General features: G+C 42.9%; 2 protein-coding genes across 2 annotated transcripts; both read left to right on the forward strand.

Moving 5' to 3' along the window:
- The first annotated feature begins 1,768 nt into the window (after positions 1-1,768).
- Positions 1,769-40,112, forward strand: LMAN1L (lectin, mannose binding 1 like). The gene is made up of 13 exons (XM_074232715.1): positions 1,769-2,035; positions 11,412-11,566; positions 11,910-12,017; positions 12,115-12,176; positions 13,433-13,532; positions 14,950-15,073; positions 25,414-25,469; positions 26,016-26,142; positions 26,759-26,937; positions 29,371-29,438; positions 35,067-35,199; positions 36,250-36,374; positions 39,234-40,112. The coding sequence occupies exons 1-13, from the start codon at positions 1,867-1,869 to the stop codon at positions 39,367-39,369; spliced, it is 1,542 nt and encodes a 513-aa protein (XP_074088816.1). The 5' UTR covers positions 1,769-1,866; the 3' UTR covers positions 39,370-40,112.
- Positions 40,113-43,747: 3,635 nt separating this feature from the next.
- CPLX3 (complexin 3) lies at positions 43,748-52,076 on the forward strand. Its single transcript, XM_074236369.1, has 3 exons — positions 43,748-43,911; positions 49,814-49,901; positions 51,852-52,076. Exons 1-3 carry the CDS (start codon positions 43,748-43,750, stop codon positions 52,074-52,076), a joined length of 477 nt encoding a protein of 158 aa, XP_074092470.1.
- Positions 52,077-52,831: the final 755 nt, after the last annotated feature.

Below are 52,831 nucleotides of genomic sequence, written 5' to 3' on the forward strand. Positions count from 1 at the left end.
CTATATATTTTATTTTGCTTTTAGAAACATGAATCCAAAGAGATTTGTAGGCTTCTGGGACCTGACATTCTCCAAGGACAGTAACTTTAAATAGGTCATTGTGAGAGTGGCGACTGGTCACCACTCGTTCAATACTCACCATCCGGTCCTGGCCATAACAACTTGGTATTTGCATGGTACTTGGGGGGGGGGCTCCCCCACATTAACTGAGCCTTTGGTCTTTGAAGTTTGGACACTAAAGGGAGCCTCCCATTGCCACACACAAGGCCAATAGCTTTACAAATATCTCATTTGATCTTACAATGGCCCTGGGAGTAGGTGCTATGATTATTCCCAGTCACACCGCTAGTCAAGGGTCTGAGGTTGGATTTGACTGAGGTCTTACAGAGTCCAGACTCAACACTCTCCACTGTACCAGCCACATGCTTCATCATTGCCATCATTACTAGAGGTAATGCGGGACATCTCAGTGGCAGCAGTGGACAGTGTTGGCCCTGCAATCAGAAAGATCTGGGTTCACATAGACCCTCAAACACTGGCTGTGTGACCCTGGCCAAGTTACTTCTCCCTGTTTGCCTCAGTTTCCTTATCTATAAAATGAGCTGGAGAAGAAACCGGCAAGCCACACCTGTATCTTAGCCAAGAAAACGTCAAATGAAATGATGGAGCCAGACAACTAAAGAGGCTCCTGAAGAGCAACAAAATAACTTTTGCATAGATGATTTCATTTGAGCCTCACATGAGTCCAATGAGGTTATTAGCGTCCCCATTTTTCAGAGAAGAGACTGAAGCTAAGGAAAGACATCTGACTTTCCCAGGGACCCAGGGCCGTTGGTATTTTGGCCAGGATTTGAATTCAAGCCTTCCCTCCAATGATGCAGATTTAAATCCATCCTTTCCAACTTGTTCATGTCCTCCATTCACTCCAGGAGACAAGTGGAACAAATGAGCTGTTGACTAACTACCCCTTGCCCTCCTGTTATCTGTCCCTTGCCCTCTGGGTAATTCTGCCAAGGCAGCATCATGGTTATGCCAGTAAGAAAATACTGAGATTAAAGGAATAGACTTTCATTCTGGGAGGTGAACTTGGCAACTTCCCAAAGGCAACCTAATCTCTCTTCAGTTTTGAACCCAATTCACTCATCCACCAAGTCATGCAAGAAGGTGTCAACCTTTTTTGTGGATTAGGAAAACCAAGGTTCAGGAGCTAAATGGCTTCCTTTTATCTGGTTCCATTTACAGTTAGGACTGGAGCCAGAAAGATCTGAGTTCTGATCTGGCCTCAGACACTTTAGTAGCTGTGTGACCCCGTCTGCCACAGTTTCCTCAACTGTAAAACCTATTTTGCAAGGGTCTGTCAAGAGTAGGTTCTACAAAAATGCTGCCGTTATTGTTAGGTCTCCTGGTTCAAGGTGACACTGCCTCATTTAGTAGCTAGCTTTCTATGTGTTGTCCTCCCAAGGATGCCATGAGATGGCCTAGGAGGAGCTCAGGAAAGCCTTGATCAATAGAATAGGGTGACAGGGAGGTGGGAATGTGTGGGCAGCCTGGTCAGTCTTCATCTACAGAGAGGAGGGAGAGGAGGCACTTGATCCCACCCAACCTGGGCAAACAGCTTGTGTAAGGAGGGAGGGGCCCCGCTCTTGGGTAGTGCCAAACAGGTTGTGGCTTTCAGGGTTCATCCTCTTCAGTCCCTGGGGCTGCCCTTCCCCAGCCTTCTCTTGGTCCTCCAGCTCTTCTTCCTCCCCAGGCTGGCCACACTCCAGGAGCCCCTCCCTCCCTTTCTTCCACGTGGATACTGGATCCACTCTTCCAGCCTGTGGGAGAGAATTCAGGGCAGGAAAAGGTCTCATCAATTGGGGGCCCATGGAGTCTGGCCCTTCGCTCCTCGGCCTCGTCTTCCTTCTGCTGCCCTCCTATAGCCAGGCCAAGGCTGCACTTCCTTGGCACCGAAGGTTTGAGTACAAGTTCAGTTTCAAAGGGCCGAGACTGGCGATCGTCGGGCAAGAGATACCTTTCTGGAACCACCATGGAGGTTAGGAGATGGTGTGGAAGGGGTGAGGGTGGGTCCAGGCCTTAACCTCAAAGAGAGTGGGAAAAGATGGTGAGAGGGCCCCTCCCCTCCCTGTCTCTGATGGCTTCTAATTTTATGTCTTAAGGAAAGTGAGGGATGGGGGAAGCTTGGTCTGCCCAGGAAGAGGGTGGGGATTGAATTGGCTGATTCCAGGCAGAGGCTACCGAAGACTACTTTTCACCTGGCAATGCCAACCTGTGTCCATGGGACCAGAAACTAACTTTATCCGTCTGGATTTTGGTGTTCAAGACCCTGACCATTTAGACTAATATAAGAACCAGGAGATATGACCCAAAAATGATGACATGGGAAGAGGCTAAAGGTCTTGGGCTCTTGGTTGTCTCTCTGACTCACAATGGACTTTGGGCTCAGCTGAAGGTCAAACAAATCACAGTCTCATTCTTCAGCCTCAGTTTCCCTTCCTCTCCCTTCTCAATTTGGCATTTCCCTGTGTCACCCATCGTCTTGAAGGCTCTTAAGGGACCAGAGAGTAGTTGTAGCAAGTTGAAGCTCTTTGTTTTTTAGATAAGGAACCCGATGCCCAGCATGTTTTAAGAGACTTGGCCAAAGAGTCTGGTTTAAACCTTTCTCTTGAAAAGGTCCAGGGCTTTTCTCACTATGTTGTTTTTATCCCTTCTCTCTATCTCTTTCCCTTCTTCCTCAGTTTCCTCTGTTCTCGCACCTGGGAGGAGACTGATGACAAGGTGATCAAAGAATCATGGTCTTGTAAGAGGCTTCTGGGGTCATTATCTTCTCAGCCCTTCCTGTTGGAGGGAACTCCAGGGCTGTCTCATCTCCAAATTCAGCTGCTTTGGGCCAGGGGCCCATTCTCTAACCCCTTCCTACCCCCTTCTCTAACCTCCAGCCCCTTGTGTTGTTTGTGATGAGCTCAGCTCCCAAGAGTTCCCAAAGAGGACCAAACTCCTCTCCTGCCGATCCTGGGTCCCCCACATGCAAGGAGGACTCAGGTTCTTGCTGTCAGGGTCTGGGACCCACCAGCAATGCTAGAGCCAATTTATTTAATTTTGTTTCCAGTCACCATCTTCCAAAGAGATTTGTAGGCTTCTGGGGCCAGGGAGTCAGGGAGAAGCCTGACAACCTTCTTTTCCTCCCAGTTCTTCCTTCCCAGGCTGGGTTAAGCTCCAAGGACTCCTCCCTGGTGTGAGGGGTGAGGGACCAAGGTCTCCTCTCAGCAGGATTTGTTTGTATGAGAGAATATGAGAGAAAGCAGATGATTCTGACTTTGAAGGGAGGCAGCTCTAATGGGGGAATTTCAGGCACTGGGGAGCAAGAATCTATTTTGGGATAGCTCCTCAGGACCCTAAAGATACACTGCAGAGGTGATGTCTTCCTCCACTAGACCTGCAGAGATTCCTCGGGGTAGTTGATGACTTTCTGCTCCCGCTGCACCCCAAAAGAGGGCACCTGAGAGAAGGAACATAGGCTTCTTTAGTCCTGGTGGGAACCATAGAGATCATTTAATCCAATCTCATTTTATAAATGAAAAAACTGAGACCCAGAGAGGTTGTGAGCCTATCTCTTAATCTCCCCTCCCCACTCCAACCAATGTGACCACAGATCAGAGGTTTTTATGTTCCGCACAGTATAGGGCATGCTCAGGTGCAGCCAGATTTTCACGCCTGTCCTGGCCTGTGGTGGGGGCAGGGACTGGGGCACCCTGATGACCATCCCAGAGGACAGAGGGAGGTTCTAGAAATCTGTTCCCCAGAGCTAGAGGGTTATGAAGTCAAGGAACCCTGGACTCTAGTTCTGGTTATGCCACTTATTAACTTCTTCCTCTCTCTGGGCCTCAGGTTCCTTGTCGGTGAAAGGAAGCAATGAGCCTGAAGGTTCCTCCCAACCCTCCCCATCTCTAGAACCTTCCCCATGCCCACATTCTTTCCCTCTCTCAGCAGTTTTTCCCAAGAGCAAACACCAGGCTTAATAAGATCTCCAGGAAGAGCAGGCAAGGTCTAGGGGGAGGGGGAGAGACTAATGGCAGAGACCTGGGACTTGTGCCAGCTTCCAGGTTGGCATGTGGTTGGGGGCAGGGGGATCAGTAGAAGGGAAGGCAGTGCTTGGGCTGGCAGCTGGCAACATCGCCTTTCCTAATTAGGGCTGGCCCTCTTTAGAATCATGAATGGGCCAAGTTTCAGGCTTGGTGACCCCAGCCCCCTGGTCTTGACCAGCCTGCCCCCATCGTTTCCTTCCTTTAGCAGCAAACAGTAAAAAAAAAAAAATATATGGAAGCCTCATATAGGTATAAGCAATTAGAATCTACTGGAAATGTGACTCCTCACAAGGTTAGTTATTTTAACAAGGATCAAAGCTTTAACAGAAGGCTATTCAACTAATAAATGACACTGTTTAACCACTTTAGGGATACAAAGATAGAAACCAATAGTCTCTGTCCTTAAGGACTTTATATTTTTCCTTGAGTCCTCTTTAATAAACAATTATTAAACTGCCTACTATGTGCAGCCCCCTAGGCTAGGTGCAGTGTCCTAATTAGGAAGTTTATGCTGAGGAACGTGATAGACCCATGGGAGGGGGGAAAGTAGCATGGAGGGCACTGTTAATTTGGGTAGGGGGACCCTGGACCATTCATATTTTCTAGCTACCAGAAGACTGCTGCTTATACTGAAAGAAAGAACTTAGACCAACCCATCATCTGATATTTTTTTTGTAGGTTTTTGCAAGGCAATGGGGTTAAGTGGCTTGCCCAAGGCCACACAGCTAGGTTATTATTAAGTGACTGAGACCGGATTTGAACCAAGGTACTCCTGACTCCAGGGCCCATGCTTTATCCACTGTGCCACCTAGCTGCCCCCTGATATTTTCTTTTTTTTAACTAACTTTTTACTTACCAGCATTAAGCTCTATTGTCCCTATGCAGCTGAACATCTCCAAATATTATCAGTTTCTCTTAAATTCTTTGCCCCCTAAATTTGACTCTCCGGCACAGTTTCCTACACCCTAATTATGGTGAAGCTCAGGTAAGGTGTTTGAGATACAAAGCCAGATGGGAGATAGTGCAGGGTCTGAGGACCTTTCACTCTCAGGGATGGGGAAGGGAGGGGCAATGGATGATGGGGGAAATAATTACGATATCAAGAATAGGGATTGGGACTATACCTGTGATTTCATGACCATAGAGAGTTCCCAGGTAAGAAAATATGCTACTACAGATTGGAACCATTTCTGCATCTGCCTAAGGACTTGCCAGGACATATCAGAGTAGGAGCTAGAACCACATCTTCCCCAGCTGTACAGCCAGTCTTCTGACCACCAAACCAGCACTTCTCAAAAGTTTAATCTTTGGATCTTTTTATATTCCTAAAATTTTTCTTTCTGTGGCTTTTATCAATATTTATTGCATTAGACATTATAGTGGATGCATTTTTAATACATTTAAAAAGAAATCAATTTATGTTCACATAAATAACATATTTTTGTAAATTAGTAAAAGAAGAATGACATTGTTTTGCCCTTTTTTTGCCAGTCTCTCTAATGTCTGACTTAATGGCAGATCATTGGAAACTCCTGTCTGTTTCGGTAGACAATTTGTTGTTATATCATTCAGATTAAAGTAAGTGAAGGAATTTGCCCCAACAGATATACAATTGAAAAATAGAGGCAAATAGCATTTTACTATTATTTTGAAAATCATTTTAATTTTGGGGAGCCCATAAAAGAGACCTCACTTTGAGAACTGCTGCCCTAAACCATTAGGATCCCAAAGAGTATGAGAAATGTGGAAGAAAGACCCAAGCAAAGTCACAAAAAGTAAACCCAGGAGAAGATCACCCTTGCAGAGGCCCTGTCATCAGAGCTGGGCTTCAGAGGAAGGATGGAACTTCAACATGGAAGACAGGAAACACACCTCAGAGATGGTGGGTGGGACAGGTGGCAAAGGGATGGAGACGAGTTACAACTGGATGTGAGCTGGAGACAAGCTAGGTTCCAAAGTCATATCTGAAAGGGACTGATGTGAGTTGAAGCTCCAATGTAGGCTGGAGCCAAATTGTGAAGGGCCCTGAATACTGTGGTTAGGAGTTTATTGCTTTTAGTAGCATAATGACATAGGACAAGAGTATACTGGAAAGGTGATGTAGTGGATAGAGCACCAGCCCTAGAGTCAGGAGGACCCAAGTTCAAATCCGACCTCAGATACCTTAATAATTCATTATGTGACCTTGGGCGAGTCACTTAGCCCTATTGTTCTGCTAAAACAAAAACAAAGTTTACTGGAAAGCCCATCGGGAGCTCAGCATTATTTGCCAGCCCTAAATTGTCCCCAAATTGACATTGGCTCTCTTGGCAACTCACTTCACTCTAGACATCTTGGTTTCTTTTTAAAATGAGGAAGTTCTCATCTCATTTTGCTATGACAGATGACACATTTTTCTTTGACTCCCAGAGACTCAAAGTTGATCATACACCCCCATCTGCCTCAGTTTCTCCCTCTCCCAGGAAAAGCTTACTCCTCACTTTTCAGGGAAAAAGAAGACAACATGGTCCAGAAATCCTAAGGGGTTTACACCAAAGAAGTCAAGTCCAGGCATCTTGCTTCCCAGCTCAGCGTGCTCACGCCACCAAGGTCTCTGCAGCATGCCTTGAATATACTGCATCGCTCCCTCCTTCCTCTGAGTTCTCCATTCTGCCCGGCTCTATCATCACCCCCTGCCCTCACCCACCCCAAGCCTGCTCCCACAGATCCTGTCTCTCCCACTGCCCCCTGCCCGGCCTCTCCTCCCCTCACACAGCCACCACCCCAGATCAGACACTCGTCAAGACTATTACAGTAGACTCCTAATTGGTCTTCCCGCTTCCAGTTGGGCTCTCCAATCTGTTTCTAAAACGTATATTCCTAAAATGCAATTCGGATCATACTTCCCTGCTCAAGAAGCTTCCTATTTCCTCTAGGATAAAATAGAAGCTTCTGGTTGATATTTAAAACCCTTTACAATCTGGCTGCTAGCTAGATTTTCAGGGTTTACGTTGCTCCTACTCTCACACTACATTCCAGCCCAACTGGCCTGCTTCTTGACCCGATATATTACAATCCCTGACCGCTGGGCCTCTGTCCTCCCTGCCTGTCCCTCCTCACTTTACCTCCTCCAATCCTTAGCGTCCTTCAAAGCCCACCTCAGCATCGCCTCCTAGACCTTTCCTGATTCTCCCAACTCTTAAGTGTTCTTGTCCTCCCCCCAAAAGATCCTTTTGTGTTCTCTCTGTATATAATTTGTATCCGCTCATCAGAAGCTTTCTTCCCAGTAGAAAGTCGACTCCTCAAGGGAAGAAATTGGTTTAATTGTTGCTGTTGTATTACCAAAGTCTACATAGTGACAGTGGCAGTGGCTGACACAAAATAGTTCATTATATTCCTGTTTCCCCCTTTTCTCCTCTTTCCTTCCTGAAAATCTATCCATCCTTCAAGGCCAATCCCATCCCTTGACTGTCCCCTGCTCTCCACCAATGGTGTCCCCTCTCTCCTTTAACTTGCTGAGGCCTTCAAGTCTGAATCATTACCTTAGGTGACTTCGGATAAAATCACTTGCCCTTTCTCAGTCTTAAGTTTTCTCATCTGTAAAAGAAATTTAGACTAGATGGCCTCTGAGGTCCCCCCCAGCCTTGATCTGCCCTCATTATTTCATATGTAAGTCTTGTCTCTCTCTTTCTCTCTAATTATACTGTGACTTCCCCAAGAGCTGGAACTGTGTCTTTTGGGGGGGCTTCAATTTCCCAGACATCTGCCGGAGCACTCTGCCAAGAGCAGAGCAGTTAATCCTTTCTTGCCTTGCCTTAATGATAATTTCATCATTCAAAAGGTGCCAGAACCAACAAGGGAAATTCTATCCTGGTTCTGATTATTACACAGAAGAATTGGTGTGTGGGGTAGAAATAGATGGAAATCTTAAGGAGAAAATGATTACTTCATCTTAAAAGCTATGATAGGAGAGAATAAAGATGGATCCCAGATGTTGGAAGAGATTTCAAAGAGTCTGAGGAAAGACAAGGTTGACTTCCTTTCTATGGAAGGGATGAGGTCTTAAAGATTAGAATCTGAAGACACATTACAGGAACTTTCCTTATGGGGAGGGAAAAGGGAAGCTGTCTGCAGAGACTGCCAATGCCCAGAGAACTAACTAACCAATTTTGTTTTTTTTAAGACATGCACACAAAATAGAAACCAAGGCCGGGTAACTCCTGATGAATATAAAGCTGTGATGGGATGACGAAAGAATAATCTCAAGAAAACTAGTGATATGAACGAGCTGAGACTTGCATGAAAACCAATGAATAATCACAAAACAGGAGTTTTCCAAGCTCTATTAAGGAAAGGAGGAAAAAGGGGATGCCTGCTGCTCAGGGAATAGGATATGACAGTGACTGATGATGGAGAAATAGTAAAGCTGCCCAATTTGATTTATCTTGCCAGTTTTTTCAGCCAGGAAGAATGACCTTTGAACAGGAAAACATAGAATTAAAATGACTGATTGGACCTTGTTATCCAAGATAAGTAAGGAGATAGTAAGGAAGCATTAAGCTGCCCTTGAAGTCACCTGGTCCAAGAGAACTATGTCCTGGGGTACTGAATGAATGGGGAAGATGTAATGAATGGCTAAGCCACTGCTAACAATCTTTGAAAGATCATAGAGGATGGGAGGGAAATTGTTGGCACAATTTTCAAAATGGGGGAAAAAGATGTCATCTGCAAACTGGAATTTGGCAGGGAGCTTGACTTTGATTCTTAGCAAAATCCCAGAATGTGTTATTAAAGAGATGGATGGTGCACATCTTGGGAAGGAAGCAGTGATTACAAAGCACTAGCACCATTTCATTCAGAGCAGCTCATTCCAGACTCCCCTTGTTTCTTTCTCTTTCTTTTTTTGACAGGGGTGGCTAAACTGGTAGATCTGGGTAATGTTGGTTAGTAAAACATTTGTCAAAGTCTCTTGTTCTTCTTGAAGAAAAAATGGAGATTTGGAGTTGAAGTGACAGCATAATTAAACAAATTTGGAACTGATTGAATGGTTGGACACAAAAAACAGACATTAGTGGCTCACAGGGTCATCTTGAAAGGAGGTCTTCAGTGGAGTGACCTAGGAATCTGTGCTTAATATTATGCAGTCTAACATTTCAGTCTCATCAATAATGAAAATTTTATTAATCTTGTATTATGGGCAACTATAGGCAGCTAGGTGGCATGGCAGATAGAATGCTGGGTCTAGGGTCAGGAAGACCTGAAGTTAAATGTGATGTTGGACACTAGCTGTGTGACCCTGAGTAAGTCACCCTGTTTACCTCATTTTTCTCATCTGTAGAATGAGCTAGAGAGGGAAATGGCAAACCACTTCAATATCTTTGCCAAGAAAACTCCAAATGGAGTCACAAAGACTCAGATATAACTGAAAACAACCAAACAACAAACTACATGCAGACTCAAGGTGGGAACTTATATTCTGCCAAGAAGAGAAAACTTATACAGAAATGAGTAGATATAAAGTAATTTCAGTAGTTAGAGAGAACATTAATAACTTAGGGGAGTGACAGGACAGGCTTTGAAGAGGAGGTAAAATCTGAGTTTTAAGGAAAGTTGGGATTCTCTAAGGTAGAGATGAGGATGGCCTGCATTCCAAAAATGGGAACCTGTCAGAGCAGTCACAGAGGCAAGAAATGAATTGTTGCATATCAATAGATAGTTTGACTGGAATATAAAGTACATAAAGGATAGACACCCAACTACAAGCCAAGTGGGAAGGAAATGGTGAAGGACTTTGAATGGCAAGCTAATGATTTTCTATTTCATCCTTGAGAAAGCAGGAAGCCATTGAAAAGTTTTGTATAGGGAAAAGACAGTCAGATTTCTGTTTTACAAATAGCAATTTGATGACTGGGTGGAAGAAAGATTAGAGGTGCGTTATTTGGATAAAGGCAAAGATGCTATGAATTTCTAATTTATAGATTTCCCAAAGCTCAGAGGCGATAGTTAACCCACTGGGTGACAGAACCAGGATTTAGAAAGATCTTGACAGGCTGTAAAACTGAACCAAATCTAATAAGTGTAAATTTTTACCCTTAGGTTCAAAAAATCAATGGCACAAGTGAAAGATAGGGAAGGAGTGGGTGGATACCAGTTAATCCAAAAATAATTTTTGGCAGTTTTTTTGAACTGAAAACCTATTTGACTCACCAATATGGAAATCAAAAAGTGAATATAGCCTTTAGCTTCATTAAGAGAGATAGAGCAACTACAAATTAGAAATAGTTAATACTGCAATGTTTCAGCTTCATTGGATCACATCTGGAGAATTATGTTCAGTTTGGGGATATCATATTTTAGGTGGAACATTAAGGAGCTGGAGCTTGTCCAGAAGAGGGCAATTTAGAATGAGTTCATGTCCTATGGGGATCAGCTGAAGGAAATGGGGATAGTTAGCCTCAAGCAAAGAAGCCTCAAGGGGGATGTGATAACTGGCTTTGAGGATCTGAGGTGCTATCATGTGGAAGACGATTTGACTCATTTTGCTTGTTCCTAAGGGGAAAGGGAAGGGGAAGGAAGTTGTGAAGGGGTTTGTGTAAGCTTGATGAAAGGCAAAACTTCTTGACCTGCGGAATCTTCCTTAAGAGTCCTGGGTTAAGTTGGCAAATCCTCCTTCACTGGAGGATGTCAGACAAAGTGGTTCCTGGAGCATCACTGGCACAGGTTTCACACTTTGAAGGCAAAAACTGGTTCATTTCTGTGTCCTGATACAAATTAGGGATTTAATTAATAACAACAAAACCAATATGTAGGATTTCTATTGCACAAAACACATTATTAGGTATGTTAATGTATTCATATATACTTACATATATTTACATATTAATCCTCATAACAGTCCTGGAAGGGAGGTGTTTTTTGATGACTTTGGGCATCCACCTCCCTTGGCCTCAGTTTCTTTATCATAAAATGAAGGGACTGAATTCATTGTCCTCAGGCGCCCCTCTCATTCTAGGTAGATGATCTTATGATTTGATTATTTTGGTAGAGTGAGGTGGGCTGGATGGACTTTGAGGTCCCTTCCATCTCTGAAATTCTGATTCTCTTGCTCTCCCATAACATTTGGCACACTGGAAGCCCTCAACTAATAATAATTGAAATGAGTAAATAAATTAATGAAGAATATGTGCTTGAATGAGTGAATATATGAATTAACCTGTGAATAAATAAAGTAATGAAGTGAATGGATGGTTCATGTGATGTATAGACAGTGTACAGAGATCCCAGGAGGCAGCTGTCCTGAGGAAGAGGGATGACCCATGTCTCTGAGTAATCCCTGAATACCCACAGATGCCATTCCTGGGCCAGAAGAGGTGAGGCTGGCCCCATCCATGAGGAACAAGAGTGGAGTCATGTGGACCCAGGCTGCCATTCCCTTTCCCAACTGGGAGGTAGAGGTGACCTTCCATGTATCTGGATTGGGCCACCTGGGAGCTGAAGGAATGGTAAGCACTAAGCCCCTGCCTTGTTCTGTTGACCATTCAAGGAAGTCCTCTCTTGCCTGAGGAGCTCCTGTTTTCCCTAGATTGGCAGAACTATCTGCATCTCACTTTAGAACTAGCTGCATTATAGAAAAAAGGAACAGGCATAGCTGCCAGGAATAGTAGAGGACTTAAACTGACCAGGGAGGGAGGAAACCCCGGGGTGGAGGCTCCGGAATTCTGAACCCAAACTATATCCTTCCACCTAGCTGACTAGAACAGGTCAGGTCCCCTTGACTTGAGGCTACCTATTAGAGGCTCCTAGGGGCCAGGGAAAACTGACTGAACTATTGGTACCTACCTCCAGGCAGTGTGGTATACTCGGCACAGAGGTCAGACAGGTCCCGCCCTGGGTGGTCCTGCTTTCTGGGATGGCATCGGGATCCTCTTTGACTCTTTTGACAATGATGACCAGGTGAGTTGTGCCAAGTCCTATCTAACCCAGTCCATCCAAAGCCCCTCCAGGAGCATTGAAGGACTCATACCAATCACCTTACTGGTTCCTTCCACAGAAGAACAACCCTGTCATCCAGGTATTGGCCAATGATGGGCAAATTCCTTATGACCACCTCAGGTAAGGGTGTATTCTCTCTTCTCATCCCAGCCTGATATTGCTCACTGGTTGAGCCCCCTCTCTTCCTTGTCAATATTGTGCTCAGGTACAAGTATTCTGGGTTCAAATTCTACCTCTGACATTTACTGCCTGTATTAGCTTAGGCAAGTCACTAAACCTTTCTGTGCCTCAGTTTCCTCTTCTATAAAATGAGAATGTTGAACTAGATGACTTGAGATCCTTCCTAGTTCTGAGCCTATGCTCTGTGATGATAGGTTACTGAATTTTGTTTAGGAAATTATTTAGGAATTATTGTTCAGGAAAAGAAGGAAGGGAAGAAGAAACTTAAATTGTCAATTCAATTAAGTAAATATTTATTAAAATCCTACTCTGTACAAAATGGAAGTAGTTAGGTGGCTCAGTAGTTTGAGGTGGGCTTGGCGTCATGAAGACCTAAGAACAAATCTAGCCTCAGTCACTTACTAGCTATATGTTCAAGTCACTTAAACCTATTTGCCTTAATCCACTGGAGAAGGAAACGGCCGTCTCCAATCTCTTTGCCAAGAAAACCCCATAGACAGTATGGCCCATGGGGCCTTGAAGAGTCAGATACACCTGAATGATTGAAAAGCAGCTATAATGGAAGGGGGCATCAGTCCTGGAGAAACAGAAAGAGAAATGAGACATGACTCCAGTGTTGAAGTCCTATCTAGTAGGGGCCTGGACATCATTTGATCTCCTAGGTTTGTTTTTATCAGTGAGAGTCTTCTCTCCACTTATACTGTGCTTCTCATGCTGGATGATTACTATCCATGTCATTCTATCAATCTGGCTCTAAGAAAATATAAATGCAGCCTAAATTCCATATGGGTAGGGACTATATCTTAGTTATAATACATATCCAGATAAATGGGACACAAGTTAGAATTGGATTCAGAGCATAGAGAGAATCCTAAAGGAGTTGAGAAGGTTCACTTCTATATGGGGGAATCTAGGAAGGCTTCATGGAAGAGGTGACACCTTCAAGGTAGATCTTGGAGAAAGGGAAGGATTTCAAATAGGTCAGGAGACTGTGGAGAGGGACAGAGCTGGGAGAGGGTAAGAGGAGATCAGGGAATATTGAATGGTCCATTTTAGTTGGAATGGAAGTAGAGAGAAATCAGATTATGTGGGCCTTGAATGCCAGGCCTAATAGTTTATGTTTACTTGACAAGCAATAGAGAGGAACTTTTAAGGAGAGGAACAACATGATTGGGTCATGAGTGAATATCTTCCAGGGATGGAGGGAGCCTGGTGCTGGGCTCATGTCTTCAGGATTTCCGAAACCAGCCCTACCCATTTCGAGCTAGAATCACCTACTGGGAAGAGAAGCTTCGGGTGAGTAACCTTGGAGCAGGGCCCGCCCTGGGTCAATCTGCTACTCCCATCAGCACCTGGGCCTCCACCCTCTCAAACCAATTAAAATCTATCAGGCTCCTTAAACAGATGGGGATGGATCTGAGCAGCAAAGGTGTGGTCACGTCCAACACACTTAGGTACAGTTCACAATTTCTTAGTATAAACTTCTCCAGGCATCCTCTGTGGGATACAGATGACAGCTCTAGGGTAAAAGCCTTGGAATATCCATCCAAACAGAAGATGGCCCTCATTTGAGGAGCACCTTAGCCATCTGCAGAGCAGCTCGCCTCCTCTTTTATATCTTAGACGTAGATCTGGAAGGGCCACCTGGTCCAACCCCCTCATTTTACAGATAAGAAATCTGAGGCCCAGAGACACTGAGTGATTTGTCCAAACTCACGAAGGTATAAATGACAGAGCCAGGCCTCAGCCTCCCTTTTGTCACTCATAGCCACTTTTTAAGACCTTCTACTGATCATCCTTAATGGATGCAGCTCCTCCCCAGCAGTTCAAAGAGTTAGGATAACCCTGGGAGACCTGTTATGGAAAATGCTATGCACATCCAGAGTAAGAAAAAACAAAACAAAACAAAATAAAAGACCATCTACTGAATTAGTTATAGAAAGGAGCATAATCTATATTCATGGAGGGAGAGTCCCACACCAGATTACAGATCCTTAGAGCATATGACACTTGACAAACCTTATAAACGTATAAATGTAAATTATTATTATTATTATTTATGCACATTATCTACTTGATTGTTCATGATAGCTCTTTCATGAAAGTATATACTAAAAGATGGGAAAATAAATGAAGGCATTTTTCCAAGTGACAGAAAATAGACATCAAGTCTTCTGACTTCAAGCCCAACATTTCATTAACTCCTTAATCTAGATCCCAGCACATTTCATTAGGTGTACGCCCAAGAAATTTTTTCCCAGAACATTTATTGAATATTCAATCAAACAAGACACATATCAACATAAATAAGATTATAGTACATTCACTGATAAAGCAGCAAAAAGTATAACTAAACTTAATCTTGTTTTCAACTGCTAAACTTTTAAAATGCAAAGCCTTAAAAATATCAATATTTTTGTGTGCCTGAACACCCCCAACAAACTTGGTGTTCATGCTTTCACTTATGAATATTGACAATCATTTTGGCCAAAGAAAACATGTTGGCCAAGGAAAATCCATGTACACATGGATCTCACTGATGATGATGCTTGCCCTTTATTCTGGAAGAAGACTATGATATCAGGGAGGTGAAACCATGACAAATATATGAATTTGATTTGAGTAAGGTAAGGGAAGTGGGGTTTCCCCCCTGCCACCAAGTGCTAGGAAAGACAGAGGAAGGTGACAGCTCAATCTCTATTACCCCTCCCAGGTATCTGTGAACAATGGTTTCACCACCCAAGGAGCAGCAGATGAGGTCTGCACTGAAGTAGGGCCTCTTCTTCTGCCCCCTGGAGGCTTCTTTGGGGTCTCAGCAGCCACTGGCAGCCCTGCAGGTAAGGACCCACAGCTGAGCCCAGGAGGCTGGAAGGAGAGGTAATCCCCCACTGGGCTTTGATTGAGGGGGAGGGGTAAGGGAAACCATGGAGATGTGCATTCTTGTTTTCACTCTTTACAGAGTCAACCACCTTATCTGAGCTCTGAGTAAAAAGGCAGGTAGATGTGCAGATCAGGCCCATTGACCTACCGGCTAGGGATTTTCTGGAATATCTATTCAGAGCATAATCTCTAAATTTGAGTCCAGGTCTTCTATATCTTACACATACAAGAAATTATCAACTAGCTTTTTCTGAACATCAACTAGACTCTTAGTGCCTGCCCAGGTTCTATCTCATCTTGTTTAATCTATGGTTAAAAGTTCAAAGAAGTTATCATATAAAATTTCATGAATTTATCAAATTTGTCTCAGCTGCATTCTCATTAAGATCTCTTTATTGGGGGTGGCTAGGTGGCGTAGTGGATAAAGCACTGGCCCTGGAGTCAGGATTACCTGGGTTCAAATCCGGCCTCAGATACTTAATAATTACCTAGCTGTGTGGCCTTGGGCAAGCCACTTAACCCCCTTTGCCTTGCAAAAACCTGGAAAAAAAATTTAAAAAAAAGATCTCTTTATATTAACTCTGCATGACCCAAAGGAATACACATTTGCATGAAAGATTATACTACATTCACTGAATAGAACTGGAAACAAACAAAAAAAAAGATTCAACAAAACTTCTGGCTCTTCTTTTGCTCTGGTAAAGGTCTGAAACCTCTTCTTTTCCTCTTCTCATTTGAGATAGAAGTTATCTTGCAATCTCTCAGGAGCCACCAGTGTTCATTATCTGCCCTTTTTCATTCTTCCTCCACCACCACATACATTTAGAGCTCCTTCTCAACATGATGTCTTTAACCAATTCTGACTTCTGCTCTTGTTTGACCTCTCCTGGAATTCCTGAAGCTTCACAAACTGCCAGTATTGACCCAATGATGCCCAGAAAAGTGAGAGATTTCCTATTTAACAGATGGAGTAGTCCCCATTTTATAACCCACAGAAGAGCCCATACCCATATTGGGTTTTGGGGGGTCACAGTGAAAAAAAAGACTGGACCTCTTTTGGTCTTGGTTTTCTCATTTGGAAAAGGGAGATGTTAATGGCACCTATAATTACATTGGTATGTTTTCCCAAGCTTCTAATGACACAAAGTTGAATGAGATGTAAATGCAAAGGATAATAAAACCCAAATCTGAAAGAATTCAACAGATTAGAATGAGAAGTTAAATTTATCAAGACACATTTTAATAGCCACAAATATAAATGACTTTTACCTCAGTTTTTCAGTGGGTCTAAGATCTCAATGGTGTGGATATTCCTTCCAGTGAAGGGAGTCATAGCCCCTCCTGGCTATCTTTTCCTGTGTACTATTTGTCTATGACCTCCCATAAATTCCCAGTGGAAGAGACTGTCAGCATGCTAGAGGCTTTAATAGCTCAAGAATACCAACACAGCATTCAAGCTGACCTTTGGTGGTCTCTTGCTCTTATTGCATGGTCACCTCACCTTTGCTTCCAGTCATACACATCCTTGATAATGGATCTTGTGCCATTTCTTATGCCCAGGTTATCAGACCTGGTAACATACCATCACCTACACACAACCACCATATGTTTCCCTATTGCCTTCAGGATCACCCATGATTTTGATTTTTCAACCATTGTACTATTACAAGGATGAATGAATGAAAAATCATTTATTGATTACTTATCATTGCCAAACTCTTATTGCTAAGCACTGGAAATACAAAAACTAATGCAAAGACAAAATCTGCCTTCAGGACATTTATATTCTTTTTTTTTTCCTAATGTTTTTGTAAGGCAAATGGGGTTAAGTGGCTTGCCCAAGGCCACACAGCTAGGCAATTATCAAGTGTCTGAGACCGGATTTGAACCCAGGTACTCCTGACTCCAGGGCCCGTGCTTTATCCACTACCCCACCTAGCCTCCCCATGGACATTTATATTCTAATAAGGCAAGGCAACACAAATAGATGATAGATAAGGAAGAATATTTTGGTTTAGAAAGTTTCAGAGATGGTGAATGGAGTCATAGGGAGTTGTTTGACCTTTTGAGTAACAATGGCAGTATTGATCTGATTATTTCAGAACTGGAAAGAGATAAGGTAGGAGGGGCAGCTAGGTGTCGTAGTAGATAAAGCACGGGCCCTGGAGTCAGGAGTACCTGGGTTCAAATCCAGTCTCAGACACTTAATAATTGCCTAGCTGTGTGGCCTTGGGCAAGCCACTTAACCCAGTTTGCCTTGGGTAGGCAAGAAGATGGCCAGAGTGTAAAGGGAATCATAGCTGGGCCCTACTTAAATATAATGGGTCATATGAACCACTCACCATACATGAATCAACAGAACCATAACATAATTGGGTAAAAATTTTAAAACACAGGGTTTTGAGTCTAGAAATAACATGAACTTAATAAAAGTGCTGCATGCTTTCCCAAAGAATATACACATTATTCTCTTTCTCCTGTTTAGTTCCTGGCTATCTATATTGCTGGATTAACTCAGTGGGCTGTCTACCCAACTACATGTCATAATCTGGGCACTAGATATCATTCTTCATCCACTTGTTTCTTTCTTGTGTGGATTGTTAGACTAAACTCTTCTTAGTAACCATGTATCTCACTGAAGAAATTCAATAGTGTTATAGGATTTGATGCAATGTATACATCAACTATACCCAGGACCATCTGAATCTTAGTTTCCCCATTTATAAAGTAAATGAATTGGTATAAATGGTTTATTTTGATTCTTCTGGCTCTAGTGCTATTTTCCTATGAAATTGAAAAACACCTGTGTAATTATAAATGGAGGAGACATGACTAGAGGGAGGACCCATATGAAAGGTTCATATGAAAAAGACTGGTAGGTTTTAGTGGTATCAATGGGGTGATATATCAACTGAAAAAACTGATCTGAGTTTAGTCTTCTCTAACTAGCCTCCCCAAATAGGGTTTGGAAAGGGAAATGGAAAGGCAGTAATAATACAAGTGCTTTTTGTCTTTATCAGACTAGAACCATAACCTGGGTGGGGTAAATGGGACTTTTCCCTAGAGCATGAAATTTAGGAAGTGCAGACCTTTAGCAGCACAGAAACTACAAAGCTGAACACCAAAAAAATAAGAACAATAAGTTAAAATAGGGAGCTACAATATGGCGCACTGAATTGAATTCCTTTCCAAGAGAAGCTTTATACTGATGCTCCATAGGGTGTTGTTCTTCTTCCCTCTACCATCATCTAGGAAGGATTTCATATCTCTTGGCCGAGGTGCTAAAATTCCCAGTTAAAACTATGGGGGCCACCAAGAAATCAATCTTTCAGCAAGCCTTTACTGATTTTATGGATTGTCACTTTCAAAGACTGGAGCATCCTCTTCTTTCTAGATTCTTATGTCACATGTGAAGGATGAACCTCCTGAGACCTGTCCCAATGAATCATCTTAGAAATCAAGGTCTTCACCAAGCACCCAGATAGGTTGCCCAGAGTTGCTATATGTGATGGTGTAACCTGCTCTTTCCAATGGCCACTATTATAGTTTGAGAAACAGCAAATGCTACTCCTTCTCTCTAGTTGTGGAGATCCCAGCTGTGGCACATAATAATCATTATCATAATAATAACTCACACGTAGTGGGGTTTTTAGGTTATATGTGGTTATATGTGTATAACTATGTTAAACATATTTCCATATTAATCATGTTATGAAAGAAAAATCAGAACAAATAAGGGGGAGAAACCATGAAAGAAAAAACAAAACATGAAACAAATTTTAAATATCGAAAATACTTTGCTCTGGTCTGCATTCAGACTCCATAGTTCCTTCTCTGGATGTGGATGGCATTTTCCAATACAAGTCCTCTGGAATTGTTTTTTATTATTATACATACGTGATGTTTTAAAGTTTGTGCTTTACATTCATTTTCTCATTTGAGTCTATACAACAGCCTTGGGAGGTACGTGCTCTTATTAGCCTCTCAGGGACTGCATTTGGAAGATTCCTTAGGAGCCTTTTGCCTGTGGGGAAGTAGTATTCACTTCATTATTTTTCTTCAAATTCCTATCACTATTGGGAAGTCAAAGAGTAGACCTCTTCTCCCCAGGACACCATATAGGACTGGGGTCCTTTGACACTAGGTCCAGGTTAGCTGTACCTTCTGGGTGTAACATATCTCTCTCTATCTGGGGATGAGGCACAAGAACTGGCCCTGAATATGAGAGTTCAATTAGTTCCCTAGTGACCTAAATTACTGGACTCTTACCAGACCAGATAGGTGAACCCCAACCTCCAGCCCCTACTGGTAGAAGATAAAGACCAGGCTGCTGTTTGGATAGAGACCATATTTATGCTGCCTTTCTCTCTTCATAGGACCCAAGGGGGATGAAGGGGGGGAGAAGGGACCCCACAGTCAACTGGTATTTCCCTGTCCTGTGGGGAAGCAAACTCCTACCTCTTCCTGCCCTAATCTCTATAATTCAGAGATACCATCTGCCAAGGGGCAAACCTCCTTATGTTGCCAACACTCGCCACTCTATCATTCTTCTCCAGCTCAGCCCTTTCCCATTCCCTCTGTTCTCCCCTTATATTGTGCCCTTTGGATTCCTGTTCTATTATTAACAAACTCTTGTTCATCCTAAATCTCTTTTTTTTTCAAAAGCCATCCCCTTCCCACAGCTACCAGAATCATTATTCTAAGGCCCATGTCTGTCCACGTCACTCCCCTGCTCAAAAATCTTTAGTGATTCCCCATTGCTACTAGGGTAAAATAAAGCCCTTTGTCATCTAGTTTCCAGACATTTCCTGCTATTTCCTTTTGCACACTCAAATTCCAGTAAAGATGATTTTCTAGCTGGTTCCTGAATCTGACATTCCATCTCTTTCTCAGCAGGTCTTCCCCGCTTCTGGAGTATATATTCTTTCCACACCTCTTCCTCTCCGAAGATTTAGTTCATCTTCTTCAAAGTTCATCTCTGGTGTAACTTCATCAAGGAAGCCTTTCTTCATCCCTCATATTAGGTCTCTACCTGTCTATGAACATTCTGTATCTTCCTAATGGATTGTAAGCTTCTTGAGGACAGGGATTTTCATCTCTGTATTCCTAGAACTTAATCTAATATAGCATAACCACTTAATTTTCAGAATAAAAAAAATTAATCAGATAGATCCTTTCTTCTAATAATTCATGTTTTTACAGTGTCTTTATAGTTATAAAGAAGTCCTTTCTTCTTAATCACTCTATGAAGTAGGTGGTAGAAATGATATTAATTTGGGCGGCTAGGTGGCACAGTGGATAGAGCACCGGCCCTGGAGTCAGGAGTACCTGAGTTCAAATTTGACCTCAGACACTTAATAATTACCTAGCTGTGTGGCCTTGGGCAAGCCACTTAACCCCATTTGCCTTGCAAAAACTAAAAAAAAATGATATTAATTAACTGAATTAATTCACTGTGTGTGAATCAATGCTTAGATGAGAAAAATAAGACCTGATCATCTCCTTAGCTAGATCCACACAACTAAGTATCAGAACCAGGATTCAAAACTAGAACTTATGGCTCAATGGAAGGAGTATTGGATTTAAAATAAGGCAACCCAGATTGTATCCCATCTCTATTGTTCCTTGCTAGCTGTACAATAATCATAGGCGATCGCTCTGGGCCTCAGTTTCCCCCCTCTATTTTTTATTTGGGGGATGAGGCAGTCAAGGTTAAGTGACCAATCCTGGGTCACACAGCTAGTAACTATCAAATATCTGAAGTCGATTTGAACTCAGGTCCTCCTACTCCAAGGCTGATGCTCTCTCCATTACACCACCTAGCTGCCCTCCACTATTTGGCTTCCAAGGGGCCTTCCTGCTTGAATCTTCTGATTCTTGAACCTAAGGCAAGTGTTTTTCCCTGATGCTTCTGAGTATGCCTGAACTCAGCCTCACGGCAAGTGCAAGGCAGCTCCCCTTGACTCATCAGCAGTTTTAAACACCTGTTTCCACATCACCCCAGCAAGAGCGTCAGTTATCTCAGCAAGACCAATGGATGAATGACTCCTGTATGAGACCTCAAAGCTTTATATGCTCCAGTAAATTGAGATGTCTGGGCTATTGGTTTGGACGTTCTGTCCACTCTTATAATCTATCCCAGTACATTTAAGGTAGTTTATTAATTTTGCTGATGTGAATGTTCTTTGATTTACAACTGGAAGATCAGCTGATCCTTTGCATTTGAGGGGTGAGTAAACTGAGCCCTAGAAGGGTGAAGTGACTCACCCAAGGTTGCCAGAGTCAGGATGGCCCTCAGACTCCTCAAACAATATTCATTCCGTTGCCTCTCAAAACTTTTCTCTCTATAAGTTTGACTCTCAAACAGTCCTTGCCTTTTTGTCCTTTATGATTCTTATCCAGGTTCTCCAGAAGGTCTTCCCAATATGCTGGTGGCCTTCCTTTATGTCCTTTTTCTATTTTCATGGATAACATGGCAACACTTAACTGGCAGTCTGCTATCCCTCCCTTCACTCATGTGATTGGCTCGCCTTTGGTGAACATGTGTGTCTTATATGATATCCCTTATAACAAAGAATGACACTCAAATCATCTTTGGAATTATATTGCAAGTTATTTGTGCCTACCTTGCATGCCTCCTTGTTCTCTGGGTCAACCAGTCAACTAATTAATCAATCAACAAGTATTAATTACCTACTATATGCAGGCACTGGGTTAAGGGTTGGGAATATGAAAAAAAAAAGAATAAAATAATCCCTTGTCCCAAGAGCTTCCATGCTATGGAAGGAGAGAATCCACAAAGTGGATTCTTCAGAGGTTGTAGTATCCCAAGACTCCCAATCTTACAGTATTGCCAGAAGGACATTTGTTTAAAAAAAAAAAGATGAAATTTTTTCACTGGGGAGCTGCTGGGGTTCTTTAAAAGCACTATTGAAATTCCCAAATGACTTAGAGGTACAGAAAAGTCAAGATCCCATTTTGTTTTTTTAAATACAAAAAAGAAAATAATTTGACTCAGTAGAACAAAATGCAATCTTCAAAGCCATGTTCCAATAAACAGTTGTTCATATAGATGCTCTCATCATTTGAGATTCCTTGATGAGGCAACAACAGAGCCATGGACAATGGGTCCAATGGGTGGTAGGTGAAGAGATTAGTTCCGTCACAGAATCCGTGGCAAGGACACTCTATAGGAGGACTGAAATCCTGTAATAGTCCAGAATCTATGAGGCAAGGTACTGGAATACTAATTAATCCCTGAAGGAAAAATATGGAAATAAGCCCTCCTAGGAAGGATTTGTAATGCTTTTTCCATCCCCCTTGCCATATTGGCACCTTTGATCAAAGCCCCATTCACCCTCTTCTAGTTTCAGCTCTTACAACTGTAGAGTACCCAGCATTTTCCGAGAATAGGTCAAGTACAAATGGAAATTGGATTAGATGCTAAGATCCTCCGATGCTCGTGATTTGAGAATTCAGTTCAATTCAACAAGCATTTGGGTTTTTTTATTTTCTTTTTTTCAATTACATGCAAAGATAGCTTTCACCATTCATCCATTTGCAAGTTTATGAGTTCCACATTTTTCTAACACCCCTTCTTTCCTCCCCACCTCCCCATGGCAACGAACAATATGTTGAACATGTACAGTCATTTCCAAGCATTTAGGAATCTCCCATCATATGGCAAGTGAGAGGCAGCAAGGCATAGTGGGAAAAGGACTATCAAAGACCTGGGTTCAGGTCCTGACACTGACTTGCACTGGCTGAGTGAACCTAGAGAAGTAACATAACTTGTCAGAGTTTCAAGTCAGTTCTCTAAAATTGCAAATTGCCAACTAGGAGACTATCTATCTGCACTGGGAAAAGGAATTCCTCCTCACAGGGCATTCTCTTCACTAATGACATCACAGAATGAGTCAAAACATAATTTTCCAGTTCTGGGTCCAGGGAAAAGGAAAGTAATTCTTACCCTCAGGAAACTTTCATTCAGGCGCAATTAGGTTGCACAGTAGATAGTGCACCAACCCTGGAGTCAGGAGGACCTGAGTTCAAATTCCACCTCAGACATGTAACACTTCATTATCTGTGTGACCCTAAGCAAGTCACTTAACCTCATTGCCCTGTCAAAATAAGAAGAAGAAGAAGAAGCAGCTTTCATTTTACTGAAGACCCAATATAGACACAGAGAAGTAAATAGGAGATAGATTACAAATGAAGGATGATGTAGTAGGGCAGGGTGGGGAGCAGTGTGCTAATAACTGGAGGTCAGGAAACACCTTGTGCCAGACACGATGTGAACATGAACCAATACTTTTTTTTAGTTTAGTTTTTTTTTTGCAAGGCAATGGGGTTAAGTGACTTGCCCAAGGCCACACAGCTAGGTAATTATTCAGTGTCTGAGGCTGGATTTGAACTCAGGTACTCCTGACTCCAGGGCCGGTGCTCTATCCACTGAGCCACCTAGCTGCCCCACATGAACCAATTCTTGAATGGAGTTCAATAGGTGTTCCAAGAGGTGAAAGGGACCCCAGAGAACACTTCAACTTGCAAGACAGTCTAGGCAAAAGTATAAAATTGGAGGGATGGAATAGAAAGGAAAGAAATAGGCCAGTTGGGCTGGAATGTAGAGTGATGTGCATGAGCCCAGAAAGGCCATTGGAGTCCCATCATGATAGGCTTTAAACACCAAAGGAAGGAGTGTACATTTTATCCTGGAAGCCATTGAAGCTTTTTTGAACAGAGGAGTAACAGGACCAGACCTGTACTTTAAGAATATCCCTGCAGCAGCTAAGTGGAGTGTGGATTGAAGAAAGGAAAGATTAAAGGGAGGGAAAACAATTAAAAGACTCTGGCTATAATCCAAGTGAAAGGTGATGAGTGGCAAAAACTGGGTGGTGGCTCTGTTAAGACAGATGTGAGAGATAAGAACTTGCAGTGGGCAAGTCTTAACTAACTGGTGACTAACTGGTTGTAGGTGGTGAGGGAGAGGGAAGAGTTCTGGATCATTCCAAGATTTTAAACCAATTGTCCACTGTAAAAGCAGGAAAGTTAGGCAGTGGGGTAAGTTTAGATGAAAAAAACAATGAGTTCCATTTTGGCTATGTTGAGTTTGAGATTCCTATATAAGCTTGAGCTGCCCAGAAGGCATTGATAAAATTTGGAGCATAGGATAGGGAAAAAATGGAACATAGTTTGGCAGTCATCTACATAAGATAATTAAACTCAAGGGAGCTGAGGAGAGAGTAGAGAAAAGATAAAAGGGCCCAGGACAGAATCTTGGGACATACCTATGCATAGGGGCTTGGGTGATTCAACAAAGGAGACTATAAAGGATTAGTCAGACAGACAGCAAGAGAGACAAGGTAGAGACATGTCAGGAGGAAAAAAATATTAAGGAGGAAGGAGTAGGTGATGAGTGGTGTCAAATATGGCAGAGAGATTAAGAAGGGTGAGGGGTGAGAAAACATCATTAGCAAACAAGAAGTCATTGGTAGAATTTCACAATCTCACCTTGGAAACAATAGTTTCAGCTGAATGGATGGGCCAGAAACCAGATTGCAAGGGGCTGAGAAGCAAGTGAGTGAGGAAGTGGAAAAAAATGAATGTAGAACAGTTTTTTCCTACAAGTTAGACTATAAAAGAGGAGAGTGAGAAGATGAAGCCTGAGGGAATGACAGGGTCAAATGAAGGATTTTGAAGGATGGGAAAGATCTAGGGATAATTGTAGGCAACTGGGGAGGAGCAAGTGGATAAAGAGAGATTGGAAATCAGGAGAAGACTTATCAAAGGAACAAGTACCTGGAAGATCCAGAAGGAAAGAGGATCAAGGAGCAAGGATGACCTTGCCAAGGAGGGCTGACTCAGGAAAGATAGATCAATAACGTGGCTTACTGTGTATTAACTACTGTGCTAATGCTGAGAATACAAACACAAATCAGTCACTTCCCTTAAGGAGCTCCCATTTTAATGGGGAAAAACAGGAGGGGAGAGTACCTGGATAAGGCAAGGTAGCTGGTGAGAAGGTGAAGTTCAGAGACTGAATTCAACCATGAATGATTCATATTCTTCCTGCGAACAAAGGAGGGGAGAATAGAAAGCGTATGATTTTGAAGGAATCTAAGATACTGAATTGGGGAGAAGAGAGCTCATAATAAGGGAGGCAAAGTCTTCTGCCAAGGGGGAGGAACTTGGAGACTGGGGTACACAATACTACCTGTGCTGAAACTAGGAGGAGATCCTGGGAGTGTCAATGGGAGTGACGTCTTGGTCCCTGACTCAGTGTCTCCCCTGCATCTAGATGACCATGATGTCCTGTCTTTCTTGACCTTCAGCCTGAGCAAGCCAGCTCCAGAGGTAAAGTATGAATTGGGTTCCCTCTTTAGCTGTTGTGGGAGGATCAGGGAAATGAGATTTCTTAAAAGCTAGCCCGACCTTAGCATTTATGCTTTCCTTCTAACCTCTGGCCCCCAGCTAAGCTTGACCTGAAAGATCTGATGGCCATGATGGAAGAATTGAAATGCTTACCTGTTGAGCTAGGGAATAATATCTTTATGCTGAGTATAGAAATTAGGGTGATGGAAACGATTCACATAGAGGGCAACCTACCCAGTGGTCTGGTCTGAACTCGGGGATACTTGTCACAAGATATAAGTGTTCATGTGCTCTGTTCTACTCCTGGGAAAGGGCCTGAAGGGCAGCCTTCTGGACTCCTCTGGGCATGTCCTCCTCCTGAGTTCCTCCTTTGTTTCTTCTCCTTTCTCCTAGTGCCTTCCAGCGTGGTTGCAGACCTCATAGCCAAGGCTGCTTGCTAATGCACTATTCTCCCTAGGTGACACCAGCCTATTCTCAGTGGACTCTCTCCTGCCTCTCCATCCTGCCCCTACCCAATTCTCTCCCCAGGCTCTCCCTTATGTCATTCCTGAATCTGAGCAATACAGGCTCAAGCATCAGCTGCAGGATTTGCAGAAGTTGCTGCAAGACAAGAAGGAAACTCCTCCAAAGCCCAGCTTGGCCACCTCCTCCTGGAGTAGGATCACGTAACCTACCCCTGCCCCCACCCTCAAACCAGAGGAAAAAGGGTAGTGTGATGGAGACATTGCTGATTTGGAGTCAGAGGGCCTTGTGTTCAAATCCCAGCTCTACCACTTCCTATGTGACCTTGGACAAGTCACCTAACCTCTCTAAGTCTCAATTTCCTCAACTATCGAATGAGGCAATTGGACTTCTAAGATCACTTCCAGTTCTAAATGAGCAATTCTACCATGTTGATGCTTCTTATCTGCTTCAGGGTGAAAATGCCCAAATCTCTTATCTGCTGTCCTCCTTACCTTACCACATCCTGCTCCTGTATCTGCTCCTAGCCTCAGCACCTTGAGCTAAGACCAAGCCAATCATTTCACCATGACTCAGAGAAAGGCTGGAGGGGCGGAAAGGGATTGGGAGCAGTCTCTTGGAAAGGCAGCCGTGAACCCCACTGAGAAACTAAGGAATCTGATTTCCTTTGACTTGGGACTATGAACCAGTCATTCTATTCCCAGAAGTCCAAGCAGCTAAGGACTCAGGACATGATTCCCCTCACTCCCCACTCCCAGAAGTCCCTCCCTGAGTTCCCAATCCACTCGCCATGCATTCTTCTCACCCAGGAGAAGAATACCTTGATCTGGAGCCAACTCTCAAGAGAAACAGCCAGGTTCTGAAAGAGCTACAGGACCTCTCAGGGAAGATGGTCCAGACTGTGAGACAATGGAGGAGTCAAATGCAATCCATGGAGCACCTGCACAGGGAGAAGCAGAAGGCTGATGGTGCCCAAGCAAGAGACTGGGTGAGTCCCTGCCCCTAGCAGGCACCCCAACTTCCCTACAGAGGAGTGAGGGGGAAGACTCAAGAGTTTTTATCCCTCTTTGCAACTAAGAGGGCGTAACCTTTGAGAAGATGCAAGCGTGGTAGGGACACTCAGGTTTCACCACTGTGGTCCTGAGGCTACACAGAGCAGGTTTGTGAGAGTGAGTAAGGAATCCTGAGAGGTAAAAAGGAAGAGAAAGGAAAGGATTAATTTATAGGTCTCTATAATAATAATAATGATGATGATGATGTTAATGATAGTAATGCTCTAGGGAATGGAAAAATGACTAATGCTTCACATTTATAGATCATTTTACAATTTTCTATTCTTTTTTTTGGCTTTTTTTTTTTGCAAGGTAATGGTTTGCCCAAGGCCACACAGCTAGGTAATTATTAAGTGTCTGAGGCCAGATTTGAACTTAGGTATTCCTGACTCCAGGGCCGGTGCTCTATCCACTGCGCCACCTAGCCACCCCTCATTTTACAATTTTCAAAATGCTTCTTCCCTTCTACCAGTCTTATGAGTCATCATGTATCAGTTCTTTCCCTTATTTTATAGATGAGGGAAACTGCTGAAGTGATGTGGTAGGGGGAACACTGGTTAGGAGTCAGAAGATTTGGATTTGAATCCTGCTCTGCTATTGCTACCAGTGTGATTTGTGGGTAAATCACTAAAACTCTCTGGATTTTGGTTTCCTCATCTGGACAATGAGGGGCTTGAAGGGGTGACCTTTTCTAGGGTGGCTTCCATGTCTAAATCCTATGGTGGTTCCTAGAGATTCAGAGGGCTTAAGCAGCATCCTCCAAGTCACACAGACCTGGTACTAGAATCCATTTCTCTGGATTCAGTGATCTTCTCATCCCTATCCCATGCTGAAGATGGCTAGGTGGTGAAGTGGATAGAGCACCAGCCCTTTCCTGATGAGGACCTGAGTTCAAATTTGATCTTAGACACCAGACACTGACTAGCTGTGTGACCCTGGGCAAGTCCGTTTGTCTCAATTTCCTCAACCATAAAAAATGGGAATAATAATAGTACCTACTTCCCAGGGTCATTGTGAGGATCATATGAGAAATATAAATAGTGCTTTGCGAATCTTAAAATGCTGGGTAAATGCTAGCTATTGAAAGCAGGAACAAATAGATTACAGAGCCATGAAAATAAATGCATTGGTGACTAGATTTAGCCAGGGCTGGGAAAGGCCACTGGTGCTTATAAGGGACTAAAAATACCCATTACTCGGGCTCAGGCTTTTACTGTCTCATAACAGGAATAGAATTGGGACTAATTCACGTGCATGTGATTGGCATATCACCTGATTAATAGCCAGATGCCCAGAAATCCTCCCAGCCCACCTTCTTTCATCTGCCAGTGGGGAGCCCACTGACTCCCTGAGACCAGGGTCCCAAACCTGGGAAAAGGAATGGACAAGGAGCCTCTACTCAGGTGTACCTGGCTGGTTTGATCTTCAACAGTAGAGCTGGGGACTGGGAGTTTGGCTCAGCTCTGATGGCGGATGACTTTAAGCTTCATAATCCCCTGAGCTAAAGCTGCTTAGACTAGGAGTGATTGGCAGAAGAAAGAGAGCAGGAGGGAGGAGGCAGGTTTGGGGAGGGGCAGGAGGGGGAAGGGACTCTTTTGGTGGAAGAGGGAGAGTTAGTTGGAGAATCCTGGGGGTGATCTTGGGATGAGAGTCATTGTCTTCTTTCTGGCTCCCAACCACTGGGGCTCAGAGTGGGGCAGTCTGGTGTCCAAAGTCACACAGCTCAGTCCAAGGCTCTTTTCCTGGATAGTCATTGACCTGGAGGTTCCAGACTATCTGAATTAAGACAAGAGGTAGACCCATATTGCCATATATTCTAGATGACAGAAAAGATGACTATTATCCTGGGGAGTGAGCTGACCAAACAATTATCACCAAGGATCTTAAGGCAACTACTGTGGAGGGAAGCAGAGAAATGAGAGATCCCCATTCTCAAGGAATTCCTGAAATGATAAACTTGCCCTCCTTCTACCTCTTAAATACGTTTTCATTTGAGCCTCTTCACAATCCTATAAAATGAGTGTTACTATTCCCATTTCACAGATGAGGAAACAGAAGCTCAGATGAAATGGCTAGCTCACAGTCATACATCTAGGAAGTAGCAGAGTTTGGACTCAAACTCAGATCTCCTGATCCTTAATATAGGGGTCTTTCCATCACTCTGAACTTTTTATATGTCAAAGGAGTTTTCAAGTGATTACATCAAGATGACTGTTCCAAGATGAGCTTGGAACAGAAGTTTTGAAAGAGTTGTTTGGGACACTAAGGTTTCACTTGGCGATGACTGGCTAAAATATGAGCCCAAGGAAATGGTCATCTCCTCACCCCTAGACCATTTCACTGAATGCTCCACCCTGGGATTCTTGCAGAATTCTGCTACTGTAAAGGTCCTGCTCCATGGACAACAGGCTTTGCTTCAGAACATGCAAGAGATGAGGTAAGCATAGCTCTCCACCCCAGAAGGGAGTGGGTCCAAACCTCTGCAGAGAGATGAAGCTGCTGGCTACACAGCATGGTCTAGGGGCTTCTGGCACAGCCCCCTGATCAAAATACTCACAGCTCTCTGACATTCCAATAGGAGACCTTCATTCCTTTGGGTCAATGGGCACATCCTCTTGGGAGAGTTACAAGGAAATGTTATCAGTTATTAATACCACAATGTGAATGAGGGTCTGCTGATGAGGGTCATTGCCTGAGGACAGGTGGGAAGAGGAGAAGCCTTGATATAAACCTGTGACCCCTTCATCTCTCTTCTGCCTCTGTCTGAGCACCCTGACTAAATCAGAGAACTCGGGGAAGGTGGCCACTGGCAAGAGTGAGAAGATTGAAAGTGATGTGTCCAGAGGGGCAGACCCTGGAAGTCATAACTTTGGCTGCTAAGACTCCAAAAGCGAAGGGGAAGTTCCTTCCCACTGACTTCTTGGCAGAATGGTTTGGACATCTGGCTTGGGGGAGTGCTTCAGTTGGCACTAAGCTGTCATGAGGAGCAGGGGGCATAGATGCCAGAGGGAGTGGCATATCGCCTGGCAAGGTTGGAACAGAGGGTTGGACCCAGACTGGTACAACATTATTATTTCTACCAGGTTAGCCTATGCATATGGCAACAGCAAAGTTGGCAGCGACACACGTGGCGCTACGCAGGATGCCCCAAAAGTCTTTGTGTAATTTTAAACTATTAAAGCTAATTGTTTCATGTTAAAGCTAATGGCTGTTTAAGCCATTAAAGTTTAAGATTTCACTAGGGCTTTGGGGCACTCTTTATAAGGGAATAATGGAAAAGAAATACATCCAGATTCCCCTTTTACTTACTTTCGACCTCACCTGAAACTCCTACTATCAGAGGCTTTCCTTTGGACCAAAACCTTACCCAAGAGGGGAAAGAGACTTACCCAAGGTGATGAGGTCAGTCAGTCGCAAATCAGTGGTCTGACTCCTTCCTCCCAGCCCCAAGCATCACATGGCCTCTTAAAGAGGATCAATGACCCTCCGGGCACCTCTGATCTAGGATTAGTGTATCTGATGAGGTAATTGTCTCCTTGGAGATAGTAGAGGAGTGTGGGAGAAGGTGAAGGAAAGGCCGTGACTACCTTAGAAAAGTCCAGAGTGGAGATCATTGCCTGGGGAGGGTGGACTTAATTAGGGAGCACAAAATGGGGTCCTGGAGGGCTAGGGATGAGCTCTCAGGGGAAGCTAGGTGGTTTAGTGGCTAGAGCATCAACTGCAGAGTCAGAAGGATCTGAATTCAAATCCAATCTCAGACATTTGACACTTTTCTAGTTGTGTGACCTTGGGCAAGTCACTTAACCCCATTTCCCCACTTTTTAAAAAAAGTACTCTCTGTTCTGAGGCAGGGCTTTCAGTGACCTGCTTCCCCTGCCTTTCTGCCTTTCTACTTCCTGCCAGACCACTCCTATCTTAAAGATCCAGCTCTGCTGGTGGGAAAGGATAAGTGTCTCCTATTTCAATTTGGGGAAGGGTCTCCTCTTCTCTGCTCCCAATATGGGGAGGGGTCTCCTCTCCCCCTTATTCTTCATGTGGCAGCAGCAGCACGAAAGGAAAGGAGAAGATGTGTCAAGCCAAGACTCCCTCCCCAAGCTGCCTCTGACCCTGACCCGATTTCAGGTAATCCTCTTGCTCCCCAGCTTTCCCTAGATGCCAGCTGAGGCCCTTTAGCTGGCAGCTTGGACCCCTGAAGTGGGGAGGAGGTCGCATTGGGCTTTATAACCACACATAGTACACTGTGGACAAGTGAGCAGGTATCCACCCCTTCTCCCTGATCTTGGCACTGAGGACCAGGACACAGGAATTCCCTAACCCAGGCTCTGAGACCTGAGGGTCTCCAGGGAAAATGTCAACCTGGCTCTGCTTTCCTTTCTCTCCTCCTTGCCTCTGTATGGCAGGCAAGGGGGAGGGGGCAGTATGTGGGCAGTCAGTACGTGCCAGATGGCACAAGGGAAGCCTGGTGAAGGGAGAGGGGGAGGGGGAAGAGCAAACAGTCTTCAGGTTTGGGGGAAGGGCACACTGGCTCAGGTGGGATGAGATAGGTACTGATCAGGAAGCAGGGTGGGAGATGTGCCATCCAGGAAACTTGGAGAAAGTCTTCACCCAAATCAAGCTCCCTTAGGGGAGGAGCAGGTCTTTGGGGTAGTCAGTAGGGGCTGAGGTACCTAGGAGTCCCTTTCCTATAGGCTCTTCTATCACCGTGACCCTGAAATTGCTGACACATAGCCTGGAGCCTGGCATCCAGGGAGCAGATCTGAGTTTGGCATCCTGTCACCAGTTCATGGGAGGCTAATCCAGCTATTGTTATCCTAGAGTTCCTAGATTATCAGATGGTGCAGTGGATAGAGTTGAAGTCAAGAGGACCTAAGTTCAATTCTGGTCTCAGACACCAGCTGTGTGACCTTGGGCAAGTCACTTCACCCTGATTGCCTCACATCCAGGGCCATCTCCAGTCATCCTGATTCTTATCTGGTCTCTGGAAGACAAAGTGAGGCTGGTGACTTAACACAGCTCCCCCTCACTCAAATCCAATGCACTTGTTTGGCATGGCATCACCTCCCTTGAGGTTATGATGTCTTCTTTTGAGAATGAAGGACAAACATCAATCCAGGGAAAGGAATCTGAATAGGAACTCAGGATTTAGGAGTTGAAACAAAAGAAGAAAGCTCCCTGAGTTCATACTTTCAAATTTAATCTGCATTTTTTCCAATAACTTTCTTAAATTTAGACTATCAACAAAATAATAGATCAAGTCCCGGTTTGCTGATTTTCTAGGTATAAATGCTTACCTGAAAACAACTTTTAAAACTTCACTTGAGCTGGCTCCAGCACACCCCAGAGTGAAGGTGTCAGAAAGCAGGCATTGGCATTAGAGAGATCTGGTAGAGGGAATCCAGTCACAAGGATTAGGACACAGGTCTCTGGTCCTGCAAAATTGGAGCCCAGGCCTGGAGAAACTGAACACTGTGTCAGGAGCTAAGGGGACCCTCTTATTGCAGTTTTTCTTTGGGGGAGAGGTATGGCAGTGGGGAGAAATGATCATAAGTCTTATGTCAATACCCTTGAAGTCAGAAGGGCAAATATTATGCCCATTTCACAAATGAAGAAATGAGATTTAAGAGGCCAAATGACTTGCCTATGAATATACAGCTATTAAGGGTAGGAGGCAAGATTTAAACACACATTTCATAGACTATAAGACCAAGACTCTTGCCATGGACTCACTTCCCTCTTCTCATGGATCAATAACTTCTTATTTCCTTGCCTTGGAGCAGAAACGGGTGAGGTTGAGCCTACAGATCTGACTTAAGTGATCCTAGGTATAGGGACATCAGACAATGGGACATTTCATTAGACTGGCTTCTTGGAACTTTCTTGGGTTTAAAAAACCCAAATTTAAATTTAAACCCAATTTTTTTTTATTATTTTATTTATTTATTTTTTAGATTTTTTGCAAGGCAATGGGGTTAAGTGGCTTGCCCAAGGCCACACAGCTAGGTAATTATTAAGTGGCTGAGGTCGAATTTGAATTCAGGTTCTCCTGACTCCAGGGCCAGTGCTCTATCCACTGTGCCACCTAGCCACCCCCTAAACCCAACTTTTAAAAAATGTATTGTTGTACTTTGCAGTGTATATCCCAATATACTGCCTTCCTTTCCTCTCCCAGAGGGTCATTCCTTATAACAAAGGAAAAAAAGAAGAAAATTGATTTCAGTAAAAACTAATCAACATTTCAATCAAATTCAATATTCTTTGCAGTCTTTCACATCCACAGTCCCTCACTTTCTCATACTTCTTCTTTGAGTCTAGGTTCAATCATGATTTTACAGCATTCTATTTTCCTGGTGTGATTGTTTAATAGATTATTTAATAATCCTTTCCCTAATTCACACTTGAGGGCATGGGTCATAGAACTCATTTTTGAAGACATATGTCCTATATGGGTACGGCTGTGAGCTTGCCTCTGAATGGGGATGTTAATTGTTGTTGTGGCTTCAGTCATGTCTGATTCTTTGTGACCCCATTTGAGATTTTCTTGGCAAAGATACTGGAGTAGTTTGCCATTTCCTTCTCCAGCTCATTTGACAGGTAAGGAAACTGAGGCAAACAGGGTTAAGTGGCTTGCCCAGGGTCACCCAGTTAGAGAGCGTCTGAAGCTAGATTTGAACTCAGATGAGTCTTCTGGACTTCAGAGCCAGAGCTTTGTGCGCTATGGAGCCACCTAGCGGCCCCCTGGGACACTACAGGAACCTGTTAAGGACCAGCCAAGATGAGTTTAGAAAGGCACATCACCAATTTGGCCTGAGGAGGATGAATTTTTTTTTTTAAATCATTGATTCTCTCAGATAACAGAGGAGTTGCAATATATATTAGGGAAGAGGAAACCCAAAGTAGACGAAGGACTAGTGTCAGGGGCTGTTGTGTGGGAGTACTGTAACCCTTCATCACTTGGTGTCCTTGAGCACCAGAACGTTGCTTTACTAAGTGCCACGGGAGTGGGAGTGGATCAGGGACTGGGAAGGATATTTAAATACTTGTATTCTGATAAATAAATGGGAATTGAGGAGATCTAGGAGAACTTGTAGAACTTGTCTTCCTTGTCTCCCGCCCCTTCAGCGTTCACCTGGGATAAGGATAAGCAAATCTGAAAAGGAACATAATAGACTAGTCTTTGCAGGTCCAATTTGATATATAATGGAACAGGCACAAGATTTGGAGCCAAGGGCACTTGGGATCAATTACCCGCTCTCCTATTTAATGCCTTGTGACCATGGACCTGTCACTTCTTCTCCCTGGATCTCAGTTTCCTAATTTGTAAAACAAGGGAGTTAGATTGATGACCCTCTAAGGTCCCTCCCAGGTCTACATTGATCCTCAATACAGTTCCAGACCTGAAGTTAACTGATTTGGCTTGCACCCTGGCTCCACCGGTAAGCTAGATGGCGCTATAATGGAGCTAAAATCAGGAAGACTCATCTTTCTGAGTTCAAATCCCATCTCAAACACTTATTAACTGTGCTGATTTTCCATTTCAATTCACTTGGCAAGTGTCTTCAACTGGCAAGTCACTTAATCTTTCTTGCCTCGGTCTCCTCATCTGTAAAAGAGGTGGAGAAGAGAATGGCAAAGCACTCCAATATCTTTGCCAAAAAATACCCAGAGTGGAGGGGGGGGGTCAAAAAGAGTCAGACAAGACTGAAAAGTAACTCAACAAGAAAAAACAATGACAACAATGACGGTTAGCAAATTATTTTTCTTCTCGTGGCTTTGGGTTCCTCTCTATAAAATGAGGAAGTTGGACTGGAAGATGATCCCCTTCCAGCTCAGACCATCTGTGATTTTTAACTCTGGAGACAAGGAACAGAACTAGAGGCTAAAGCTGAGAACTTGGAGCATAAGGATCAATCCCCATCATTGGAGCTTTGGGGTCATGGTAAAACCTCTGTAATTATCTCACTTCTAGCTTTGCTGGGAGGGTGGTGGCCTGGGATTTGAGGATTAGAAGGAAGAAAGTATGACCACAGGGTCTTCTTCCCTTCCTTTCTTGTCCCCAATGATTCAGGGCTGCTGCTGCCCATATCACCTCCAAGGCTAAGATTTTCTACTTACCTGTGGGTACAGAACATCACTTCCAGGAGCTGCATCAGACCTTGACCCTGCTGCATGGAGATGTGGAAAGTTTGCTCCACCTGCCGGTGAGACCAGGGACTCTTAGGGTTGGGGGTGAAAGGTGGGGAACAGGGAATGGAATGGAATTTAAGTTGCCCCTCTCCCCCTTTTCTTTTTTCTTTTGGTTTTTGCAAGGCAATGAGGTTAAATCCAAGGTCACACAGCTAGGTAATTATTGTGTCTGAGGTTGGATTTGAACTGAGTTTCTCTTCTAATCCTCTCCATTAGACTTTCCCCACTCAGATGCTCTGAGAATGTTAGTTTATGCATAGATCCAACCTTCTTTCCCCTTTTTCCTGTCCAGAGTTATCTTTTGTACTGTTTTTTGTATGTGCCTTTGTGCATACATTTGTTTCTGTGTATTGGTCTATCTGTATCCGCTGTGTTCAGGTGTATCATATCCCAGTATGACCTTTATCTATTGACCCTCTGTGTTTGTTTCCCCTCAGTCTTAACCTATTTCTGGAAGTGTGTGCATTCTTTTCCTCCCTTTCACCCTCAATCTCTGTTAACCTTTTCTCTGTAGAGTCTAGGGATCTATCTCCACTTCATTGGATATTTTCTCTGCCTCACATTGAATCTATTTCCTCATCTCTGGAGATTCTTCTATGTCTGTCTATCTCTCCCTTTCCTTGTCTTTCTCTCTTTCTCTCTCTCTCTCTTTCTCTCTCTCTCTCTCTCTCTCTCTCTCTCTATATATATATATATATATATATATATATATTTTTTTTTTTTTCTGCCTCTGTCTCTCTGTCCGGCTGTCTCCTCTCCTTTCCCCCTTGTCTTCCTTTTTCTCTGTCTCTCTTTTCTCTTTCATATCCCCAGGTCCCTCCAGGCACTCAGATGAAGCCCTGCTTCTCCCATGAACCCTGGGCATTGGCAATAAGCTTTTTGTCATTCATTATCACTTGATAGAGGCCAAGTTTTTGGAAACAAATTGAATTTGTCTTATATTGGGGGTTAGGACTTCCCAAGCCATAGGGGCACAGATCTTGCAACAGGAACCCTTCCTCGACCCTGATGTCTGGGCTCTAAATGGGGAGCTGAGAATAAATGCTCAAATTCTTCCCTTGCAGAAACATGCAGCCAAGGCCTCCTCTTCCCATGCTAGGCCAGGAAAGGTCAGGTGCCTGTCCAGTGGCCACTTTCTGCTCTTTCTCCTGATCCAAACTGGCTGTGCCTTTTACTGTATGCTCTTCAGGTGAGTAATAATGACTCCCTTTTTGATACAGGCTCTTCTTCAAAAAGCCAAAACTCATCAACTTTTTGAAAAACTCTTTTGAAGACAAGGGGTTTTAATTCATTGTATAGAAAGGAATATTGAGACCCAGTCAGTACCTTGCCCAAGCTCACATACAATTTAGTAACAGAACACAGTCTCCGAACTCTCAATGGATTTTCCAATAGTCAACAGACATTTATTAAATGTGAACTATGTGCTAGATGGTGGGCTAGGTCTAGGGATATGAAGAAGGGCTCTTAAGAAACTCAAAGTCTAATGAAGGAGAACAAATGTAAACATCTCTACCCAACAAGTTACACCCAGGATAAATTGGGGCATAGTCTGAGAGGGAAGGAACTTCCATTCAGGGGGATCAAGAGATTTTAACTGAGACTTGAAGGAAGCTAGGGAAACCAAGAAGTGCAGCTGAGGAGGCAAAGTATGACAGACATAAGAACAAAGATAAACAAAGCAAGGATGCCCCAGTGTCTAGAGATGGCATGCAAGGCACAGTAAAGAGATCTGTGGCTCTGGATTTCAGGATACATGGTAGGGGAATAAGGTTAAAAAACTGGAAAGGTAAAAAGGCAGCTGTGTTGTGAAGAGAAGGAAGAAATCATTTATTAACAACCTCCCATGTGCCAGACTCTGTTAAGCATTTTGCAAATATTTCATTTGATTGCTAAACAGGGTTTTATATTTGATCCTAGAGGTAATAGGGAGGTTCTGAAGTTTATTGAAAGAAAGAGAGAGCAGGTATATGACACTATGGGCTAGTCCACAAGACCTACACCCTTCTTTTATTGCCCAATTGGGAGGCTTATCACCTACCAAGGCATAAGTTTACAGAATCATGTTGGTTTTCTATTCACTTGTGCAGTCTTGTTCAACTTTTCGTGATCCCATGGTCCATAGCATGCCAATAATCTCCTTGGGTTTTCTTGGCAAAGATATTGGACTAGCTTTCCATTTCCTTCTCCAGTGGATTAAAGTAGAGATTTAGCAATGTATCTGGGGTAACACAGCTAGTATAAGGACAGATTTCAACTCATATCTTCCTAGCACTGTAGCCATCGAGCCACCTCGCTGCCTCCTCATAGAATCATAAAATTAGAATTTAAAGGAATCTTAGAGATCCTCTCATCCAGCTCTCAATTGAAGTAGGTAAATCCCTTCAGATAAATAGTCATTACACCTTCACTTGAACACCTCTAATGAAAGGAAACTCACTACCCACCTGTGTAGTCCATTCTGGTTTAGGAAATAGCTAGATCCCAATTAAACCAAATAAGAATTGGTCACATTATTCAAACTAGCGCTGCCACATTCCCCTTGGGCTGGGACTAATGCTCATAACTTCCATAATTACAATTTCAATTAGTGAGAATTCAGATACATTCAACCACTTCAAGGAATTTGTTATTCATATTAATTGAGACCTCACTACAGCTCTAACCATTTGAGAGTATTTCCTTATAAGCCAACTCTTCTGGTCTCCAGGCTTCCTTCAACCCATCTTTATGTGGTATGGGTTTCCAGTTCTCCTACTAATGTAAGTACCCTCCTTTGAACTTAGCTTCTCTGAGGTTGATCCTGAATAGGTTTCCTCCCAACTTGGAGAAAGGGTGAATTTGCAAGCCATGGGAATAAAGAAAAGCATAAGAATGTTAAAAAAAAAAAAAACCCAATCCATTTCTGAGGCATTTTAAACTATTGATTCTAATTAGAAAATGAAAGAGTATGGACTGATTCCTAACATCTGTTGCTCTATATTCATGATGCAAGAGTAGAGTGGGGGTAGGGCGGCATCTCCAAACTCACCCCTGCTTTTGGCTAAGATCAGTGAAATTCAGCTCAGGTCAACGAATATTAGCTGAGGATCTCTGTGAGCACAACCCTGTCTTTATGTTTGAGAGAGGAGAGGCAGGAAGAGGAGGAAGACACACATCTTGCTTTTATAGAGTTCTAAGACTGGTTTGAGGTGTGATCAAAAGGGTATAAGACTTGGGATCACCCAGGCTCTAGTCCCCATGTGACATTGGACCTCAGTGAGAGTAATAAGTGTGCCCCCTACCTCACACCATTGTAATGAGAGAAGTGCTTTGTGAACTCTAAAGTCTTATAGAAATGTGAGCTATTAATCATGGAGGGGGTGAGGCTTGAACTTAGAGGATGGGTAGGATTTGAAAGGATGGAGAAAAGGCAAAGACCATTCCAGGGTATTCCATTCTGTCATTCTATAATCAAAGGCAGATGCAGAAATAAGCATTGTTATGTGCCAAAGTGAGGTTCCCTATCCTGCCCCCCCCACAACTGGAGGGTAGGCTGCATGTTGGAGTGAAATATAATGTTGAATGTATTAGCTTGAGCCAAAAGTTTAATCAAGGTCCTTGAATGTCATTCTGGTGTTGCTGAGGGGTTGGATTGGAATGTAAGACACTAGAGAATAACTGTGGGTTCCCAAATAGGAGAGTGGTGTGTGATTGAAATTGTTCATTGTGGGGGTGGCTAGGTGGAGTAGTGGATAAAGCCCTGGCCTTGGAATCAGGAGTACCTGGGTTCAAATCTGGTCTCAGACACTTAATAATTACCTAGCTCTGTGGCCTTGGGCAAGCCACTTAACCCCATTGCCTTGCAAAAAATCTATAAAAAAAAGATTAAAAAAAAAGAAATTGTTCATTGTGGTAGATCGGTGTATAGGGTGTGCAGGATGGAGGATGGGTTCATAGATCTGAATGAAAGCTCTCAGAGACCATTGAGTCCAATGTGGTTTGGAGGAGGCAGAGGCTGCGGCCAACCAGAGTAGCTTCTCATTTGATGTTCCTTTCTTGTTCACAGGTGGGAGACCTTCAGGAGCCTCAGGGAGTGCTTTTCCAAGAATTCCCTTGTCCTGGCCCTTGGCTCAAAACAGCTGTTCCGGAGCCTCAGTAGAATGCCAAAACAAGACTCCTTGACCCCAAGAACTTGCCCCTAAACTCCCTATCTCAGCCAAACAGACCAAAAAAAAGTTCCTAATTTGGCGAGGTATACTCTAGCCTTCCCTTTCAATATGTTCTCTTTCCTTACTGTTTTCTTCCTGGGTATGTTTCCTTGGAAAACTAATTCAGGATGAACCCTCTGCTACATTAAAAGCATCTGGTGGGGTTTTTTTTTTTCTTCCTTTGCCTCTCCTCCATCCACCGCCTTTCTTTCCTGCAGCATCTTCCTTGCTGAAGTCTGATTATCACTGAAGGCTGTTAGCATTTCTCAGTAGCTGCCTTGCCAAATATGACCCTGAGGTTATCAACAATAGGAGAGATGGGCAGAAAGGGATGGGAATAGGGGTGGAGAATGACCTTCTGAAAAATAGTCTATTCTGCGCATTTGACTCCTGAACCATTGAAAAGAGAGAGAAATAGAGGTATTGACAATGCTGCTTAATGATGAGATCCATGAAACATGCCCCTCCCCAGGCTATGAGCCTTCCAAATGAACAGAAATGAGAAACCAAGGACAAGGCAGAGAACAGAGTCAAACTCAATTGAGCCTTCTTCAGTCCCATTTAATAATAAGAATAAGAATAAGAATAACCAAAAGTAGCTGGCCTGTGCCCTGGGGCTTAAATTTTACAAGACATTTTCACATTCCTTTTCTTTTGATCTTTGAAGGAATCTGACCAGTATCCAGAAAAGAGATTTCTATCCCATTTTGCAGAGGACAAAACTGAAGTTCAAGTATATATATATATATATATATATATATATATATATATATGTATATGATATTACATAAGATCATAAATTTGGACCTTGGGGTCATCTAATCCAATCTCTTCATTTTATAAGTTGGGTAACTGATCCAAGGGCTAAATGACTTGCCCATGGTCACACAAATAAGTGGCAGAGCTGGAATCTGATCAGAGATTCTCTCCAAATCCAGATTCAGTACTCTTCCCACTACAATTTAGCACTTCCAATAAGAGAAGCAATATGCACAAGATCACATGCAGGGCCATATAACCTTTCCCATTGTCTTTGTGCCTTACCAATCTTTCCATAACTGACTTCTACAGTATCCCTGTGACACAGAAAGGGGGGGTAGATCATTGTATACTTTTTATTGAGAATATTTGCCATCTAGTGGGAGAAATGACTTGACCATAAAGTTATCTAATTGATGCAGACTAAACATAGATGGCCTAGACTAGAGCCCTAACTTCCTGACTCTTGGGATGCTTCTCTTAGGAATATATTATCTTCTTATCAATTTATCTTCTATCATCAGTCCCTACTGTTCTCAAAGAGGCATATCTCTTTGCTTTTTATGGGTTTTTGTGTATTGATACATTTTGTTTTGACACAACTGATAATTCCCAAGAAAACCTGAATAATCCCTCCTTTAATGCATGATTTTTTGAACTGATCAATTGTTAATAGAAAAGGGCCTTATGGTCTTAAGATTCCAACAATGACCATTGTATCTGGCAAGAGTTTTGGGTGTCAGTGCATGGCTAACTTTATTTAAATTGTTCAAAAATTCACTGGAGGCTAGGATAGACCTTGACAGTTAATGAAGTTTAACTGTCTGTCATGTTGTACAGTTATGCCCTAGACATCTAAAGGGGCTAGATGTACAATGGATAGGACTCCAGACCTGGAATCAGAAAGATCTGAGTGCAAATTCAGCCTCAGACACTAGCTACATGACCCTAGGCAAGTCACTTAACCCTGTTTGCCTCAGTTTCCTCATCTTTGCCAAGAAAACCTTAGATATAAGTCTTGAAGAGCCAGACATGACTGAAACAACTAGACAACAACATCCCAAACAAATATCTGGTAGAGGGAGAGAAGAGGTTTTGAAATAAAACCTTTTGACTAAAATACAACATAATGTAGTAATTATAGTATGAGATTTAATGATAGAGAATCAGGGTTTAATTTGACTCTGTTTACTTGCCAGCTTTTGATCAAGTCTTTTAACCTCTCTGGGTTCTTAATTTCCTCATGAGTGGGGGGGGAGGGAGGGAGAGGAGTTGGATGCCTAAGGTCTTTTATAAACCTATAATTGTATGAAAAAAGCAACCACTTTTCTCTATAAGTGGTTCTAGTGTTTGGAACCTGGCAGGAAGTCTTTTGCTGTTTCTCTATAATCCCTTATGGTTCAATCCCTATTTCCTGCTATGCCATCATCTGTATAGCCAGATGTAGACAGGGTTCTAGAGGGTTGGAAGGGCAGCCTTGGGATAATAATGGGGAAGCTGAATCCTCAACAAATAACCCTCCAGAGAGCAGCTTGTGGAAGAGTGGAGAAGTAGAAGCCATGTTAGTGACTGGAAGGGATCTTCTGTCTCATACTCCCTTTGCTGCCCTGCCTACCACCACCCTCTTCTAAGGAGTTTGGGAGGAAGGGGAGAAAGGTCAGAGTTAATAAAATCTGGGCTACCTTGGGCTGGGTTTTGTGCTCCATGGACTTTAAGCTGAGCTGTGAGCTCTGGATTTGGGAGGAAATCTGAACTCTGACTCCCTCCTGGACTCTGGGCTGGGTGGGGCTCTGTAAGCTCTGTCTCCCCCCCCCCCCAACTAATCACATCCCTAAATGAATGATATCTGGACTGAGTAAAGTATTGAAATAGATTCTGGATTGGAGTGTGGGCTGGACTCTGGGCAGCTGATTCAACACAACTTTATTAAGCACCTACTGTTTGCAGAACATTGTTCTAGAGGGAGGAAGACCTTAAAGTTTATATAAGATGTGGTCTTTATCCTCATTCATAAAATTTCCAATCATATGGCACTTAAACAATTATAATACAGTATAAGGGGTGGCTAGGTGGCACAGTGGATAGACCACTGGCCTTGGAGTCAGGAGTACCTGAGTTCAAATCCAGCCTTAGACACTTAATAAGCAGTGAGGTGAGGCCTTGGGCAAGCCACTTAACCCCATTTGCCTTGCAAAAACTAAATAATAAAATAATAATAATAATAATAATACAGTATAATGTATGACAAGTAAGTGAGAACTACAGACAAAATGTGACCAATGTTGAAGGCAGGGTGGAAAGTTTATTAATCAACCCAGGGAATCAATGAAACTTCATGGAGGAAATGTCTTTTTTATTATCTTGAGTTTCTTTTTTCAACATTTATTTTTTATAGGATTTTGAGTTCCAAATTTTTCTCTCTCCCTCTCCTTTCACTTCCCCAAGATGGCAAAAAATCTGATATAGGTTATACATGTGCAATCATATAGAGCATATTGTGGAAATGTCATTTGAACTGAATGTCATTTGAATGTCAATGGAATTTAAAGGTCTTTGGACTCTGGGCTGGTTGAAGGTATGGGTCATGTTCTATGGTCTCTGAGTGCTGTGATTTGGATTCTGAGTTTTAGGCTGGACTCTAGAAAGAGCTCTGGATAGGCTGGAGTGTGAGCTCTGAGGCAAATTGGCTTCTTGATTCTGGGTTAAATTTTGGGCTATGTAAATCTTGCCTTCTGCTGATATCCCTCATATTTTCCAGGAGTCAATCACAGGAATGAAGGATGTGAAGAACATCTAGTCCAACCCTCTCACTTAATAAGGAGAGGAAATTTAAGTCCCTTAAAAGGGAAATGGGGGAGTGAAGTGGTGTATTGGATACAGTGCTAGACTTTCTGAATTAAAATCTGGTCTCAAACTCCATGTGGCCCTGGAAAAGTCACTTAACTCTGCATCAATTCCTCCTCTAAAATGAGCCGAAGGAGGAAATGACAAACTACTTCAGTATCTTTGCCAAGAAAACCCCAAATGGGCTCACAAAGAGTCAGATGTGACTGAAAAATGACTTAACAACAGCAGCAACAGAGGTGACGAGCTCGCCCAGACTTGTAAACCACATCTTTTGACTCCAAAGGTAGAGTTCTTTCACAGGTCAGAGACTCCCCTTCCACACAGTAGAATAACCAGGGAACTATCCCACAGGAAGCCCTTAATCCACTGTCATTTAACTCCCTTGTGGAAGCTTGGGGGGGAGTGTCGGGGGAAGAGAACATGTGGTCGGTCGCGTCAGTCCAGTGAACGCCCCCTCATCCCTCTCTAAAGAACTGGAGAGAGCTGAGGGATAGGTTTGAGGACTGAAGGGAGGGGCTGAGGCCGATCCTGCTGGACAAACTCGGGGGCAGCCTCTGCCCAGGTCCAGCCTGGGGCTCGGCTCTAGCTGGGGTGGGAGCTGTCCACAGGGCACTCGGTGCTGAAACTCTAGTGCCTGAGAAGCAAGCACAGGAGAAAGTCGCTCTAAGGGCTTGGGGGGGGGGGTTTGAACCGATCTCCCCTCTCTCCGGAGTCCTTTCTCCTCAAAGATCCCCTGCCATCACCCACTCCTGATTAGGGGAGAGATATGGCGTTCATGGTGAAAACCATGGTGGGAGGCCAGCTGAAGAACCTCGCTGGGGGCCTGGGGGGCGGCGAGGAGAAGGGTGAAGGGGACAAATCGGCGGCTGAAGCTCAAGGCATGACCCGGGAAGAGTATGAGGAATATCAGAAGCAACTGGTAGAGGAGAAGTGAGTAGGGGAATCTCCTTCTGGGTTTTAATCATTCCTGTGTGTCTATAGCATTTCCCCCCTCCCTAGGGACTCCTGGATTGTCTACTTTCAGGGTCAGCCCCCCACCCCCACCTCAACCACCATTGTAAGAAACTATTCTCCCTCTCCATTCCCTGGGACGGAACAAGATTTCCGAGAGAGGACTAGTGGGATTTCTCCAAGAGAAATCAGCCCAAGACTCCAGGAGCCGGTTCTAGCCTATCCCCAACCTCAGCCCCTCTTGGAAGAGCTGAAGAATCTGGGCTATTGAGAGTTAGTGAGTGAGGAAGAAGCATCAAGGAAAACTCTGGAGCCAGAGAAGGATGCGAGGGGAGGGGGAATCGGGAGGTCCCTAATATATTTCTGCTGAAACACATAATCCTTTAATCCGATTCTTATCCCAAGTGGGTTGGGTGTCCCAGCAGAATCTATGGAACCGGAGACTCGGGTCCTGATGGGTGAGCATCAGAAACAAGGAAGTCAGGAAGAGAGAGACTGACAGAAAAACATCTACACAGGCATAGAAAAAGGGATAAAGATCAGCAGAAATGCCAAGATTAAAACAAACAGGAACAAAATGACCACACCAGAAACAAGACTGAGTCACACAGACACACTCTTGTACTCAACTGTACTCTAAAGGACTCCTTAGGGAGTCCATATAGAGACCCATAGGGAAAAGGTGCTATAGGGATCTAATGAGATGGGGAGTGAGATGCAAAAGGCTTCTGGAGAAGTACCATCGCCCTTGGCTCTCCATGACATCACACACACACACACACACACACACACACACACACACACACACACCCCTCTTCCCCTAAAGAGAGTAATGATGAGAGAGATATCCAGTTAGAGATAATAGAATTATGCCCTGAAAGTCTGCTCCTCCCACTGAGTCTATCCTGCCTGTCTCCTGTAGTAAATCAATCTCCTGGCCATTGGAAGGGCCCCAAGACATCCCTCTGATGCAATACTTTCATTTTTTAAAATGTGGAAACTGAGACTTAGAGGAAAGAAATGATTTTCCCAAGGTCAAAGAGGAAGGAAGCTACTACTCACCAGGATACCATCTAGCTTCTCTGATTCCAAATTCTGTCATTTTTCTTCTACATCCATCTGCCTTCACAACGGAATTCAACAAACATTTATTAAACACCTGTTATATGAGGTGTGCTGTGCTACCCAGTGGAGATACTTTCACAGTTCTATAGATCTATGATGTCATCTGTGTGGGCACATACTGCACTGGTTCAGATCCTGAGCTATTCAAGCTTTCTCATCCTGTGTTGTTCTTATTCATGTCCTTCCAAACACCCTCCACAAAGGATCTCCCCATCATGCTGGAGCCTTTCTCTAAATCTCTTCATGTTTTTTGGATGCTGGTGTATCACTCGGTTGCCCATCTGTTATCCCTCACTTTTTATACATGAGTGGCCACCCTCCTTTTCTCATCACATGCATCCTTGTTGATATCTTTTAGGCCACTTATAGAATCATAGAATTATAGACTGAGAGTTGGAAGGGACTTTGGAGTTCATGTAATCCAACCTGCTCATTTTTCATAGGAGGAAGCAAAGCCTAGGGAAATGAAGGGACTTGCCTAGGATCACACAGAAATTGATACAGCTGGGAGTTGAACTTAGGTCTTCTGATTCTAAAGACAAGTGTTTTTCCCACTCTCCTATGTTGCTTGCATTCAAATCATCACTGACAATATGCTGGAGTATATTTAAACCCATCATGTGTCTTTCCATTGCCCTTTGGTTCCCCTGAAATTTTGATTCTTCGGGGATCACGATGTTTCACTATCCATAACCATATGGCATCACAGAGACAACAATGATTGGTGTTAAAAAAAAAAAGGTGAGTTGTGTTGGAAGGAAGCAGCTTGGGATCATTGAAAATAGTATGTAATTTCCAAGATTCATTCTGAAGTCAACTCATTTTCAATCTTCAATCCCTCTCCTAGATATAGATATTCAAACTGTAAGACAGACTACCTCAATAGTTTCACCAGTTACATGTCATTATCTGGTGAATATGTCTTCTTCATCCATTTAATTTTTCTGGTGTGAATTGATAGCTTGATCTCTTTTGAATGATTGTGGATTTCTTTTAAAAATGTTGAATACAGAGGTTCAATGCAATTAGCACAATGTCATTCATAAACATGAGCATCTGGAGATCTCATCATCTATTAGGAATTGCTTTTCTATCTAGACCTCACAGAACATCCTTCATGACAACATCAAACATTTTTTTGTAAATACCTATCTCTGTAACAAATTCTTCACTTATTATTAGAAAATCTCCCCCCAAAAGTTGTCTCTATGGCTGAGTATGTCAAAGACTCTTACATGACCTTCATGTATACATAGGAGACATCATTGAAGGAGATTATTTAAAATCACATCTTGTTTTGTAAAGTCAAATGCTTTTCCTGGTAATCAAAAAGATAGTGTTTTCTAGTCTTATTTACTTTGCTCAGCCAATTGAATGAATTGAAAATTCTTTGGAAAATTCTAAATAACTTATTTTTCATCAAACATATGCTTGATATGTATAGGCCTTTTTCATAAAAAAATTTGGTTATTGTCTTTCATTATCAAAGAAGACCAAAATTATAAGAATGAGAAAGGAGGCAATCATCTTTTAGAGGATAATATTGCTATCAGTGAGTCTCTTCATTCTTTTTTAATTTTCCCTTGTTGAAGACATCTTGAAAAACTTCCCAAGAGTTTTAAAAATTATGTCTCCCAGGGCAGTTAGTTGGCTCAGTGGATAAAACACCAGCCCTGGAGTCAGGAGGATCTGAGTTTAAATCCTGCCTCAGATACTTAATAATTGCCTAGTTGCGTGACCTTGGGCAAGTCACTTCACTCCATTACATTAAATAAAATAATTTAAAAAAATTATGTCTCCTTCAGGAAAAATTTCTTTTGTATATATTTGTTCAGCTCTAACTGCTCTTCCTATTTTTATCACCTAGTGCCACTTCTACTTCTGAGCTTAGCACATTGAATGTGGGGGTTCATATGTGATCATTCCAACTATCATTAAAAATGAGGATTTTTCACTATAGAAATAGCAAGAGATCTGTTCTACTTACACTTACTTGTTGTCTAGCTTCATCTATAAATATTTTTAGGATGACCTAGCATAGTTAAGTTCGCACTGAGTTTTCTTCAAATTTGTTTTATTCTCTACAATATTTTTTACTATCTTCTGAGGAGATATTCTCCATTTTTGCCCTTCTCCTCTTTTGCGATGTTTTACCAGTGAGCTTATATTCTAAACTTATGTTGCCCTTGGTTACTATGTTTCTTTACTTGAAGGAAGACAAATGTTTTCTGGCTGGTACAGTTTCTAGTTTCTTTTGTCCTTTTACCTTGGCTAAATTTCTCTGGGAAATGATGATATTCAGTTAATGCTTCTATTTTGTATTTATATCCCAATTTTAAGTCAACATTTTGTTTAACTAGGCCTAATTGAAATTATTATAATTATACATAACATCTTCTTGTTATTTTTAGCTTTTCTTCTAATTTGGTGTTGATTTTGATCTTTTCTGGTTTGGCTGATCTGACAGCACCCAGAGAGTTGATTCTGAAATCACACTCATCAAAAACAAGTTCTGTTTGATCTATTAAGACAGAGTTCTGTTTCATTTTTATTGTGTTCTTTGGTGCCTGCTATACCCAGAACCTTCCTGAGAAACTTCTTGAAGAAATAATGATCTAGGGGTGGCTAGGTGGCGTAGTGGATAAAGCACCGGCCTTGGAGTCAGGAGTAACTGGTTTGAAATCCAGTCTCAGACACTTAATAATTACCTAGCTGTGTGGCCTTGGGCAAGCCACTTAACCCCATTTGCCTTGCAAAAAAAACTAAAAAAAAATAATGATCTAGGTGCAAGACTTCTGAATAATCTATGCCCACATGCCTTTTGACCTCTTCCATTGCTTAATCTCAAAGCTTTTTTTCCAACATATTCTTGTCATGCTCTCCTATTCCCCTTTTTCCCATTGAAGTGAAGTATCAAGTTATATGTTTAGTTTGGAAAAATCTCATGAATTTCTCTCCTTTTTTCATCATCATCATGAAACAGATCTTGGTGCATGAACTGCAATCATCTCCATGGTGGTATTTCTTCTTATGTTCATTGTGTGCAATGCAAAGAGGGCTGATCCAAATGGGGTTTCTTAGGCTTTTGCCAGCCTCAACAACTCTGTCATTTGTCACTCTGAAGACAACCTTTGAGTGATCCTTCCATTTCAATTTCTCTAGGAGTATATCAACTTTCTGCTTTTTGGAGCAATATCTTGCATTAGGATAAACCTTCTTAAATCTTCATCATGTCAAAGAACACCTTTGTAAGTCTATGAACTTTTCATAATGTTTTAAATACATACAATAAAATGCATAGAAACCAATTACATTGAGATATAGTCATCAAAAAGTTGTTTTTTTTTTAATTCACAGATATCAGGGGCAGCTAGGTGTTGGAGTAGATAGAGCACCGACCCTGAAGTCAGGGAGACCTGAGTTCAAATTTAGCCTCAGACATTAATTATGTGACCTCAGGCAAGTCACTTAACCCCACAGTCCCACAAAAAAAATTCACAAATATTAGATTAAGAATCCCTATATTACCTTTAGTTCTGATTTTTCCTTTAGTTTTGATTCTTTTTTCACAACTAATATGTTTAATATGATTGTCCATGTATAACCTATTTCTGATTACCCATTGTCATGAGAGGGAATAGGAAAGGGAGGGTTGTAGAAAAATGTGGAATTCAAAAGCTTACAAAAAGATGAATCTTGAAAACTATCTTTGCATGTAATTGAAAAAAATAAAGTAAAATAGCATTCAAAAACATTTTAAAAAAGAATTCCTACATTAAAAGTACCAGCAGTTAAATTACAGTTTATAGACGTAGAAAAATTATAATTCTTAGCATTTTTTAGTCTTATTTCATCAATGAGATCTGGGCCAGACTGAGAGTCTTTTATATTTTTCTTTTTTTTTCCATGATTTTTAAGGTGAAAAAAATTAATCTCCATATAGATCATCTATTGATATTGAGCATCTCCATAGTTAGGAAGGATGGTGCCATAGACTCAGGTCTGAGTCAGGAAGACACATCTTTATGGAGTTCAAATTGGGTCTTAGACACTTACTAACTTTGTGAACCTGGGCAATTCACTTAACCCTGTTTGCCTCAGTTTCCTCATCTATAAAATGAGCTGGAGAAGAAAATGACAAACCACTCCAGTATCTGCCAAGAAAACTCTAAATAGGGTCACGAAAAGTCAGATATGATAGAAAATGACTAAACAGCAATAATAATTAGCAAGAATATTCCTAAGACAGCAGACTGCCTGTTGTGGCTAGCTTAATTCCCAAAGAAAGCTTTCCTTTTGGTGTGAAGTGTCAGATCATAAGCAGCTTTGTAAGGCCCAGAGTCACCTCCTGGTCCCAACAAGGCATCAGAGAAAGATTTTTGCAAAGCTGAAATAAGACAGTTTCTGCCCTTGAGGAGCTTGAAATCTAGTAAAGTAGAAGTCTTCAACCTTTTTTGATGTCATGGACTCCTTTGGCAGTCTGATGAAACCTGTGGACCCTGTCTCTATATTTTTAAAGACAAAATAAAATAAGCAAAAATACAAAGGAAACCAATAATATTGAAATATGGTTATCAATTTTTTAAAATGTCCACATTTTAAAGTTAAGAACCCCTGAAGTAGAGGGAAAAAGGATCATAGCCCTTCATAATAACCCTGGGTCCCCTCACCTCTGAGATTGCCCAATACCTGGACCCTTCATGAAGGCTGACCTCATAGCCCCACCTAGTCTGATTCCTGGTCCTTTGATCTACAGGATGGAACGAGATGCACAGTTCACCCAAAGGAAGGCAGAAAGGGCCACTCTTCGCAGCCACTTCAGAGACAAGTACCGGTTGCCCAAGGTGAGCTGTCCGCCTCCCACCTCCCACTATTCTTTTTGCTTTTTCCCCTTGATGCTGAACCTCCCAATCTGAATATGTTCTGGAGTATTGGTCCAGGCTGGCTAGAGCACCTCCTGGAATGGAGCCCCTCAGAACCATTCTCTGGTTCCCCACACCAAATTTATAGAGATTTAGTTGAGAACATTGAGGTCTCTTAAGAGCTATGAAGGATCCAGCTTCCTTTTCCTGCCTCCTCCTTAGTATAACATAGGGTTAAATTGGTTAAATGAATGAAGGATTTCAGGGAGAACAAAGCCTCTGATAAGAGATTTTCTCCTTTTTAACCCATTCAATTACCTATCACATCTCCCTAAAAATTAGTCAGACTCCAGGGTCAATTATCTGGGACCTCAGTCCCCTTCTGCTTCTTTCCTTCTGGGAGAGGACCCATTAGACCCTATGTCATCTACCCTTCAGAATCCTACAGAATATTAGTGTTGAAAAGACTTTAGGGGGGCAGCTAGGTGGCACAGTGGATAGAGCACCGACCCTGGAGTCAGGAGGACCTGGGTTCAAATCCGGCCTCAGACACTTAATAATCACCTAGCTGTGTGGCCCTGGGCAAGCCACTTAACCCCATTTGCCTTGCAAAAAAAAAAAAAAGAAAAGACTTTAGGTATCATCCAATCTAACTCCAGCATTTTACAAAAGAGGAAACAAAGACTCAACCTGGGGAAATGATATATCTAAAATCACATGGCTTTAAATAGCAAGGCAGAGGCTCAAACCCAGGTATCCTGATCCCAAGTCCGGTTGCTGCTTCCCATACTGCATTATCCTAATCCCTATAGCCTTCCATCCTCAGCATGAAAACAGAAATAAAGTGCTTTGAGATCACATTCAAGTCTCACAATGTTCTCCAATGGTCATGTTAACATATTAGGAAGCCATAAAGGACTCAGGACATAGTTTTCAATGAATCAGCATCTTATCTGTCCTGGTCCTTGTACTAGGAAGAATTGAGGCCTTAAGTACGAAGTAGACAGGTCATCATAGTATACCCATTGCTTTAAAAGGAACACTGAAGTAGGATCAATCCCCCAAATATTAATTTAGCAATTTCTATGTGATCCCAGTTCTGCTGTGACCCTCTAAAGAAGACACAATTAGCTGGCACAATCCTTGCCCTCAGGAAATTATTGTATAATTTGGGAAATGAATTTCAAAGTTGGGGAAAAGGTCTTTAAGGTAGCAGTATGATTTCATAAGATAGACTCGGGCCAAATGTATGCTACAGCTTGTTATGCCATAGCTAACTATTGTATAGACAGTTAGGTAGTGAAGTGGACCAGAAGTCACAAAGACCTGAGTTTAAATCCTACCTCAGACATGTAATAAACCTGCGTGACCCTGGATAAGTCACTAAACTTGTATTCCTCAGTTTCTTGAGCTGTAAAATGGGAAATAGATAAAAACACCTACCTTCCAGAGGAACATTGTGAGGATCATATGGAATATTTGTAAAATGCTTCCTAAACCTTAAAGCTCTATTATAAATGCTATCATTCTTAGGCAATGAGAGGTGGAGGAAGTCACTGCAGGCTGATTAAAGCCTTAGAGAATGGGACTTGAGAAGAGCTTTGAATGAAGGTAGAATTCTTATCCATCTTTCAAGATGCAATGAGGGGGAAGCTAGGTGGCACAGTGGATAGAGCACCGGCCTAGAGTCAGGAGGATCTGAGTTCAAATCCAGCCTCAGACACTTAATAATTGCATAGCTGTGTAACCTTGGGCAAGCCACTTAACCACTGCCTTGCAACCCACCCCCCCAAAAAAAAGATGCAGTGAGGAAGGGTCCAAGATCCTTGTCCAAAGCAAGTCCAGGAGAATATCCTCAGATCCAGATTTCTGGCACAGAATTCTATGTCCCCTTGAATTCCTGCTCCCTTCTCCCTCATCTCTTCCCAACAGAATGAGACAGATGACAACCAGATCCAGATGGCTGGGGGTGACGTGGAGTTGCCCAAGGAGCTGGCCAAGATGATTGAAGAGGACAACGAGGAAGAGGAAGAGAAGGCTTCGGTTATTGGGCAGCTGACCAATATCCCCAACCTGGACCTCAGTTCCATTAAGGACAAAGCACAGGCTACTCTAGGAGAATTAAAGCAATCGGCTGAAAAGTGCCACATCATGTGACCCCCCCCCATTTCTACCTTCAGCCCCCCAAGGCTGTCAGTCTGCCCCAACCCTGCTTCAGTGTGATATGTAGGGATGGGATGGATAGTACAAGAATGGCTGGGTATTGGGAGACACAGCTGGCAGGCAGGGAGGGTAGCTCTAGAGCAGAATCACTTCCCCTGGGGTCCAGGTAGGGCTCCCTTCCCAGTGACCCACATTCTGTCTCTGAGTTCCTATTTCTCCAAGGTCCTCCTCCATTCTAGTTGAGAACCTGCCTTCTGGTCCCCCCCACACATTCCTGATATCCTGATCTTTGGTCCCTTATCAAGGGGATAGGTATAAACAGGGCTGCCCTGGTAGCAAAGCCCTGCTCCCTCAGTCAAGTGTAGGGCTGACATTTAAGGATGTGAGTACAGGAAGTTGGAATCTCTGGACCTGGTGTCGTTCAAACACACCTCATCCTGCAAACAAATACATAGACAGACATACACAAACCTAGAGCTCCATTGACCTATTCAGACATATACCAAAATACATAACCACAAGCACAAAACCAAATGCACACACACACAATACACATAGACCAAGACATGGATTTCCATGTTGACTCACAGACCTCAGTATTCAGGGGCCATTGTACACACAGTAGTACAAGCACTGACTCTTACCTTGAGACATGGAGCCAGAAAGCATGGTGGGGGAAGGGGAGAGGGATTTGGACTGGGATGCAAGACCCTTGGGTTCTTTCCCTGTTGTTGCTGCATATCTCCAAG

The sequence above is a fragment of the Macrotis lagotis genome, chromosome 4 (genome assembly GCF_037893015.1).
Source record: "Macrotis lagotis isolate mMagLag1 chromosome 4, bilby.v1.9.chrom.fasta, whole genome shotgun sequence".
Classification (NCBI taxonomy): Eukaryota; Metazoa; Chordata; class Mammalia; order Peramelemorphia; family Peramelidae; genus Macrotis; species Macrotis lagotis.

Bases quoted from the DNA above. Each gene is read 5' to 3' on its own strand.
- LMAN1L (XM_074232715.1), top strand. From the start codon at position 1,867: ATGGAGTCTGGCCCTTCGCTCCTCGGCCTCGTCTTCCTTCTGCTGCCC. The intron at 11,567-11,909 runs GTAAGCACTAAG...ACCTACCTCCAG, and splicing joins ACCTGGGAGCTGAAGGAATG to GCAGTGTGGTATACTCGGCA. The intron at 35,200-36,249 runs GTGAGACCAGGG...CTTCCCTTGCAG, and splicing joins AAAGTTTGCTCCACCTGCCG to AAACATGCAGCCAAGGCCTC.
- CPLX3 (XM_074236369.1), top strand. From the start codon at position 43,748: ATGGCGTTCATGGTGAAAACCATGGTGGGAGGCCAGCTGAAGAACCTC. The intron at 43,912-49,813 runs GTGAGTAGGGGA...TTTGATCTACAG, and splicing joins AAGCAACTGGTAGAGGAGAA to GATGGAACGAGATGCACAGT. The intron at 49,902-51,851 runs GTGAGCTGTCCG...TCTTCCCAACAG, and splicing joins ACAAGTACCGGTTGCCCAAG to AATGAGACAGATGACAACCA.